The sequence below is a fragment of the Ovis canadensis genome, chromosome 7 (genome assembly GCF_042477335.2).
Source record: "Ovis canadensis isolate MfBH-ARS-UI-01 breed Bighorn chromosome 7, ARS-UI_OviCan_v2, whole genome shotgun sequence".
NCBI lineage: Eukaryota > Metazoa > Chordata > Mammalia > Artiodactyla > Bovidae > Ovis > Ovis canadensis.
The window spans coordinates 75491340-75552287 of record NC_091251.1 but is presented as its reverse complement, the minus strand read 5'-3'; the positions used below and the strand labels follow the sequence as shown (position 1 = coordinate 75552287).

The 60948-nt window shown below is 41.0% G+C and overlaps 1 protein-coding gene and 1 long non-coding RNA gene across 3 annotated transcripts; one reads left to right on the top strand and one right to left on the bottom strand.

Moving 5' to 3' along the window:
• The first annotated feature begins 1124 nt into the window (after positions 1-1124).
• Positions 1125-26790, top strand: LOC138444406 (uncharacterized). Of its 2 annotated transcripts, XR_011258455.1 has the most exons (3): positions 1125-1349; positions 5216-5355; positions 26153-26790. It is a non-coding gene; the product is annotated as an uncharacterized lncRNA (long non-coding RNA). The 2 variants fall into 2 exon arrangements; XR_011258456.1 differs by lacking the exons at positions 1125-1349; positions 5216-5355 and adding an exon at positions 17078-17168.
• Positions 26791-35776: 8986 nt separating this feature from the next.
• Positions 35777-52097, bottom strand: GATM (glycine amidinotransferase). Its single transcript, XM_069597902.1, has 10 exons — positions 52011-52097; positions 51457-51861; positions 49808-50026; positions 43924-44119; positions 42762-42952; positions 41540-41677; positions 41233-41397; positions 39958-40021; positions 39388-39504; positions 35777-36815 (listed from the first exon to the last, which is right to left on the bottom strand). Exons 2-10 carry the CDS (start codon positions 51523-51525, stop codon positions 36703-36705), a joined length of 1272 nt encoding a protein of 423 aa, XP_069454003.1. The 5' UTR covers positions 51526-51861; positions 52011-52097; the 3' UTR covers positions 35777-36702.
• Positions 52098-60948: the final 8851 nt, after the last annotated feature.

Here is a 60948-nt window from a genome sequence, read left to right as displayed (position 1 = left end):
GAGAAAAATATCAAACAAATAATTCAAGAAAATGCCCTAGAAATGAAGCATGTACATTTCCAGAACAGAAGGTATGATGGATCAAAGGAATTTTATTCCAAATTTAGAACCATTGTTAAATTTCAGAAAAGGAGACAATCAGAAAATGAAGGTGGGGTAGTCGCTTGCTTGCAGATTAATACTATTGCCACCAGATGGCAGTAGTGTCTCTAAAGGTTTAAGTTTTTTTTTTTTCTTCATAAACTATCATCTCTCCACAGCATTAGAAAGAGGTAGGCTTAGTTTGGAGTCTTTCAGAACTGTGATTTCTTCCTAAAAGATTCTGCTAAAAGGTTACCATACAATCAGCCTGAAGGAAGAAAAAAGTCTCAATTTTCATTGAGGAATGGCTCATGTGGCTCTGAAGGGGAAAAAAGACCCTTAAGAGAATGGATTCCAAGCCTTACTTGTCTGTCTTCTGTCTATGCAGGGATTACAAAGCATTCATTTATTCTCTCAAGTTTTATTGATGCCTACTGTGTGCCAGGTACTGAGGTAGGCACCAGGAATACCACAGTTTTTAAAAAAAACAAAACAGATCGGGTCTTTGTCCTCATAGAGCTTGCGTTCTGAGGGGAGAAATATCTAATAAACAATGCAAGTTAAACCATACATGTATCTGAGGAATTTGACCGAGGTCAGGGTAGAAGCAAGCACAGCAGCTAGGAAGATATTGCAGTTGTCTGGGTGGGAGATGCCGGTCACTTGGGTTGTGGTGATGGCAGGAGGCAGAAAAGTAAGTGAGTTTAAGATATATTGGAGGGTAGAGTTGATGGGACTTGGTCGTGGTCTGGACCTGGCCGTATGTCAACGTGTGGCTTGGCTGGGTGGATGGGTTGCCATTTTCTCAGGTGGAGAAAGCGTGGAGAGAAAGAGGTTTTGGAGGAGGGGATGGTGGTTAGAATCAAGAATTCATTGAGGAATATTTGTTAAATTAGTCTTTCTCCTCAGGCACTCAGATTCTGGTGGATGTCCATGATCTAGGCTAGGATGGGCTTTGCTCTGATTCCTGCCCAATAGAATGGCTTGTTCTGGCATATTTGTTTTAAATTGCCTCACAGTTGGCATGCATTAAGTTAAAAATTGCTCTAACTCAGTCCCCCATGGAGCAAGAGCAAAATCAGCTGAAATTTGCAGTGGGTTGTTTTTTTCCCCCAGGAGTTAGGCATTTGCGTTCAAAGAAAACAGGCCAGAACATCTTTTAGATTTTACTTTTTGTACTCTGTTCAGAAATGGTGCACAATCTCAAAGACAACCAGCTTCTAGAAAATGCAAGGCGTTCTGCTGGGTCCTTGAGCTAGTATGTACAGGTAAGTTCCTGAGTGTGATTCTGGGATTTCAGAGGTGAAAAAGTCTTCCTTTGACTCTGAGGATAGAGACCTTTGTCTTATTTGTCCCCAGTTTAGTGCCTGATACATATGTACTCAGTAAATACGTGTTGAATTGAAGCCACTCCATCTGGATTTTTTCCTGAGCCTCCAAACCCTAGTTGAACTCACAACAGGACTTGAAATAGCTCAGATTATTTGTTTCCCAAGAAGCTATTACATGGGAGGATGTGCCTCTCCAGACTCATTATGGCTTAGGACCACATCAACAGGTGTTAGGAAAAGACACATCTCCTTCCTTGTTCCTATAACCTCCCTCCATGGGAATATTTTGCCATCATCAATGCAGTGTTAAGACAGAATTTTAAAATCAACTTAGCCCTGACCATCAGTGTTTTCATTTGTAACCTGGAGGTTGAGTAGTTCTGTACTATGTCCAGAGTCAGAGGTTACCTCGGTTGCCTTCTCTGATTCACTCTTTGCACCTTCGTTTTTTGTTTTGTTTTTAGTATTTATTTATTTATTTGTGGCTGCATTACGTCTTAGTTTCGGCACAAGGGCTCTTCATTGTGGCGCGTAGGCTCAGTAGTTGTGGCTCAAAGGCTTAGTTGCCCTCTGGCACGGGAGATCTTAGTTCCTTGACCAGAGTTCGAATCATGTCCCTTGCATTGCAAGGTGGATTCTTAACCACTGGACCACCAGGGAAGTCCCCATGCTTTCCTACAGGTTCAATTCAGTTCAGTTCAGTCACTCAGTTGTGTCCGACTCTTTGTGACCCCATGAATCACAGCATGCCAGGCCTCCCTGTCCATCGCCAATTCCCAGAGTTCACTCAGACTCACGTCCACCAAGTCAGTGATGCCATCCAGCCATCTCATCCTCTGTCGTCCCCTTCTCCTCCTGCCCCCAATCCCTCCCAGCATCAGAGTCTTTTCCAATGAGTCAACTCTCCGCATGAGGTGGCCAAAGTACTGGAGTTTCAGCTTCAGCATCATTCCTTCCAAAGAAATCCCAGGGCTGATCTCCTTCAGAATGGACTGGTTGGATCTCCTTGCAGTCCAAGGGACTCTCAAGAGTCTTCTCCAACACCACAGTTCAAAAGCATCATACAGTTTAGAACAGAACAGTGCTTTTTAGACTTGTGAATGTGAAGGAGCAGCCTAGGACAGCTTTAGCTCCCCTCACCAATTTGCAGAAAACCTACAACCCCCTCCAGAATCATAATTCATATGTAAAAACAAAAAAAGTTTATAAATTATACATAAGAGCATCCTCAGAAAACACATGTTGTTTTTATTGTTATGTAACTTGCATTCGTGAAGAAGGCAATGGCACCCCACTCCAGTACTCTTGCCTGGAAAATCCCATGGATGGAGGAGCCTGGTAGGCTGCAGTCCATGGGGTTGCTAAGAGTCAGACACGACTGAGTGACTTCCCTTTCATTTTTCACTTTCATGCATTGGAGAAGAAAATGACAACCCACTCCAATGTTCTTGCCTAGAGAATCCCAAGGATGGCGGAGCCTGGTGGGCGGCCATCTATGGAGTCATACAGAGTCAGACACTACTGAAGTGACTTAGCAGCAGCAACAGCAGCAGCAACTTGCATTCGAAGTTAAAAAGAGTGTGATAACTACCCAGAGGGCTTGGCTTCCCTCTGGAAGCTAGACAAATTGTTTAGCTTCCCTTCAGGCCAGGTTCCTACCCATAAGTGTCTCCCAGCTAAAAAATCTGACACTCCCACTGCCTAAATTTTGTTAACAACTGCTGTTAAAGAGCAGGAGCCACTGCTGGCAGAGGAATAGTATTCCCTTGAAAGCTGAGTCTCTCGCTCCTGGTCTTTACTCCCCTCCCACCCATTAGATTATGTTGTTTCTGTGGTGTGGCCTGTACTCTGGATTTTCAGGAGTCTGTCCTTATTTCTCTTTACTTGTGTGATTCTTGTTTTCCTGATCCAAAGCTTTCTATGTGATAAACTTTTGGAAGAAATGACATGTGACATGTCTAAAGTCCTGTGAAAAATCCCCCTTGAACGTCTGCCTGAGGTGATCAGTAAGGGAAAAGTGATGCTATATCTAGAAGGCAGACTGTGTTGTAAGCTCTTTTAAAGCAACGCAGATACAGGATGTTTAGACAAAGTAAAATTCTGGGATGCTTTTTGTAGAGTAAGTTTTCATTCAAAGCATTTGTACAAGGTAGTCTGGAAATATCGGTAAAGAAACTGCCTGCAGTGCAGGAGACCCGAGTTCGATCCCTGGGTTGGGAAGATCCCCTGGAGAAGGAAATGGCAACCCACTCCAGTATCCTTGCCTGGCAAATCTCACGGACACAGGAGCGTGGTGGGCTTCAGTCCATGGGGTCGCAAAGAGTCGGGCACAACTGAGCAACTAACAGTCTGGAAATATGCTTACAGCTCAGTGTAAATAATAAAATGTGTAAAGTAGTTTTTCATGTATTGTTGTTGTTGTTTAGTCACTAAATCACTTCTAACTCTTTGCGACCCCATGGACTATAGCCTGCCAGGCTCTCCTGGTCATGGAGTTCTCCAGGCAAGAATACTAGAGTGTGTTGCCATTTCCTACTCCAGGGAATCTTCCCAACCAAGGGATCAAACCTAGGTCTCCTGAGTCTCCTGCATTGGCAGGCAGATTCTTTACCACTGTACCATCTGAGGTCTGTGGAATTTCCAAGAAGTTTCATCTGAGTGTTGTTTGGTTATCAAATTTATGGCTTCCTCAAACCAAAATCCGTGCTAAGTTTTAACATTTTCCATCACCTCATTAGTGAATGCAATGCTGCAGTCATCCAGCTAACTGCAAAGAAAACATCAAAGATTTGCCCTCTGGAGATTTTCTCCAAAGACTCTTGAAAATGATAGGACTTTTAAAAAAAGGTTAAGATACGACACTTCAAAGGACAACCGTGATAAATATGAAATGAAAATCTGTTGATATACTGCAAGGACAAATGCTCGGCCAGCTAGACTGTTATTTCATCTCAAATTTGTATCACCATGGATACCATCTAAACATAAAACAAGTGCTTGCAGGAGATCTATTAAAATTTCAAAAGCATCTTGCTTATCTGTCCACTGAGAATGATAAATTTCCTTCGGGTCATTACCCTTCTCATTATTCTGAGAAGAGACAGAATTACATTGTCAAATTCTGAAATAGTTACGGTAATTGATGGATAAAAGGACAAACTTCCTCAGTTGTTTTCAGTGCAACAGGTATGCCCATAACAGACACTGATCTTGCCAACCAAGTGCATAAAGCACGGGAAGCATAGAGTGTGTAGACAGCTTAGGGATGGTGGTGGTGGTTTTGTTGCTAAGTCATGTCTGACTCTTGTGACCCTATGGACTATAGCCTGCCAGGCTCCTCTGTCCACAGGATTCTCCAGGCAAGAATACTGGAATGGGTTGCCATTTCCTTCTCCAGGGGATCTTCCCAACCCAGGAATTGAACCCAGGTCTTCTGCATTGCAGGCAGAGCCTTTACTACTGAGCTACAAGGGAAGCCCCAAAATACTTCCCTACAAGTCTTGAGGCAACACTGTTCATTTTTGAAGAAAATCTACTGGACACAACATCAGACTCGCCATGACTGTGCTCCATATTTAGGCCTACTTCTTAGTTATTCCAGTGTGAAATTATACAGCTGGCATTTCTGTGTCAGTTTCATGGGGAAGGAAGCCTACAGGTTCTTCTCTCAGGTATGAAATTTATCGGCATAGCTCACCAGCATGGTGTTCTTCCCCTGATGTGTTCACACATCGTCATGATTAAGAGTCGCTTACCTCCCCAAGGGTTTCTTTTTAGCAGCTGACTCTGCTGTTTCTCCACAGAACATGTTAACTGGTGTCACCTTCTTAGGACCTTCTCACTGCCTTCTCACCAGGATTTGTCTTGCACTTCAGCAATGTTTGAGATTCATCAAAAGCAAAGAGAATTTATAGGAGTTCGTCAGCCTCATGTCCATCTAGAGGTAGGTTTTGTTTTATATATAAGAACTGAAATTTCAGTGCAAGCTATTATGTTTAAAATAAGGGTATATTGTACAGCATAGGGGAATACAGCCATTATGTTGTAATAAGTTTAAATGGAATCTACCCTATAAAAATATTGAAAATGTTTTATACCTGAAACTAATATTGTAAATCCACAATGGTAATGTGGTGATGTTGCTCAGTTGTGTCTGACTCTGTAGCCCACCAGGCTCCTCTGTCTACTGAAATTCTCTAAGTTACTATTCCCTTCTCCAGGGAATCTTCCTCACCCAGGGTTCAAATCCAGGTCTCCTGCATCACAGATGGATTCTTTACCATCTGAGCTACCAGGGAAGCCCTCAAAATCAACTACATTTCAACTTTAGAAAAGAAATTCTTTTAAAGAAATGTCAAAGCTTTTAAGTACTGTTTCCATTCTCGTCAACAGTTAAAGATAAAATGTCTTCATCTAGTTCATCTCCTTCTTTTGTGCTGGGTTCTGACCACTGCTGTCCTTATATTTTTGTTCCCGTTCAGAAGTTATACTGATTTTGGTTTTGGCTTTTTTGTTGTCTATTTTGTTTTAATGTTTCAGTGTTCCGATTTCATCTTCACTCAGTTCTGTTTTCCGTTAGGCAGGTTGTTCAGATGACTGGTGAGATAAAGATACACTGTAATGACTATTTCTTCAAAGCATAGAGGTCTCCAAGTGTTTGGCACATAACCGATGCTTTTGATGCTTTATCTTCTAAGTTTTGTCTTCTTAGGTCTGCTCTCCTACACTTTTTCACATGCTCTGCATCTGGCCAGGTCCTCCAGGGAATATGAAGAAGACCATTACTGACTTTTCCTCATGCAGCGGGGGCCATTAAAGAGCTCAGTATCCTCACCTTGCATGTCTGCCTCCCCCTCTCTGTCTCCTCAGGGCAGCCTGAGGAGTAAGGGTGGTGGGGGGAGAGTCAGCCTAACTCGAATTCCTTGCCCAAACTATCAATTAAATGTGAGAGTAGAAAAAGACTATTTTTAGGTATGCAAACATTCCTCCTAAAACTTATCCTCTCTTACATCCTGAGGCAGGCATGCTTCTAAACTGCCCCTCAACAATTTTGCCTGTGTGTGTGGGGTGGACCTAATAGTTTGCTTCTGATAAGAAGAACATGGCAAAAGTAATGGATGTCACTTCCAAGATTAGGTTACAAAAGACTGACTTGGTTATGTTGGCATTCTCTCTTGCTTGCAGTGATGAAGTCAATTCATTGTAATTTAAACGTGACTACTAGCATAGTTCATACTACTTAATGTTAGAAAGCTTTTCTAGTATAGACTAGCATCATAAATTTTAAGTATTACTTACAAAGAATCTAGGAAAAAAGTGGAAACAGTGGCAGATTTTATTTTCTTGGGCTCCAAAATCACTGTGGGCAGTGAGTGCAGCCATGAAATTAAAAAAAACGCTTGCTTCTTGGAAGAAAAGCTATGAAAACCTAGACAGCATATTAAAAAAAAGAGACATCACTTTGCCAACAAAGGTCCATATAGTCAAAGCTATGGTTTTTCCACTAGTTATGTATGGATGTGAAAGATGAACCATAAAGAAGGCTGAGTGTCGAAGAATTGATGCTTTTGAATTGTGGTGTTGGAGAAGACTCTTGAGAATCCCTTGGACATCAAGGAGATCCAATCAGTCAGTCCTAAAGGAAATCAACCCTAAATATTCATTGGAAGGACTGATGCAGGAGCTTCAATACTTTGGCCACCTGAGCAGAAGAGCTGACTCATTGGAAAAGACCCTGATGTTGGGAAAGACTGAAGGCAGGAGGAGAAGGGGACGACAGATGATGAGATGTTTGGACGCCATCACTGACTCAATGGTGAGTTTGAGCAAAGTCCCGGAGATAGTGAAGGACAGGGAAGCCTGGTGTGCTGCCATCCGTGGGGTCACAAAGATTCGGACATGACTGAGCAACTGAGCAACAACAAAGTATCTGAAACCACAACAGTGTCAAGAACTGATTCTTAGCCTTCCATGTGGGCCTTTACATTTTTTCAGCTAATGTCTATCCTCATTTATTGTTGCACAACAAACTGCCTTCAAACCTAGTAACATAAAACAACAACAGTTTTATTATCCTTACGGAATTCAGATGGTATGGTGGGGATGTTCTATCTCTGCTCCACAATGTCCAAAACCTCTGCAGAGAAGACTCAAAGGCTGAGGGGGGATTTGAAAGGGTGGACACTGGAATCATGTGGAGGCTTCCTCACTCTCATGCTGGCACCTGGATGACATGAAGCACCTGTGTGGGTCCTCTCTCTCTGATGTGTGCTTCTCCCAGGATAGTGGCCAGCCAAGTTCCAAGAGGAAGCTGAGTGTTCCAGGAGACACAGGTGGAATCTCTGTGGCCTTTTATGACTTCTCCTCAGCAATCATAAAGCTTCCCTTGTGGCTCAGTGATAAAGAATCAGCCTGCAATGCAGGATTTAATCTCTGGGTCAGGAAGACCCCCTGGAGAAGGGAATGGCAAACTCAAGGTAGCATTCTTGCCTGGAGAATCCCATGGACAGAGGAGCCTGGGGGGCTTATAGTCCATGGGGTTGGAAAAGAGTCGGACATAACTGAGCAGCTAACACTGTCACTTTCAGCAGTCACAGAGCCATCAGTTCTTCCATACTCTTTTGATGGCAGGGATCAGCAAATTATGGCTTGATGCTAAATCCATCCTGCCACCTGTCTCTATAAAAAAGGTATCATTGGAACACAGTCATGTCCATTTGTTTATATACCTTCTATGGCTGCTTTCATGCTCTGATGCAGAGTTTAGTAGTTGCAACAGAGACCATATGGTCTGCAGAGCCTAAAATATTTACTATCTGGTCCTTTAAAGAAAAGGTTTGTTAAAAAAAAAAGAAAAGAAAAGAAAAGAAAAGGTTTGTTGAGTCCTGCTCTATTGGTTAAACCAATCACTAACCTTTCTGTGTCAAGGGGAGGGAACTGACCCTGCTCTTGGAGGAAGGTGTGTCAAAGAAGGTTCAGCCATTTTAAAAATCACCATGGCACCTGCTTACCTCTTGGATTTTTAAAAGATTATTTACTTGTTTATTTTTGGCTGAGTCTTTGTTGCTGCATGTGGTTTCTCTTGTTGAAGCAAGTGAGGGCCACTCTTTGAGGCATGTGGGCTTCTCATTGCAGTGGTTTCTTGTGTTGCAGAGCACAGGCTCTAGAGCGTGGGCTCAGTAGTTGTGGCACACAGGCTTAGCTGCCCTGCGGGGTCTTCCCGGACCAAGGACTGAACCTGTGTCCCCTGCATTGGTAGGTGGATTCTTAACCACTGGACCACCAGGGAAGCCTAGCCTCTCATATTTTAATCCTTGTTTGGTTTTTAATTTTGTGAGCTACTTAAAATAGTTCTGCTAACTTTTTGTGTACTAAAGTTCTGTTAGAGAAAGTTGAAAATGAGAGTCAACTATGTTATTTTAAGTTTTATTCTTTTTTCTTTTTAAACTTGTTTGTGTCAGCTCCTGTGGGTAAATATTTGGCTGGTAGTTCTTTTTTTTTTAAAAAGGTTAGAAAGGTTAATCTGTGTTCACAGAGTTAATATCAGGGATAAGGAAGACCTTTAGTTCCTAGAAAAAAACAAGTGGAAATGGTAAACAGTTGTCCAAACAGTTAAGCCTCCCTTGGTCAAGAAGGTTCAGGTTTTAAAAATTATTAACTACTTATGAAAAAATTTTTACTTAAATATGCTATATTGGTACCATTTTAATTAATCCCCTGATTTCCTTGTGTGTGGAATGAAGGGTGTGGGTAGTTGGTGGCTGCCATTGCAGGCTTCATATTCAGATCATCAGGAGCTCCGGTCCCCATCCTAGGTAATTAAATCAGAATGTCTGAGAATAAATTGGGATTGAGCTCAATAAATACTAGAGGAGAAAGAAATTCATAAAAACTATCTCAGTATATTTTCTTGAAGTATTTCTTACAACACAAAGTCCTGTCATATCATTCCTGATGTGGGGATGGTGTGAAACTATTATAGCTCACAGCTACTCCAAGAAAGACCTGCTTTTGCTTCAGTTAAGCACTGCATATTCTGGACCAAGGGCTCCCCAGGTGGCTCAGTGGTAAAGAGTCCACCTGCCAGTGCAGGAGGTGCAGGAGACACAGGTTTCATCCTTGGGTCGGGAAGATCCTCTGGAGAAGGGAATGGCTACCCATTCCAGTGTTCTTGCCTAGAGAATTCCATGGACAGAGGATCCTGGTGGGCTATAATCCATGGGGTTGCAAAAGAGTCAAACATGACTTAGTGGCCAACCAACAAACATTCTGAGCCAAACTGAATGCCCTGAAATTCTTCAATGAGAAAGAAACGCTCAGATGACCAAGAGCAAAGCTTTTGCTTTGGAATTCTCCTGAATAGCTAACACAAGACTCCTCCCCAGCAAAACCTCCTCCCCAAAAGCTTATCTTGTGGGTCCACCCTGAAGGTGAGAGATCCCTTAGCCACCCTACAGACTGTGGACAAACTATATATCCCCAGTCTTCTGGCAAAGACATGACTGAATGCAGAATAAGTATGCTGAAGGGATTCCTTATGATAGTGGCTTCTGGAAGACACTATACGAGAAAGGTGGGCTACCTTGAAAATAGTTACTGATATTCAGACAATGTTCCTAAGGATCAAGTAGACTAGACCAAAAGAACACCCCATTTAGGGTACCCATGTTCTAGGAATTCAGTGGAAATTCCCCTGGGATTCACATTTTTTCTTCCCTAAGGGACTAACTGTGCTTAGTCACTCAGTTGTGTCTGACTCTTTGCCACCCCATGGACTATAGCCTGCCAGGCTCCTCTGTCCATCTGGATTCTCCAGGCAAGAATGCTGGAGTGGGTTGCCATGCCCTTCTTCAGGAGATCTTCCCAACCCAGGTATCGAACCCAGGTTTCCCACATTGTAGGCGGATTCTTTACCATCTGAGCCACCAGGGAAGCCCAAGGAAACCCTACAGAACCAAAGCACTTGTTAAAAGTGAGAAAATGCCTACATACATGTTCTGGATCCTCTACTCTGGAAGAGGCAGGTAAATAACCATATTACATGACTAATATGTTATATTAGGGGGCTTCCCTGGTGGTTCAGACAGTAAAGAATCTACCTGCAATGCAGGAGACTTGGGTTTGATCATTGGGTTGGGAAGATCCCCTGGAGAAGAGAATGACTACCCACTCCAGTATTCTTGCCCGGAGAATTCCATGGACAGACGAGCCTAGCAGGCTACGTTCTGTGGGGTTGCAAACAGTTGGACACAACTGAGCAGAATTTTTTTAATTGCTATATTTGGAGTTTACATTCCTCAGTGGATCAGTGTCTGGGCTGCTCTGGCTTTTGTCAGAAGCCTAACAAAAGTCATGTAGATATACATCACACTCCTTGCAGTGGTAGCAAAGTCGCCAGTCATCAAGGCACAGATTTCAGAGAGCAACAACCTGAATGCACAGACAAGTTAAAAGTTCCTCTGTATGCAAACAAGAATGATAATCAGGGCTGGATATAGGCAGCCCCAGATTAAAGTACACCAGCTACTCTTCAATATTAAAAAAACTAAGATCATGGCATATGGTCTCAGCACTTCATGGCAAATAGACAGAGAAAAAGTGGAAACGGTAACAGATTTTACTTTCTTGGGCTCCAAAATCACTGTGGATGGTGAGTTCAGGCATGAAATTAAAAGACACTTGCTCCTTGGAAGAAAAGCTATGACAGGCCTAGATAGCATATTAAAAAGGAGAGACATCACTTTGCCGACAAAGGTCTGTATAGTCAAACCTATGGTTTTTCCAGTAGTTATGTACAGATGTGAGAGTTGGACCATAAAAAAGGCTGAGTGCTGAAGAATTAATACCTTTGAATTGCGGTGCTGGAGAAGACTCTTGAGAGTCCCTGGGACAGCAGGGAGATCAAATCAGTCGATCCTAAAGGAAATGAACTCTGAATATTCATTGGAAGGACTGATGCTGAAGTTCCAATACTTTGGCCACTTATGCTAAGAGACAGCTCATTGGACAAAAACCCTGATCCTGGGAAAGATTGCAGGCAGGAGGAGAAGGGGGTGACCGAGGATGAGATGGTTGGGTGGCATCACTAACTCAATGGACATGAGTTTGAGCAAACTCTGGGAGATAGCAAAGGACAGGGAAGCCTGACATGCTTCAGTTCATGGAGTCACAAAGAGTCAGACACAACTTAGAGACTGAACAAGCTACTCTACTCATGAAACAACCCCAGAAGTAGAAAGAGCAGGTTATTTTACTATGAGAAACTGAATTTGGAGAATTAAGTAGTCAACCATCAGGAAAACCTCAGGTTAACTGAACACTGGGGATGAGTTTCTGTCAATGAGGAAAGTCCCTGCAAGAAAGCTATTGAAAAACCTCTATATCCAGCAGAGCTCTGGGAACTCTGAGATGAGTTGCACTATCTGAGATTACTTAATGAAAAAGGTATATGCTACTTACCATACCCAGAAGAATGTTTCTTACTGAACTCAGAGTTTCTGCAGCTGCTGTGTCCAATGTAACCTACATTAACCTGGCCATCCTCCAGCAAGATGGCAAAATAAACAATAAAAACATATGCTCCTTTCACTTAATCCCCAGAACTGTGAACTGCTATAATGTAGGTGAGTTTTCTGGCCTGAACACTAGTTTTGTTTCGGCCTCAATCAGTGTCCCTGGGGTTTACTTTGTATGGAATATACTTTCCAGGTCCTTCCTAAGGTTCCCCAGTGTAGGGATGGCTACTTCAATCAGCACAGGGAAAACTGCTTTATCGCTGCTGCTGCTACTGCTAAGTCACTTCAGTCGTGTCCAACTCTGTGTGACCCCATAGACGGCAGCCCACCAGGCTCCCCCATCCCTGGGATTCTCCAGGCAAGAACACTGAAGTGGCTTGCCATTTCCTTCTCCAATGCATGAAAGTGAAAAGTGAAAGTGAAGTCGCTCAGTCGTGTCTGACTCCTAGCGACCCCATGGCCTGCAGCCTACGAGGCTCCTCCGTCCATGGGATTTTCCAGGCAAGAGTACTGGAGTGGGGTGCCATTGCCTTCTCCTAGGAACACACAAACTTGACTCAGTTTTCTATTTGCAGATTACCACTCTGAGGTCATTTATGAACTTAACTATTTCATCATATAGACTTTTGATCCAGCTGCCATAGCTGAATTAGGTTTTTTCCTGAATTAGTATTTTTATTCCTCTATTATATTATTTAAAGATTTTAAAATTTTGTATTGGAATACAACTGATTAACAAACAATGTTGTGGTAGTTTCAAGTGAACAATGAAGGGACTCAGCCATACATATATATATATCCATTCTCTCCCAAATTCCCTTCCCATCCAGGCTGCCATATAACATTGAGGAGGGTTCCCTGTGCTACACAGTAAGACCTTGTTGATTATGCATTTTAAATATAGTAGTGTGTACATGTTCTTCCCAAACTCCCTATATTCCCTTATTATAATCAAAGCCAAGCCTCTTTCTACAGCTGGCCTGCTAGAGAGTGATGGAAAGACAGGGTGATAACTATTTCTCTAAACTGAGTTCCTTGAAAGAATCAGTATTTGAGACATAGTGGTGGGTAGCAGATCATTCTCATCAGGCAAGAATTTCAGGATAAGAAAGCAGCCTCTGTTACACTGACGTTGCACACTGACCCCTCATCTTTTGCTGGCTGCCTCAGTGATGGCTGCTCCTGGAGCCTTTGCTGTGTTGAAACTGATCTGCCTGGCAGTGGAAGAGTCTTAATCCAGGATAAAATGTGGTAGAGGAAGCGTACAGTGGGAGAGGAAGAACGTAGAGTAGCTTCTACATTCCATTTCACATTGATATCCTATTATAATAAAAATAGTCTTTGTTGACATTTTACCATATTCATCTTTGGGTAGAGTATACTCTCTCATTATTTCTAGAATAATCTTCTTTCTTGTCAGAGATCATGGAGAGACACTTGGCCCTGAATCCTATTACTTTCCCCCCTCCAAATTTGCCTGTATAGTGTATAGCAGCTTTGTCTAGCTGAGTTGTTCTCAGACCCATGAATCTTAACAGCTTTCAGAAAATGTGCCATAAAGATAATTTCTAACATTTACAATAGTGGGGCTCAGAACCTCTTGGCAACTGCTACCAATGGAACATAGCCCTATCCCATAGCAGCTGAGATTCTGTGGATTAAATTTCTCTGAATAAGTTTATAATTTATCAGTAGTTGTCCCAGTATAAGCGTGAATATCTCTCTGGAAGAGAAGAATGGGCAGGAAATGAGTAACAGGACGTTTCTATACATAGCCAGCTCACAGAAGCACAAGTCACATCCATGCCAGCTTTATTGTGGTAACAATAAAATGTGGAGGAGAACAATAGAATTCCCTTCAGTGTAGTATGGAAACCAACCCAGAGTTGGTGCCTAGAAATGAAAACAAAGCTATGGAAAACCATCATCTGAATTTTAACTCTTTTCTGTATTTTAACTCTTTTCTGTATTTCAGCCCCAGGCTGAAGGTGCCTAAAATTTCTGTAAGTAACTAGGGGTCAAAGAGAAAGAATAAAAAATGGAAGAGCCACAGACTTAATAGCCAGCCCTCTAGGACTGATAATAGACTCCTTTCCTAGTTAATCCACTCCACTCCCAGAGAGTCAGCGACATCACTGGTCCCAGCAACATCATAGAATGATTTTTAAGACCATAGCGTAAAGAAGACCAGCCTCCCCAGCCTGTCAATAAAGGATAGACTCACTCTTGTCTCCCACCCCTTAATCTGCATTTTTCTTAATTTTTTTCCCCATATAATTGGGATGATGGAAAGACCTTTGGCAGGAGGAACAGAACTTCTCACATCTACTTTCTCGTTCTTATGAAAGGGCTGTTCTTTGTTGATTTACCAATCTTGGCCCCAGCTGGGATCATGTGAAAAAACTCTGCTGCTACTGCTAACTGCTAAGTCACTTCAGTCGTGTCCGACTCTGTGCGACTCCAGAGATGGCAGCCCCCCAGGCTCCCCCGTCCCTGGAATTCTCCAGGCAAGAACACTGGAGTGGGTTGCCATTTCCTTCTCCAATGCATGAAAGTGAAAAGTGAAAGTGAAGTCGCTCAGTCGTGTCCAACTCTTAGCAACCCCATGAACTGCAGCCTACGAGGCTCCTCTGCTCATGGGATTTTCCAGGCAAGAGTACTGGAGTGGGGTGCCATTGCCTTCTCGGAGAAAACTCTAGTGAGCACAATAGGAACTCCCCACTTCCTTTTCCTCCTGTTGACTGTTTGGAAGATTACAATATCAGAAATGGGAATATTTCGTTAGGGTCATAGTGAAGGCCCTAATGGAACATTTGTTGCTAATACAATGCAGAACATGAATACTGAATTTATTTAAATGATCAGGAACCAGGAGAATAGAAATGGTGTCAGTTCCCTATGCCCTTGATAAGTAGATGAACAGAGTGTCAGTAATGGAAGGCAGAACAAAACTGTGTTTCTTAAGAATAGTTAAGAAACTTAGGAGTAGGAAAGCAACAAACTTTCCTTTGTTCTTTGTTGAAATTCAAAGAAAAGAAATAAGAGAAGAGATAGATGTTTAGGAGTATTTTAAAGCACCAGTTTGGACTTTTGCTCTCATGGGATAGGTTTGGCTTAGATTTGCAAAGCTAGCATTCCAGAAGTTGTTTTATTTCTACCTAGGTATTAATTAAGCTATCACTAGGTGCCATTCTCACAGATAGTGGTTTTGAGGGTCAAAGATTGACATGCTTTTGGGTTTTTTAAAAAGAAATAATATTCTCATAAAGGAGCTAGGCACAAATAATTTCTAGAATTATCCTGAAGTGTAAAGAATTATACACAATTGGAAGCATTTTCAAAAAATACGTAGGTGTGTAATTAATTTTATCCTATACTTATTTCAGTGTTATCAGTCATTGCTTATTCTAGTATTATCTTTCTTACTTCATTTTATCCAAGCCTTAAGAACAAAATTGTCAAATTTACCCTGAACTCTTCTTGAATTTGGTCCTCCAAGGGCCCTCATCACATTTCTAGGATTTTCAGCACCTCTGTCAGCTACCAAAACTTCTTACTTCTTCCATGGAGGCTTTAGCAGCTTTAGACTGGTGTCTGCTAGTCTTGAACAAGCTTAGGTGACTCTGCCCAGTGCACAGTATCCAAGTACTCGGAGCTCTTTCCTTCCTCAGCCGAAGAAGAACTAGAGGGAGAAAACACCTCCTTGACTACCTTTGTGATGGTTAACTCTGTGTGTCAGCCTGGCCCAGTTGTTTGGTCCAACACCAGTCTAGCTCTTGCTATGAAGCTATTTTTCTAGATATGATTAACATTTAAATCAATAGACTTTGAATAAAGCCGTTTACCTTCCATAATCTAGGTAGAGCTCATCTCATCAGTTGAAGGCCTTAAAATCAAAGACTGAGGTTTCCCAAAGGAAGAGGAATTCTCCTCAAGATTGCAGCATAGAAACTCTGCCTGCCTGCCCTAAAGACTTCAGACCCTCCACCCTCTCAAACTGCATGAGCCAATTCCTTAAAATAAGTCTCCCCTTCTCTTTCTCCTATTGGTTTTGTTTCTCTGCAGAACCCTGACAAATACAACCTTTCTAAAGTTATTTCTAGGGAAATAAGTCAGAGAAAGATGAATAGCAAATGATATTACATATTTGGAATCTAGAAAAAAAATGGACTCATAGAAACAGAGAAAATGCTGGCGGTTGCCAAGAGGAAGTGGATGATGGGGATGGGTGAAGGGGTCAGAGGCACAAATTTTCAGTTATAAGAAGTAAGTTCTGGCATCTTCCCTGGGGGTTCAGTGGCTAAGACTGTGCACTCCCAATGCAGGGGGTCTGGGTTCTATCCCTGGTGGGGGAACTGGATCTCACTAAGAGTTTGCATGCCACAGCCAAAGATGCATGTCACAACCAAAACAGCAGGTTCCGTGTGCTGCAGCTAAAACCTGGCACAGTCAAATAAATAATAAACTTTTTTTTTAAATAAAGATGTTCTAGGATGTAATGTACAGAGTGATGACTACAGTTAATAATATAGTATTATATATTTGAAAGTTGCTGAGAGAGTAGATATTGAAACTGTAATCACTGGAAAACAACATATGATTATATGAGATGAAGAATGTTAACTAGGCTATTGTAATCGTTTTGAAATGTTTACATATATCAAGTCATTATGTTTTATACCTTAAATTAATACAATGTTATACTTGGGAAGAAAGAAAGTTATTCCTCTGTTTTTGCTTTTAGCATTTTTTTCCTTTGAAACCAGAATTAAACTTCTAATCTGCTTCAATTACTTGCATTTATTTTCAAGCATTTTTTCATGGGTTCATGGGTTTCCTTAGTAATAGCTCTAACAGATTTCTACTGTGCAGCTTTTTTTTTTAAACCTTATTATTCCTGTATCTTTTCCAGAGAAGAACATTTCAAAATTACATTTAGTAGAAAGTACAGTTAATACATAAATACAAAGTGATTTCTTCATACTCCTTTGTCCCAATTTTTTCAGCTGAAGCTCTTGAAAGTATTTCAAGTCTTTGAGGATATCTATTAGATAATGTCCATCTTTTTTTTCCCCTTTACTCCATGAGATTAGAGTTTAATTTATTTTCATATTTTAAGTAAAACATTTCTGGAAAGGTTTAAGTATTTCTGGTGGCATATTTGGTTTCGTGAGTGCTTTGCATCTGGAGCCTGTTTGGAATTCTCACTTTTGCGCTTAGAACAGCAGTGGGGCTGGACAAGGTACTTGTTCTCTCCTCCGTGTCCCCATCCATCAAATAAGAATGACAGGAGAAGCTGCCTAGTAAGGCCGTCGCATGGGTGAAGTCCTCTAGGATTGCGACTGGGGCTCATCTAGGGAGATGAAAGAGTCTTCTGGGATGTGACGTATTTATTAATCTGCTCTATTAAGTGGTTTAGCTCTTCTGTGTCATGTTTGCCACTCTGAGCTTAACTCAGACTTTCCTGGCTATTTTATTCATTGTTTCTCCTTGGTTTTTGTCAGTTTTCTTGACCTTGTCGAAGTCAACTTTTGGTTTCATTTTCTCTAATTTTTTTTGTTTGTTTTCTACCTCACTTATTTCCAATCTAATCTTTTTATCCCTCCTGCTTGCCGTGGGTTTATTTTGCTCTTCTTCTGGTTTCTTAGGTAAAGGATTAGGTTGTTGATTTAAGATTTCTTTTCTAATTGGAAAATAGTTGCTTTATAATGTTGTGGTGGTCTCTGCTGTACATCAACACCAATCAGTCATAATTATATATATATATATATATATATATATATATATATCCTCTCCCTCTTGAGCCTCCTTCCCAAGATCTTTCTTTTTTAAGGTAACCATTTACAACTTTAAATGTCCCTCTATTGTGTTAGCTCCATCCCATAAATTTGATATGTCGTGTTTTCATTTTCATGTATTTCAAAATATTTTCTCACATTTCTTGTGATTTCTTTGATCTTTTGGATATTTTGGAGAGTGTTGATTAATTTCCATTTATTTGTGAATTTCAGAAATTTCCTTCCATTGTTGATTTTTAAGCTCAGTCCATTATGATCAGAGAACATGCTTTGTATGATTTCAGTCCCTTTTCATTTTATTGAGACTTGTTTCATGGCCTCGTACATGATTTATCCAGGCTCCCCTGGTGGCTCAGTGGTAAATCACCTGCCAGTGCAGGAGATGCGGTTTTGATTCCTGGGTCGGGAAGATCCCCTGGAGGAGGAAATAGAAACCCACTCCAGTATTCTTGCCTGGAGAATCCCACGGCAGACTATAGTTCATGGGGTCGCAGAGTCAGACATGACTGAGTGACTAAACAACAACAATCTCTTTTTAAAATCAGAAAAGGTATTTAATAAGTTTAAAGGTATTTAAAGAAGAGGTATTTAAATGAATTTAAGACATCAAAGACTACAAAACTGATAATAAAAATGACAGAATACAAATGCAATTTGTAAAGGAGAAGGTGGAGCAGTTAGTAGTGATAAACTAAGAATCCTATGGGAATTTCTCCTAATAAACTGGTAGCATATAGAACATGTGACTACCTTAAGTTCCTTTTTCCTCATCTCCCCTTTGTCTAAAGCCTCAGTGATGTCCCACCAGAAGGGCAGCTTTCCAAGACTGCAAGAATGCCTTCTTCATGCACATACTTGCTGGGGCTTGTGTGGCATGTAGGTGTTTCTTTGGGTAGGGAGGTAGAAACACCTAGAAATATGATTTAGTCCTTAAAGAATAAAGGAACCCACTTAAAGGGGAGGATAAAGTTCCAAGCAATCAGCAACATTTTTTTGAGTACCTATCAAATGCAAAGCACCTCACTCAGGCTCTTGAGAGTGGTTCAAAAGGAAAAAAAAAAAAAGCAGGAAACACAGTTTATTTTCAAAGAAATGGACTGATCCTCGAAAGCAGAATATACTCTTTACTATTTAAAATCTACATTCTACCTGTGGGAGCATTTTTGCCCTTTACTCAAGAACTGTATCGTAGGTCCCCAGAGGAGAAGAGGCCAGCTCTATTTCTCCAGTACAAGTGCCCAGCAGCAGCTGTGCCATCTATGTTCTCTCCGCAGGACTTCTGCAGAAGGTGATGTCTCCAGGGCCACAGAGCTCCCCCTTAGCACTTAGTGGGAGAGTTGACCACTTGAGAATAAAGGAAACGTGTGTGAAAATATTTGACATATTTAAGTGGTATGTGTAAAGGGAATGTGATGTCTAGCTTTGTGTTTTTCCTTCTTTCCTGGGACCTGTTTGGGCAATTGTTATCAGTTAGTAGAAGTTGCAAGTCTGAATAGAAGCTCTCTGTTCTGTCCAAAGGGTGAATATAGCTGATGATTGAAAACTTGCCATTTCTAGAGGGAAAGAGGTGGCAGTAGCTCTTTTGCAGATGTCAGGCAGTGGTGAGAATTCTGGCCCTTTGTCCCTAAGTGTCATATTACACAAACTTCAACTTTTTCATTCAGTACTTTATTCAAGAGAGAGGAGTAAAGGATGAGTCTTGAGTTTTTAGCCTGAGGCACCAGAGGGATTGGGGGCAGGAGGAGAAGGGGATGACAGAGGATGAGACGGCTGGATGGCATCACTGACTCAATGGACGTGAATCTGAGTGAACTCCAGGAATTGGTGATGGACAGGGAGGCCTGGCGTGCTGAGATTCATGGGGTCACAAAGAGTTGGACACGACTGAGCGACTGAACTGAACTGAACTGAACTGAACCAGAAGGATGGAATTACCTTAACTAAATAAGCAGAGGCAGACTCAGGGAGAAGTTCACTTTGGGACATGTGAAAAGTGAGACATCTGTCAGACATGCAAATAGAAATGCTGAACAGGCAGCAGAATATGTGCGTGGCAGCAGGTCAGGGCTGGAATGTACATTTGGACATCATCCACATATGAGACTGAGATTCCCCAGGAGAAACTGTAGTCTTCAGACAAAGAGCCTAGGCTGAGCCCTGGAGCTGTCCCGTGTTTCAGGTCAGAAAGACGGGAGGAACCAGAAAGGAAACTGAGTAGCAGCCATTGAGGAGAGGAGGAAGTCCTGAAAACCAAAGGAAGAAATATAAAGTGATCATTTGTTGAGGACACTGTTGATGGGCCAAGTAAGGATAAAGAAGATGTGCCTTGGATTTTACTACGTGGGAAATGTTAGTAGCCATAACAAGGGCAATTTATGAGGAGAGGTGGGGGGAGAGGCCTGAGGGAGTGGGCTCAGAAGAAGAGGGAAGAGAAATTTCAGACAAGAGGAGTAGATTATTTTGAGGAGTTTTTCTGCAGAGGGAACAGAAAGAGTAGTAAGCTAGAAGGGGAAGTGAGGTGAGGAATGGAATTTTTTTTTTAAGTAAAAGAAATAATTCTCTGTATACTAATGGAAGTGTCTTTTGGTTGTTATTTAGCACTGAGTTGTGTCTGACTCTTTTTCAACCCCATGGTTGGTAGCCTGCCGGGCTCCTCTGTCCGTGGGATTTCTCAGGCAAGAATACTGGAGTGGGTTGCTGTTTCCTTCTTCGGGGGATTTTCTTGACCCAGGGATCAAACCACGTCTCCTGCATTGGCAGGTGGATTCTTTATCACTGAGCCACCAGGAAAGCCCAATGGAAATGTCTAATGGAGAGGGAAAAAAATGTTAAATTGGTAAAGCAATTCTCAGAATACTCAACACGTTCTAACTTTGTGCCAAAGTTTGTTCTTACTCTACACAACAAGTGCCGGCAATTCTGGTTAAGGAAATTGTTTCTGTAGAGACAAGTGGAAAGGCTTGTGGCGCTCATTTGAAAGCCACAGTCTCTGTATCCTGGAGCCCAAGGACAGGGCAAGTGGGTGAAAATGCTGACCTCATTGTCTCAGCTTTGACCAGAGGATGCGTTTGTTTTCTAGGCATCCACACAAACATCACCCAAACATCCTTTCTGTGCAATGAAGGTCATAAGAAAACCTCCCTAAAACAGATTTGACTGTTTCATTTGTGATCAGTTGAAGGTACAAAAATCAAAGTTTCCCTTTACCTTAGAAATAAGCCTTTCCAAAGAAAAAGCTGTCCACAGAATTATACTGGAAATTTTGTTGTTGTTCAGTCACTAAGTCATGTCCAACTCTTTGAAACCCCCATTGGCTGTAGGATGCCAGGCTCTTCTGTCCTCCACTATCTTTTGAGTTTGCTCAAATTCATGGGAAATTTTATTAGTCTGGTGCAAAAGTAATTGAGGTTTTGCATTGTTGAACTTTGCTGTTTGATATTGGAATACATTCTTAAATGTGCTTATGTTATATATCATTTTAATGCACATTTCTTGCAGTATGTTCTTTTTGCTAATGACTTATTACTTGCTGTTTATTTTATATTTATTTTAGACTATAGAAATGATCTTAAACAAAAAGCAAATTTGAGCAATTTTTTAAAATTTTATTCTTAATTGAAGGATAATTGCTTTATAATATTGTGCTGGTTTCTGCCATACATCAACATGACTCAGCCATAGGCACACATATGTCCCCTCATTCTTGAACCTTCCTCCCACCTCCTATCCCATCCCACCCTTCTAGGTTGTCACAGAGCACCGGTTTGAGCTCTCTGGGTCATACAGCAAATTCCCATTGGCTGTCTGTTGTACATATGGTAATGTATATGTTTCCGTGCTTCTCTCTTCATTCATCTCACCCCCTCCTTCCTCCTCCCCCACCCTCATCCACAAGTCTGTTCTCTATGATTGTTGTACATATATACGATGGAATATTACTCAGCTGTAAAATGGACCACATTTGAGTGAATTCTAACGAAGTGGATGAACCTAGAGCCTATGATAGAGTAAAGTAAGTCAGAAAGAGAAAAACAAGTATCATATATCAACACATTTATATGAAATCTAGAAAGATGGTACTGATGAACCTATTTGCAGGGCATCAATTGAGTGATTTTTTTTGAGTTCAAAATGGGTCATAAAACAGCAGAGACAACTTGCAATATCAACAATGCATTTGGCCCAGGAACTGCTAACAAACATACAGAGAAGTGGTGGTTCAAGAAATTTTGCAAAGGAGACCAGGCCCTTGAAGATGAGGAACGTAGTGGTGGCCATTAGAAGTTGACAGTGACCAACTGAGAGAATCATTGAAGCTGATCCTCTTATAAAGATGAGAAGTTGCTGAAGAACTCAGTGTTGATCATTCTATGGTCATTTGGCATTTGAAGCAAATTGTAAAGGTGAAAAAGCTCCATAAGTGGGTGCCTCATGTGAAAGTTTCTCAGTCGTGTCTGACTCTTTGTGACCCCATGGACTATACAGTCCATGGAATTCTCCAGGCCAGAACACTGGAGTGAGTAGTCTTTCCCTTCTTCAGGGGAGCTTCCTAACCCAGGAATTGAATCCAGGTCTCCCGCACTGCAGGCAGATTCTTTACCAGCTGAGTCACAAGGGAAGCTCTGGGTGCCTCATGATGTGACCTCAAATCAAAAAAATTGTCATTTTGAAGTGTCGTCTTCACTTAAAATGTAGGCAGCAATGACGAACCATTTCTCGACCCGATTGCTAAGTGCAATGAAAAGTAGATTTTATGTGACAACCAGTGATGACCAGCTTAATGGTTGGGCCGAGAAGAATCTCCAAAGCACTTCTCAAAGCCAAACTTGCACCAAGAAAATGTCATGGTCCCTGTTTGGTGGTCTGTTGCCCATCTGATCCTCTATAGCTTTCTGAATCCCAGCGAAACCATTACATCAGAGAAGTATGTTCAGAAAATTGATTAGATGCCCCAAAAACTGCAATGCCTGCCGCTGGTATTGGTCAACAGAATGGGACAAATTCTTCTCCAAGTCATTGCCTGACCACACGTCCCACAACCAAAGCTTCAAAAGTTGAATGATTTGGGCTACAAAGTTTTGCCTCACTCCCATATTCACCTGACCTCTTGCCAACCAACTACCACTTCTTCAAGCATCTCCACAACTTTTTGCAGGGAAAATCCTTCTACAACCAGCAGGAGCCAGAAAATGCTTTCCAAAAGTCCATCAAATCCTGAAGCATGAACTTTTATGCTATAGGGATAAACAAACTTATTTCTCATTGGCAAAAATGTGTTGATTGTAATGGTTCCTATTTTGATTAATAGAGGTGTGTTTGAGCTTAGTTACAATGATTTAAAATTCACAGTCCAAAACTGCGATTACTTTTGTACCAACCTGAAATACTTAGTTTTAAAAAAGGTTTCAGGCATTGTCTTCAATGCATATGCAAATAATAAGTTTCAATTTAGGAACTGATTTGTTATGAGCCCAAGTTTTCTTATATCAAATCAGTTCATTTCCTCCCACATTTCACTGAGATTCTTTATTAGGCAATGCTTTCTTAACCTACTTTGAACACACTAGAGTGTTAGAAAATATTGAAACTACTGTTTATATAAAAATATTTTGTTAACCTAATTTTTAAATAACTGAGAAAATCTTCTCCCTATACATATGCTTTAGAGAAGTTTTAAATAATTGATACCTTCCTAAGCTTTACTTAAAAAAAAAGAAAACCAGTTCAATTAGGACTTTTCAGTATTCCACCTGTTACCGTTCCTAGCAGAGGAGAGCAAATAGTACTCTGGAGAATACATGGTTATGGTCAAAGTACCCAATAAAATCATTATATTTCTTTGAAATCTCTTTTTAAAATATTAACATCCAAATGACTATTTCGCTTTACACTACAGTAACATCATACTTTTTTAAAGTATATTCAAATGTTTCAAATGATAATTTGAAAGGAAAGAAATGTTCCACTTGTCCCCTTGGTTGAGTGAAGAGGCTGCTTTTCATGGATTCTGTCCACGTCAGAAAACTGGGCTGCACCGCAGGCAGCTGACACCAGCACCAGGTTCACCATCTTGGCAATTCTTTCCTCTATTTTGGAGTCTCAGTGTCTCTAGAACCCACACCCACACCCCAGCAAAAAGGCAAACATTTTTTTCACTGCTTTATGGGCTATAAAAGGGGAAATGCTGAGGAAATATTTTTAGAATGTTGCTGGAGAGAGAATTACGGTGCAGCGTTTTCAGGTTCCTGAGATAAACAATTCTAGTAGTTGCGACATCCCACTCACAGGCCAAGTAACCAGTGTCATATGATCTGCTCTGTGACCCAGTCAGCCTTCTTTTTTTTCTTTTTTACTGTTTCCACAGAATTCTTGTCAGAGCCCTTTTATGTTGAAGAAGATGACTAATGATGTTTTCTTGTTTTAAAGGAACACTCCCCCCACCCCACTAGCTGTGCTGAATCTTTGTTGCTGCTCTCTGGCTTTCTCCAGTTGCAGTGGCTGGGGCGCCTCTCTAGTTGCGGTGCGCGTGCTTTTCACTTTCGTGGCTTCTCTTGTGGAAGGGCACAGGCTCTAGAGCATGGTTCCAGTAGTTGTGGGCCAAGGGCTTAGCAGCCCTGCGGCGTGTAGAATCTTCCCAGACCAGGGATTGAACCCATGCTCCCTGCATTGGCTGCTGCTGCTGCTGAGTCGCTTCAGTCGTGTCCGACTCTGTGCGACCCCATAGATGGCAGCCCACCCGGCTCCTCTGTCCCTGGGATTCTCCAGGCAAGAACACTGGAGTGGGTTGCCATTTCCTTCTCCAATGCATGAAAGTGAAAAGTGAAAGGGAAGTTGCTCAGTCGTGCCAGACTCTTCATGACCCCATTGCCTGCAGCCTACCAGGCTCCTCCGTCCATGGGATTCTCCAGGCAAGAGTACTGGAGTGGGGTGCCATTGCCTTCTCCAGCATTGGCAGGTGGATTCTTAACAATTAGACCACCAGGGAAGTCCCAATAATGTTTTCTGTTTCACCAGAGCCAAAACTTCCTCTATGCTTAAATGAACCAAGAATCTCAAAGAAGTAGTCCTTATGATTTCCATCTAATTCTCAGTCTTTATTTTTATTATAGCAGTTTTACTGATATATGGAAAAATTACATTAACACCTTTGCAATTGTTATCTGAAATTATTTAGACTGAAAACAAACAAACTAGAAGATATTTAGTAAGACAACTGAGTGAGACTTTATCATCAAAATGAACAAATTAGTCAAGCTATCCAGGTTTTTGTCTTTGGTCATTGCACAAAAAGCAAGTCAGCCTTGAGTTTGAAACTTTAACCTAGTGTACTTCCCCCATCCTGTATTATTTTGAACCAAATCCTAACTATCATATGATTTTACCATAAATATTTCAGTATACCAAAACATTTGATTAAGGGCGATTATGTCAGGAAATTGGGTTGGTTTACAGGGGCCAATAGTTTTGTGTATAACTCAAGTAGTAACAGTGATTTATGAGGTGAGAAACTTTGAAGGTAAATAAGTGTCAATTGTATAATAGATATTTCAGCCTTTCTGGACTCACTGAGAAATCACATGTTTGTTTGTCTGCTCGGGTCAAAGTATAAGCCATGTGGGTCACAGATATCCACAAAACTTGTTTCTGCCTTGTGTAGCAACCTGCATATTCACTTTTTAAAAAAGGCTCCAGAGCTAATATCAGTGGGTTCCTTGATTACAACAAAGAATGCCACAGTTTTCAGTCACTCTTTACACATAAAAATTTTCTACTCTACATTATGCATTCAAGAAAAACACAAGTTTGACTGACATGGAAAAGCAGACTTTTGCTAATTTTACTTGCACATGTATCACAAGACCTTTATAAGAGGCAAACATGTTAAACATTTTTTTTCCACATCCTGAAATAAAACTGACACTGTCTGAAAATGTACCATAGTTATCCTAGAGCTTTGAGAAGTGCAACTAAAATTTTCCAGGAACGAGTATGTCCCTGCTCAAGAGTAGAATGAATCTGAAGCCTTTGTGGTGTGTGTGTGTGTGTGTGTGTGCGTGCGTGTGTATTTACTGGCTAGAGGAGGAAATGTGAAAAATGCTCTAGGGGCGTGATGTGTGTAAGACTTCAAGCTGCTCCCTCTCCATGTTAGCAGGTATTACGGGAGTAATTTCTTGGATTTGGAGGAGAGTGCAATAGGTAATTATTTTGCTTTCCTTCCTATCTCTTGCTCTGTTTTATTCCTCATTCTTTGAACCAGCCACTGAACTCATCACCCTTTTCCTACCTTTCCCCACAATTTTATGGACTGGAGCAGAGGGAAAGGGGAAGTTTGTGAAGAAAGGAACCCTTTCAGTTTTTTTTTTCCTCCCTTTAGAGGCTCTCTGCCCTTGCTCTTGAATAATTATTGATAGTTTTATTCATTTTGTAGGTGCTGGTCAAACTGTAATTGGTGGTGTTGGAGAAGACTCTTGAGAGTCCCTTGGACTGCAAGGAGATCCAACCAGTCCATTCTGAAGGAGATCAACCCTGGGATTTCTTTGGAAGGAATGATGCTAAAGCTGAAGCTCCAGTACTATGGCCACCTCATGCGAAGAGTTGACTCATTGGAAAAGACTCTGATGCTGGGAGGGATTGGGGGCAGGAGGAGAAGGGGACGACAGAGGATGAGATGGCTGGATGGCATCACCGACTCGATGGACGTGAGTTTGAATGAACTCCGGGAGATGGTGATGAACAGGGAGGCCTGGCGTGCTGCGATTCATGGGGTCGCAAAGAGTCGGACACGACTGAGCGACTGAACTGAACTGATTATGAAAAAAAAGCATGCCAAACCTGTCTCATGAAACTTTATTCCTGGCAATGCTATTATCTATATAAAAATGTCATGACATTAATCAGTGTTCATTCATTCAGTAACTATTATATACCTGTGAAGTACCTGAGTGTGAGGCAACTAGGAGGAATCAGAAATTAATTTTTTAAAATGGTCCCTGACCTTGAGAAATTTACCAAGGAGATAAAAGTTTGTCTGTACATAAAAACTATAATACAAATTGAAATGTGGCATGTTCTATGTTGGTACTTCTTTTAAGATGGTCTGAGACCACCTCCTAAATCAAAATCTCTGGTTGCTGCACTGGAGAATCTGCATTTTAGCAAGCGTTCCAAAGTGAGTCTCATACACATTAAAGCATTTTATACGTTTTAACATTTTTTTTTTCTGGGAGAATATGAGAAAGGGATCAATTTCAGCATAAAAAGAATCAGAGGGCTTCCCTGGTGGCTCAGACGGTAAAGCATCTGCCAGAAATGGAGGAGACCGGGGTTTGATCCCTGGGTTGGGAAGATCCCCTAGAAAAGGAAATGGCAACCCATTCCAGTATTCTTGCCTGGAAAATTCCATGGACAGAGGAGCCTGGTAGGCTACAGTCCATGGGGTCACAAAGAGTCGGACACAACTGAATGATTTCACTTCTCTTCACTTCCCTTCACTTCCCTGGTGGCTGTGGATGAGAAATCGCCTACCAATGCAAGGGACGCAGGTTTGAACCCCTAGGGGCAACTAAACTCAGGTGCCACAACTACTGAAGTCTGCTCACCTAGAACCTATGCTCTGCAACAAGAGAGGCCACCACAATGAGAAGCCCACACACAGCAATGAAGAGTATCCCTGGCTTGCTGAAACTAGAGAAAGCTAGCATGCAGAAAATAAGACCCAGTCCAGCTAAAAAATAAGTAAGTAAGAAAAAAGAATCAAAAAAAATAAGACCGTAGAAAAGAAAATGAAGAAAATGTTATGACTTTTTCCAGTAATGAATAAATGACCAAGAAGAAAGGTTTTTTCCCCAAACTTTAAACTTTTTGTTTTGTGTTGGGGTATAGCCGATTAACTATGTGGTAGTTTCAGGTGAACACTGAAGGGACTCAGCCATACATAAACATGTATCCATTTACCTCCAAATCCTCCTGCCATCCAGGCTGACACATAACACTGAACAGAGTTCCATGTGCTATACAATAGGTCCTTGTTGGTTATCCATTTTGAATATAGCAGTGTATACATGACCTTCCAAACTCCCTAACTATCCCTTCCCCCTGGCAACCAGAAGTTCATTTGCTAAGTCTGTGGGTCTCTTTCTCTTTTGTAATAACTTCATTGGATATGAATCTTTTTAGATTCTGCATATAAAGGATGTCATATGATATTCCTTCCTCTCTGACTTATTTCACTCAGTATGACACTTTCTAGGTCCATCTATGTTGCTGCAAATGGTATTATTTCATTCTTTTTAATAGTTGAGTAATATTCCATCACATATATATATGTACACATATACACATATATGCATATATACATATACATGTATGTACATATATGTGTATGTATATATATCATATCTTTATCCATTTCTCTGTCAGTGGTCATTTAAGTTGCTTCCATGTCTTGGCTATTGTAAACAGTGCTGTGGTGAACATGTATGCATGTATATATGGGGTACATGTATCCTTTCAAGTCATGTTTTTCTCTGGATATATGCCCAGGAGTGGGATTGCTGGGTCATATGGTAGCTCCGTTTTTAAGCAATCTCCATACTGTTCTCCATAGTGACTGTACCAGTTTACATTCCCATCAACAGTGTAGGAGGGTTCCTAGAAGAAAGTATTATTAGACTCTTCTCTTGATAGCTGATGTTAAGAATGTCATTAGTTCAGTTCAGTTCAGTCGCTCAGTCGTGTCCGATTCTTTGCGATCCCATGAATTGCAGCACGCCAGGCCTCCCTGTCCAACACCAACTTCCGAAGTTCACTCAAACTCACATCCATCGAGTCGGTGATGCCATCCAGCCATCTCATTCTCTGTCGTCCCCTTCTCCTCCTGTCCCCAATCCCTCCCAGCATCAGAGTCTTTTCCAATGAGTCAACTCTTTGCATGAGGTGGCCAAAGTACTGGAGTTTCAGCTTTAGCATCATTTCTTCTAAAGAACACCCAGGACTGATCTCTTTTAGAATGTACTGGTTGGATCTCCTTGCAGTCCAAGAGACTCTCAAGAGTCTTCTCCAACACCACAGTTCAAAAGCATCAATTCTTCGGTGCTCAGCTTTCTTCACAGTCCAACTCTCACATCCATACATGACCACTGGAAAAACCATAGTCTTGACTAGATGGACCTTTGTTGGCAAAGTAATGTCTCTGCTTTTGAATATGCTATCTAGGTTGGTCATAACTTTCCTTCCAAGGAGAAAGCATCTTTTAATTTCATGGCTGCAGTCACCATCTGCAGTGATTTTGGAGCCCCCAAAAATAAAGTCTGACACTGTTTCCACTGTTTCCCCATCTATTTCCCATGAAGTGATGGGACCAGATGCCATGATCTTCGTTTTCTGAATGTTGAGCTTTAAGCCAACTTTTTCACTCTCCTCTTTCACTTTCATCAAGAGGCTTTTTAGTTCCTCTTCACTTTCTGCCATAAGGGTGGTGTCATCTTCATATCTGAGGTTATTGATAGTTCTCCCGGCAATCTTGATTCCAGCTTGTGCTTCTTCCAGCCCAGCGTTTCTCATGATGTATTCTGCATATATGTAGTCATTATGTAGCAGATAAACCACTTTCAATTGAAGATTAGGTAGAAACTCCTAAATTACACGGTTAGATGAATTTGAAATATGGAAATTTTCCTTTGTACTTGCCTTTAGGTTTGAAAAACTGCTGGAAATGTAATCTGAGCTCAGAAAATTTATCTGTTTATAAAGCAACTTGGTATGACTTATGATTGAAATAGAATTGGTTATCATCAAAACAACTTTGCCATGCTATGAGTTTTGCACCTAAGCACTGTTTTGCCTTGTAACTTTAGGTTGACTTTATTAAGAAACATAATCAAGTCTGCAGCAAAAACTCATTTCCAAAGCTACTTTGTATTCAATAATAGTTCAGTTGCTCAGTCGTCTCTGACTGTTTGTGACCCCATGAATTGCAGCACGCCAGGCCTCCCTATCAGCAACTCCCAGAGTCCACTCAAACCCATGTCCATCGAGTCAGTGATGCCATCCAGCCATCTCATCTTCTGTCGTCCCCTTCTCCTCCTGCCCCCAATCCTTCCCAGCATTAGCGTCTTTTCCAATGAGTCAACTCTTCCCATGAGGTGGCCAGAGTATTGGAGTTTCAGCTTCAACATCAGTCCTTCCAATGAACACCCAGGACTGATCTCCTTTAGGATGGACTGGTTGGATCTTCTTGCAGTCCAAGGGACTCTCAAGAGTCTTCTCCAACACTGCAGTTCAAAAGCATCAATTCTTCGGTGCCAATGATAGTAATTGAGGGCAATTCTCTTTCACAAAAATTTTCAGTCTCGACCTGAGCTCAAAAAATTGTGTTAGAAACTTTACCATTTTTAAATCATTGAACTACTTCATGGGAGGGCAAGTTAGAATAGTCATACGATTCTTCAGTCATTTAAAACTCTGTATTGACTCCTCCAATAATGAACAACTGAACAGTATCAGTAACATCTGTAGCCATATCAGTAACCCATCAAGAGCCAAGGAAAACCACTCAAAATCATTTGCCTTTATGTTTAATTGATTATTGATGTTGCTCCCAATGTCTTCAACTCCTGTAGCAACGCTTTGCACCAAAAGTGAACTTGCCAGCAGTAAGTGGCTTTCCTTGCTTGGCTAACAAATGAGCCAGTATGAAACTTGCTTTCATTGCAGCCTTTTTTCCACTTTTTTTTCTGGTGAAGAAACTTTTCTGTGATGAGCTATTCCCTTTAAATTTTTCCAATTTTTCTGATTGTTCCTCACCAGTGAGTTGGGAATATTGTGACTAATATTTAGATTGGTAATGTCAGCACAGCCATAATGTCATTGTATAATAAGCACAAGGCTTTGCCATCTCATTTGTTCAAAATAATGCACATTCCACTGTGCCTTAGAAGCATTTGAAGTCCACTCTGCTTGTTTTGACATGATGGGTATGCACTGATAGTGAGAAAAAAAAGTCACAGATACCATGATACATAAGGCACTTGAAACACTGTCAAGTTCTAACTGTGTCTGTGTGATTCATAGCTCTTGAATGGCAGTGTGAAGCAGTGATGAGAGCGCCGTGGAAAGTCTCTGTCCCCACTTACTCAACTCTGCCATTGTAAGCACATGAGCAACCACAGACAACGCAGAGGGGAGTATGCATGTCTGGATTCCATAAAATGTTATTTATGGAGACTGAAGTGATAATTTCATGCAGTCCTTCGCATGTTGTGAAATATTCTTCTTCTTTTGATATTTTTCAACTACTGAAGAATGTCAAAGCCATTTTCAGCTCCCAGGATGTTAATAACAGGTGGCAGCCCAGATTTGGCCTGCATACCATAATTTGCTGAATCCTGCTCTAGAGGATGAGCAAAGGGAAGAGTTTTTTAAGAAAAAAATCTAGCAAATGGCACTGGAACTCTCAGTTCTGTGTTGAACCCAGAGAAAGCAGTTTCTGAAAATGTGGGGGGAAACTTCACATATAAGTGGGTGGTAAGAAAGTGACTATGAAAAATATAAGCAATCCTTTCTTGAAATTTCCCTCTGAAAGGGGACAAGGAAATGAGAGGTAGCTGGGGGATGATGTTTTGCTGTTATTGTTGTTAAAATAGGAGAGGTTTGACCACTTAACCTTTATTTCCTCTTTCTTTTTTAATAAGGAAACTAACACCTATCTTAAAGTTTATTAGAAAGGTCCGATGAGATAAAGTATATTCTGTACCCAGAATAATGCCTAGCTTATGATAGGTTCTCAATAACTGATATTAATATTCATATATGTTCATTATTTTTTGATAAAAAACCAACAAAGTTCATGCTTCCTACATTACTTTTCTATTAGATTCCTAAACTATCTTATTTAAAATCAAGACTGTACTCCTATTGAGATGTTTTGGAAATTGTTAAATAAATTGGAAGTTTACCAGTTGGTCAAGATTTCATAACTTCAGTAATTTTGATTTTGTAACTCTCTCAGCTTTCCTTCTAGTCTGTGCTTAATCAATTTAGTCTGTCTCCATGTGGGAACCACTTTCCCTTTAGATCTTTTTCATAATCTTTTTAAACCATAATACAGTGATACCAACCCTTATACAAATGAATCATACAAATCATATACTGATTTGGTGTATTAGTGGGTTTTATTCTTACCAGTTTTTTTTAATGTAACTTTTTTTGTGTGTGTGTCCTGTACGTCATACGTGGAGTTACCATATGACCCAGCAATTCCACTCTGGGTCCACAGGAAGATTTGTACACAAATGTTCTTAGCAGCATTATTCATAATTTCCCCAAAGTGGAAATAACATACATGTTCACCGACTGATGAATGGACCAATAAAATGGGAAGTAACTGCCTAACAGAATTTTGTTGAGCCGTAAAGAAGAATGAAGTGCTGACGTGAGCCACATAGTAGATGAAACCTGAAAACATTTTGCTAATGCTAAGTGAAAGAATTCCATCACAAAAGACCACATTTTGTATGATTCCATTTATTAAATTGGTAGAATAAACAAACCTATAGAGATAGAAAGTAGATTAGTAGTGGCCTAGAAGAGAAATGGAGAATGACCCCTAATGGATATGCAGCTTCCTAGTGGCAGGATACTTTACTGTCTCTTGTTTGATAATCTGGTATCTGGAGTCTCTGTGGATATGTTTCTGTTGAATATTTTGCTGACGGGGTCTACTCATGCATCTGTCTATCTTTGGTTGTGTATGGTATTTTTTATATGAAATTTTATTTTTAGAAACAATTTGCAGCCTAGATAAATACTATGTTGCCTCAAAGAAGAATTTTGATCACTTTTTTCCAAGTACCTGGGAGAGCCTGCAATCAAGTAATCACTTTAACCCAATTCCAAGCTAGAGATTTTCTGGGCTACTCAGATGATTTGAATGAGCTGTAGACAGTGCAAGGACTGGCTCACTTCCACTTTAATTCCTGGTGTGCAACCAGATTGTGTGATTTGGTGAAATTCCCTCAATTTCTTCATCATGCTGTTTAGAATTAGCTGTCTAAAGGCTGCACATGATTAGGTACTAAAGTGGATTAAACAAATACTTATCTTCACTTTCCCCTGAAACTGCCCTAAAATGATAGTAATGTAATAACAAGGTAAAAACCCAAAAGGACTAAGAGAAGGGAAAAACAGAGAACAGTAGATGACAGCTGCCCTAAATTATGGGGGAGTCAGGACAGCTGATGGAGGAGTGATGTCTAATCCAGACAGCATGGTACAGGCAGCAGAGACCAATGTGAGTCAGTTCACCACAGAATCCCACAGAGTATGCGTTGTTCCCATTATCAGTCACCAGGGGTTGGGGGCAACAGCAACTTGCATTCATGTTTATGGTCCATAATACTGTACCACCTCAAGGATACTTGAGCTCTCACATGTATTGTCATAGTCTGGTCAGGTGGACCCCTGATCTAACACAACTGGACAACATTCTAACACATTATATTGATGATATTATGTGTGCTCAGTCACTGTCATGTCCAACTTTTTGTGACCCCACAGACTGTAGCTCACAAGGCTCCTCTGTCCATGGGATTTTCCAGGCAGGAATACTGGAGTGGGTTGCCATGCCCTCCTCCAGGGGGTCTTCCCAACCCAGGGATCAAACCCACGTCTCCTGTGGCTCTTGAACGGCAGGTGGATTCTTTACCACTGAGCCACTGGGGAAGCCCTTTATGACCTTAGTAAGGTCTCTTTAGCTTGATCCTCAAGTTTTGAGAAAACAATATCATCAGAGGGCTTCCCCAGTGGATCAGCAGTAAAGAATCCGCCTGCCATGTAGGAGACTTGGGTTCGATCCCAGGGTTGGGAAGATCCTCTGGAGGAGGGCATGGCAACCCAGTCCAGTATTCTTGCCTGGAGAATCCCATGGACAGAGGAGCCTGGCAGGCTACAGGCCATGGGGTCACAAAGAGTTGGACGTAACTAAGCATGCATGCATACCTATGTAGTTACCAGTTAACACACTATAGTGGTCAGATCCATGAACTTTATTTTTAAAAGGCTATTCCTGAAAGGAATACCTTGCTTTTTACTAGGAACTAGACCTGCCCTGGCGACATTAGGTATTTTTATTTAAACTTACTTAGCTGTTTCCCTTAGCGAGTCACACAGGCTTGGTGTGCCCTAGGAAGAATGGTAACCCACAGTTGTTGGCATGTGATCTGAAAGCCAGGGATCTGCGGCAGTGTGTTGTGGGGCTGCTGCCTGCTACAGAGCCCGGAGAAGCCGGGGTTGCAGGGGTGGTGGATGATGGAAAGAGGCCCGAGAGCAACTGTGGTGTGGAAACTCGGCTGCTTGTTTCCCTCCACAACTCTGGCAAGAGAGCACATGCAGAAGCAGTGCTTGAGGACTTTAAATAGACTTTATTAAATCATTCAATTGATCTTTGTTGAAATAATTGTCTTCAATAACCACACAAAAGGCCACTGGAAGAGACGAGATGAGGAAGAGTCCAGGATGGCTTGGCCAACTGAGTCAGTTGTGATATTGTGTTGAGACTGCGATACCTTTGCACCTCCAGATAGTCTGCAGACAATCGGAACAGTACCTGGGTCTCAGGACCAGGCCTAGATTAGAAGGTCCAGGCCTAGGGTCTCCCCTCCCTCATAGCCCCTGGGAGTTATTGATGGATACATGGAGGGGAAGACCTGTGCACAGGTGAGATAACCTAGCAGGACCCAGGAGGGAGGAACAGGTCCCAGGAAAGCACCCTGTGAACATCCACCCTTAACAGAGGAAGAAGACAATCCAGTGAGGTGCTCAAATGTCAACAAGAAGAGATGGGAGAAATCAGCGTCTCAGTAACCCCGAGGAGGAGACATTGAAAGGAATGGTCAGTAAGGCCTGAATAGTGTTGCCTGGAAATGACACTGAGGTCAGGGATCTCAGAAGTACATTGAAGTAATCAGGTGGAAATCAGATATCAAGAGATTGAGGAGATAAAAGGTGAAAAAGTGGAACGAGGAATAGATCATTCTTTTTGAAAGCTGAGCTCCAAACAAGATTGATAGTTGCCAGAGAAATAGTTTTTGTTTTGAACATTATTTTGAACATGACTATTTGCCAAGAAAACACACACACGCAAGCACATGCACAGAGCCTAGAGTTATGAGATGATGATAACTGATGTAGCAAGTTCCTGAAAGAGAGAATGGTTCTAATCTAAGGACAGTTGTGTGGATTAGACCTGGTCAGAAGGTTCAAGGTTCACCTCTTCAAGGTTCACCTCTTTTTGCAGCAGTGAGAGAAGTGTCTCTATGTAGAGGGCTGAGAAGTAAAGCTGAGTGATGAGAGGAAGACATGACTTTTCTCTTTAGAAGCTTAGCTAGTACAGGCAAGGAGAAAAAAAGAGTTTCACTAGGGAATACAAACACAGGTAAACCTATAGAGGCTTGCAGCAGAAAAGCCAATGGACTCTGTTTCCTCTGTGAAAGATGAAACAATGTGATCAGATAGGAGAATAAAGTGAAAGTTTGAAATAGCCACTGAGGAGAATGTGGAGGAGTGTCTAATAGAATTGCTGAGTAGTATTTAGACCTGGGAATATATACCCTAAATGTGCACCAATCCATAAGATTGTAAGGTTTCTAAAGCAAGATTCAGTCCAAGTGTAGAATGGACAGGTATCTCTGTGGTGTGTGGAAAAAGACACCAGGAATCAAGGGCATGATGGAAGCCCTTTCGAAGTATACTTCCCCCTGCCCCGACCTCCACAGATATTTCATAGGTCAAAATATTGAGCTTCTTGAGAATGGAGACTTTATCCTCTTCCAGGGCCTCGTCCCTTATATTCAGAAGACATTCAGATATTGTTGAATGATTGGATTAATCAATAAATGAAATCTGACTGCTAAACATTTCTGAATACAAGAGTTAGGTTTAAATTTTTATCTACTGGGGATGAATGTATCGATTAATCCAATGCATTAGAATTCTGTTTCAAGAGCTAATTCCCATAACTTAGTTATGCTGAAAATAATTAGACTGATAAAATCCATTCTGTAACACAAAAGTTTATTAGAATAAAAATACATGTACAGTATCCAACATTAAAATTATTTCACATGACATGTAGGTTTTACCTCCATTAGTTTTTTTTTTTTTTAATGCTTTTAAAGTCTGTGCTTTAAATAATGTGCACATCTGTAAACAAATCTTAGATTACCAAAGTATCCATTAGATACTGAACATGAAAATTTAGGAATTGTAACTTATTGTTATATCCTATTGCACTAAATATTTCTGTAAAATTCTGAACAGAGGAGAAAAATAAGAGATGAGAATAAATCACTTGAAATGAGGTAAGTTGTATGAAAAGGTTTTTAGTAGCAAATATCACCAATGTTGAGATGAGAAGATTAAAAATATTCATGGAAAATTCACTTAAATGTTTGCATAGTCTAGGTTATTTTTTTTAATGAAAAATTAAAAATGAATAGAATTCCTTATTAGAAAAAGAGACAATTATCTGTTTCTACTTAAGATCTGTATACATTCTGAGTCTTTCATTTAGAAAAAAGAAGTGATACAAACATTCACAAGTTTAGCAAAAAGGAAAAAAAAAAAGTGAAGATTAGGACCAACATTTCAAGCTGCCTTATGGAAAGAAAATTAAAAACAGAGGTAGACGGTTAAATGTATTAGTGGCCACGTTACTCAAATGACTAATTTTTGTTTTGGTAGACATTCACCAAATTTTTATGCTTGAAGCCAAACAGTAAAAAATTTAGGAGTAGAGAGTAAGACCTAACACAAGTTATTTTCCTTTTATCAGAGAAAAGTAATAAAAAGAACCCAGGCTTAAGACCCCTGTTAAAAATATGATTGTTTAAAGCACTACATTTTTTAAAGCAGGAGAATGAACCTTGTCCCTAAGCTTCCTAGGTTTATCTGAGGCAAAGCCCCAAGCCCCAGCAGGCCTGGTCAGTCAAAGTAGGACTGTAGGGTGCCCCGGCGACGGACATCGCAGGTCCAGCAGTGGAAGCCTCCTCCCAGGGAATTGGCATTACGAATGTTAACCTTAATAGTACTGATACCTGCATGAAAAGAGAGAGACGTGGCTAGTTAGATGGACTCGTGTGAAGATTCTCATAGAAGTGAGCCTAAAAATGGATAGGAATCCTGCTGTTCTAACCCTTAAATCTACCCCAACCTAGGATAGTCTTTTGATTTTTATTTTCACCAATTATATTTCATCTAATCTATTCCACTGCTAATATAAAACCTTCACCAGAAAGTCAACAGAGACTCTGAAGTCTATTTTGTTCTATTGACTATTCACAAGTCAACAGGTTTCATAAGCAGACATATCAGACAAATGATCAAAAACAATCCAAGTAGTAAAACGTTAAGTCCTTTTAGAATTATGCTTTAACTACTGGGTCAGACTGTTTCTATTTTTACCATGTCAATTTAAGAAAAAAGGAAAATTTAGTCACCTTGAAAAGTTGACTTTACCTACTCACATATAAGCAGAATTTATCTGACACAATTAGCTCAACCAGGCCACCTCAAGGAAATAGTGGAACAGAGCTCATCTGTGTGGTATGGCCATACAGGTGCCAAAGCATTTCAGCCAATTAATTTAATCCAGCACCATCTGTATTAACATGGTGATGATGTACATGGTGCAAGCAACCAATGGCATTTAGGAAGAATCTCTTGTGTTTGGCATAATTGGATTTTAAAAAGAAAATCTATTCTCCTCTCTCTCCAGGAACCCATTATTTTGAGAGAGAAGCTAAGCTACAGAGTTGCTATAAAGGGTCCATTGGTATAGTCAGAAAGGCAGCATGAGTCATCTGGAAAGCCCTTCCTGAGAAAGTGAGACTGAGCAGGACTTTGAAGAATAAAAATAGGGTTTTGCCATGGGTTAAGGAGTGGGCTTTTAACCACAAGCATATGTTTCCTGATAGAAAGACATACCTATCTTAGATGGCTACAGTTGTATTAGCCCTAAATTGGAGAGAATTCAATTTGCTCTAACAAGTTCCCTATGTTCAAAAAGATTTTATTAAAAATAAAACTATATGGCTTCCCTGATGGCTCAGTGGTAATTAATCTGCCTGCCAATGCAAGAGATATGGGTTTGATCCCTGGTCTGGGAAGATCCCACTTGCGGTGAAGCAGCTAAGCCTGCGGGCCGTAACTATTGAGCCTGTGCCCTAGGGCCCAGGAGCCGAAACTACGGAAGCCCGTGCGCCCGAGGGCCCGCGCTCTGCAGCAAGACAAGCCACCACAATGAGAAGCCAGCACACTGCAACTGGAGAAGAGCCCCTGCTCACTGACACTAGAAAAGAGCCCATGTAGCAACAAACACCCAGCATGGCAAATAAATAATACATTTTTAAAGTTAGAAATCAAATATGTGGTACTTTATAGTATTTTAAGTTGAGAAAATATAAAATCTTAATGGATAAGGAAACTTAACCCTAGCAATTAAAAGCCAGAGGAGAAGAGTGGCATAGCATTAGGGGTGAAATAATTAGGTTGGGTTCAATCTAAAACTAATAGGCTAATCCTTTTTGACCGATACTTCTTTAAAGAGAGATGTTTCAAAGAGGCAAACAATCTCTTTTGAGTAGCACACCTGAAATATAACACATAAAACATGACTTGATTTCAACCAGTGTACTGCCTGGCTTTATTCAGCAAATATGTGTTAATGTCAAATATGTCATATGTCAAATAGAATGATACAGAGTGATAAACACACACACTGCTGCACCCTAGTAACAGCCATATGAAAATTTTTTCAACACTTTCTCAGTATAGAATAACTGGTCTAAATTTTGAATACCAGGAAAACCAAACTCCCACCCAAGTAATAACTACTCCTGCTTTTTTGAAATGATTTACTGACACTCTTTATTTCATTTGTTTGTTCACATTGCTTATCTAAGTTACTTCTGTATTTGTATCCTTATATGTCCTTTAAAATATGTAATGACAATTAAATTACTTTTCAAGGATCCTGACAATTTCTTTTTGAAAATAATTTTTTTGGCTGTCCTGGGTCTTCGTAGATGTGAGGGCTTTTCTCTAGTTGTGGTGAATGGGGGTTACTCTCTAGTTGTGATGCTCAGGCTTCTCACTGGGGGGTTTTCTCCTGTTGCAGAGCATGGGCCCTAGAGTGTGCTGGCTTCAGTAGTTGCAGCTCCCGGGCTCTAGAGCACAGGCTCAGTAGTTGTATTGCACAGGCTTAGCTGCTCTGCGGCAAGGGGGATCTTTCTGGATCAGGGATTGAACCCGTGTCGCCTGCACTGGCAGGTGGATTCTTTACCACTGAGACACCAGCGAAGTCCAACAATTTCTTACTTGGGAAAGAGACAAACCATCTATGTGCTCATCTGCAAAGGGGTAATTCTCCACCCTTGGGCACCAGGAGGTTAGATAAATCATAGAAGATTGATACATTATTGCCAAGGGGTATCTAAGGAGCCCAGGAACGGCTGGAAACAAATATACTGTCCATCTATGAAATAATAATGTGGTGCTTCTAAAAAGAATAGAAATTTCATTCACTAAATCACACATCAGACCTATCATGTCACTTCTTATCATTTAATATTTTCAAATGTGGCAACGTGTTTCATTTATTGTACATACCCAGCTTTTCAAACATCTTCTGAATTGGGACCTCGTTGGCATCCACCATAACACGCTTTTCATCTAGCATTAAGACATTCATGGAAAGCCATTTGGAGGACATCCAGAGAGGGTGATCTAAAAATAGCGACAACTGTTAAATCATGTCTGCTGCCATTCTTGGTTAAAGCAAAGAAGGTTAGAAAGTGAAGAATATTCAAGTGACTGCTCAATTCTTCCAGTATTTCAGTTTCCCTGTGAAGTTTTATTTTAATTCTAAGGCTATCTGTAAAAGTTATGAATCAACACACATTTGGATTTCACCTTGTTGTCTTTAAAAACTCATTTCCTGCTTTCCGTGATGTTGCTTTATACTGATTTTTCCTGTATTTTCAATTTCATTTTCTACGGAAGGAGAGGTTGTGAACACAAGTCTAGCCTTGTTCTAGTACCTGTAGCCCCAAGTGCCAATTTATTCTTTACTGGGAAAACATTCTAAATTGCTAATATGTGGGCTGCTGTCTACAGGTGGAAGATGCTTGGCCACTGAAGTAATCATTGTAGGCTATGAGTATACAAAAGTAAACATACCATCTGGGATGACTGGTCTTGGAGGAGTAACTATGGTCCATCCTGCTTTCTTGAAAAGATCAATCTGCAAGACCAAAAAAACCCCCCAAACCCAAAGAGACTTAAATCTTTAATAGATACTATTCTTATTCTTGACCTCCGGGAGTCCTTATGATTAACAGTTCTTTTTGAGACTCTGTCTTCTCAAATGCCAAAATTAAAAAATGAAAATTTCAAAACATTTGGATGATTTTGTCTGAATCTTAGTTAAAATGTACACAAAATCCTCAGATTGCCAGATTACAGTTAAAAAAGTAAGAGAAAAGTTAAAAGCTTTAAAAAATATTCTTGTGCTTTTCACAGGTTTCAGATATTTGAAAAAACCAGACACTTTCTTGGAGAAATTCTCATTAAAGAAAATGGAAATATTTCCTATTTATAAGAACACAGAATATGACTATGTTAAACCCATAGTCCATCCACTTCGCAGTCTGTCACCTTGCAACTGCGATCATGGTATAATAACAGACGTTAGGAGCGTACTCCCAAAGAGCCGTAACTGTCCTTAGTGACCTATTGCAACCCAACCATCCCTATGATCACGTACCCACTCAGTATGTCAATAAATTATGTCTTAAAATATTTAAGATGTATGATTTATATAAAATGAAATGAATAGGTAATTGTTGTCATTGGGTCTAAAGATATGGAATGGAAATGAACAATGATATGGAAAAATAGTTAATCTCACAATGGTGTACTGCAACCCAGAAATAACACAAAATCACTCACCGCCCAACTGGAAGTAGAGGGTAGTGGGCAGAGGTAGGAGGCTGCAGGAGCAGCAGCTCCACTCCTCCCTGCAGGGTGGAGGTGGGGGGCTGAAAGGGCCCCCACTGGAGAGGGAAGAAGACACCCACTACCCAGTGGTGTGACCCCAGACATGCAGAGCTCATCTTGTTTGCAATTCAGCTGCTGAGGAACCTCACCTGCAAGTTATGAGTTAATACTACTCTGTTCAAAAAAACACACACAAATGCACAAAATTGAGGCTCTGACAGCAGCAAGCAGTCAAAGTTAAAGTCTAATTATCACAATTATGAATGTATATTTCTGTGTTGGACATCCTGTAGTAAATGTAACAAGCAATGCAGTGTTTGATCATAATAGTATTGAGCATTGCTGACTCTGTCATTTAGAACCATTAGGAATCATGGAAGTGCTTAAAATAAAAGTGGCAATTCCTTCAGTTGCCAGACTCTTATTTGTTTTCCGGAGTCCTAAGAACTCCCCTACCTGGTGACATGGTCGGTCAGGGTTGGAAAGCACAAGACCGGGCCCAATGATATTGAAGGTGGCGTCAATGTGCATGGGATTGGGGTCTTTAAAGGAAATAATGTGCACTCTGTAGTCTGGAGCGAGATGCTTACGCATCCATTCAATGCCCATGTAGTTTGTAACCTGAAAACAGAGAGAGAGAGACATAAGCCTGTAAAAACTTGGTTCTGTGTTTAGATAAGTAAAAACAGGGTGAAAATATTTTAATTTAGAAATTTAAAATATAATAGTAAAGTGAGAAATTTCCAAGGCAGCCTTTGTCAACCTGGCTTCTTTGTACGAAGATATCTCTTCCAGCTCGAATGAAATCAGCAGCATCAAAGCATGGCTCAAACTCAGTTGTCACAAACTTTCCCTGAGCAGCCAATTTGTGTCTGTCTTCTACAGAATGGATGGGGTAATCCTAATTGGAACAAGAACAGACACACACAGTGCATTGGTTCATGAGGAAAAGGGCCTTAATCATTAAGAAATTAGTTCAATGTCATCATTTCCCCCAATATTACTACCCTGTTCTAAACTAAAACATGCCTGGGAAGATGTAGGCCTATGCTAAGCAAACCAAAATAAATAAAACCAACAAGAAATTTAAAAACTAGTCGAGAAAAGTTTCTGATATTCAATACTTGGAAGCAAGTGATACAGAGGAATACAATGAAAATATTCCATAACCCATACATTGACTTATGAAGCTATCCACAGTATTGAAAATCAACAGGATGAAGCCATTCTATTCTTTTAGAAAAGGAATTTGGCCCTGAGCCTAACTCCTACCATAAAATGAACTGCCGTGCATCCCCAACTAAATCTGACTGGGTGTGTATATTGGGTAACACATTCATTACTTCCTTCTGTCTGTGTTTTTTTTTTGGCTACTCCATGCAGCATGTGGGATCTTAGTTCTCTGACTAGGGAACTGCACCCCCTGAATTGGAAGCATGGAGTCTTAACCACTGGACCACCAGGCAAGTTCCACTTGTCTTTAAACTCATAGAGGGTTTAAAGAAATTTTGACTTTTTGATTCTTTGCATAAGTGATTAAATAGTAAGTGATCTAATAAGGGACATATACACTTCCTTTTACTGTAAGTATGGCCTACAGACCAAATTCTTTTTCTAGAAGAGGCTGAAGTTCAGCCTAGTGACTCTTCTGTCTCCACCAATGAATAGGTACGTCCCTTTAGGCAAGTATTCTTCCCTGTAATGGAATGAAGCTATTCCCTCATAGGGTTGTGAAAAATAAACAGAACTGAAGAGGTAAATAAAGTGCTTAGCTCAAGATCTGGCACATGGTAAACAACAGTAAGTGTTAGCTGTTATCACAATATAATTTACTCTTATTTTCATCATAAGACAATCATTTATTGAAAAGTAGGTGATTTCAGTTTCTGAAATACATAATAAATACAAGGTAACAGAGAATCTCTCAGTCTCTGTGGATTATTTAGAAAAGTTACTAATAAGCTTTCCTACAACTGAGGACTTACTTGGTCATAAAGCTCATCAGCCATTGTGGGCTTAGGAGCCGTTGTCCACTTGGCCCCACGGCGGAAGTAGTCTTTGATAATTGCTCTGTATGCACGGTACTCAAAGAAGCGAGAGCGCCAGGCCATGGGGGCCTCGATAATCTCATTTCCCACAACTATCAGGATGTCTCGAGGCATCGCACCATATAAACCTGTTAAGCCGGAAAATTCCAGAGCAACCTCAGTGATGCTGATTTCCGAGACAGAAGAGTCTATATAATATGATCCCTTTCTTTGGTAAAAAAAAAAATAAATAGAAATTACAGAAAACTTGTATGTGTATAATATATATAATTACATGCAGATGAAAAAATATTAAATGATACATGCTAGATAATGTTAACATGAATTCTGTATGGAGATAATGAAGCCAAAAAGAGAAGAAAGGAAGAAGAAAAGGAAAAAAAAAAGGCGCCTCTTGTTTGAAGAGCTATCGAACCACCAAGTTTTCACCTTTGTAACTCCTAACAGTGTTTTTCAGGGAATATCAGTACTACAAGATGAAAACTGGCCCAAGGATCACTTTTACAACTGTAAATTAGAACACTGAACTCAGGGACAAGAACAATCTTGCAAGAATGTCAGTTAAAAATAAGATGGGAATGTCTCTGTCCCCCCCACTTTAAACAAAATTTTCCATTTTATTTTTAAACTCATTCACGTTTTTCATGTTCTTTGCTCACGATTTTGTTTCTTGCATTCAAGGCACTTCTAGGATTGGTCTCCTGCTGCTGATGTACATCCAGTGGTAAGCAGTAAACTAGGGGTGTGCGGGGATCCCTGATCTGTAGTGAATGTATTCCCACCATGTTCTGTTCCCCTTTTCATTTCTGTTCTTGAGGAAAATTAAATGGAATCCACTGTTCTTATGAAAGGAAATGCTCAGGAGGTTTAGAAAAAACTTCTGCTTCTTTTAAGGAGACTCTGGATTTATAATGGAGTTGAGAATGTATACATCTCAATCTTACCAAAAAGAATTAAACTGTCCCTAAATAATCTTTAAAGTTTCGAAAGATTATTAAAACATAGGAATCTCTGAGAAATAATAAGAGCTTTCCCCTTACACACTGAGAAAAATGAAAAACTCTAAACACTAGCAGTTTAAATATTCAACACAACTTACCCGTAGACTCAAAATCAGGAGTTTTATACTTCAGTGACCAGTCAATGGGGTCAGGCCTCCTCACTGTCACTCCTTCCATTTTTAAAATATTGCACATTTCTTCAATTTCAGCAACAGCCTTTTTCAAGTGATCTTTGGGAAAATAATTGCCCCCATACTTTTGGTAAAAAGGCCAGAACTTATCATATGTGTTGGCCTAGAACCAGAAGAAAGTAAATGAAACTTAACAGGAAAAAAATACAACTCAAAATAGGTTCATAGGTTGTGAACAATAATTTGTATAACTTAAAAGAACTAAGACTGAGACTACATCCGGTCTAGTATTCATCCCCAGAAACAAGCACACTTGATTGACTCTCTGGGGAGATAATCAATATTTGTTGAATGAAGATCTCTAAATTCTCTTGATGTTTTGAGAGCTTTTCTTCCTTCTGCCTGAGATCTCATGCCTTACCACGCACAACATGACTGCCCTCACAGGGGCTTGGAATGCTCTTGGGCCAGTGTTCACGTGCTACGTAAACAAAATAGGACATGGTGCTCCCAATGGACAGTTGCCATGAAGTCAACTAAGAGAACAAACAGAACAGATAAAGAGAAGATAAAACCGTGGGCTGTCCATGCATCCCAGAATTTTGTCTAAAAACAGCACTTCAGGACACTTTGTAGAAAAATAGGACACTGCTCCCTTAAAGGTTAGGGACATGCTCTCAAATATGCTTTGTTTCTCTTAAAAATCCATTCGTGATTATTTTCTCATTCAACAGAACCACCACTTGGCAAAACTGTGCAGCAATACAAGTCTGCTTTTAGTGTTTCCTGTCCTTCCCCGCCAACATGTCTCTCCTCACCACAGCTCTTCTCTCCCCAATCCATCCAAGCTCTGCTACTGCCTCAGGTCTTTCACCATAAAAAGAAGTTATCTGATAAGCAAATTCACAAATTTTTAAGTAGCTGAAAAAAAAAAAAAGCTTAACATTTAGGAAGTGTGCAAGGGCTATCTATGCATATTAAAAGACACCTGAATGGAAAGAAGTTGAATGTTTTAAAAATGCCCAATCAACTGCCAAAAATTACTGTTGAATTAGGGTAGGTAACAACTGTAAGATGTTGGTTTTCAAAAGTATAAAACTCTGAAGGCTTTTGCATTTGGATTGTTTTGCTTGTGCCAACTTCTCAGTCAAAATAAAGAAATATGTTGGGGAATGTAGGGGATGCATATGGATATAATTTATTGAGACAGAAAAAGCAGAATTCCAATCAAAAGATCCAACTGCTAAGAAAAAGCCTTGGACTTTCATCAAAAGATTGGCAAATCAATGTACATTTGTATGTCTCAAGTTTTTTTAAAAAATGTAAGCTGGTGTTTTTAAAATGTTTCTTTGTATTACTGATTAACCAGACAACTATGAGTCCTAATCATGTCCTATAAGGTTTCCATCACCAATCAGACAGTTACAGACAGTGGTTAAGTGCCATAAAGAAGGGTAAATTGGGTAATGAGATAAGACTGTCTAGATGTCTAGCTCTTTAATGTCAAAGACCATATCTTTTCCAGATTTTATGTCTCTACTTCCACTTTCATCTCAGCCTGATAAATATCAAACACATGGAAGCAGACCTGCCTCTTGTCAGTTCAACATCTAGGTTCACATCAATTAGGCTGGAGCGGAGCCTACTGGAGATGGACTGAAAATCTGAAGAACAGGTCTTCAGCAAACAGGGAGAAGCCAGTGAAGGTGTAAAACAGGGGCTGGCAAACTAAAGTCCATGGGCTAAACCTGGACTGTTGCTTGTTTTTTTTTTGTTAATAAAGTTTTATGGAACACAGATACACACACATTCATTTACACATTGTCTGTGGTGGGTTTGCACCACAGTGGTAGAGTTGAGAGTGGTGTGACAGAGACCTATAGTGTACAAAGCCTGAAACAATTATCTAGCCCTGTACAGAAAAAGCTTGTTAAGCCCTGTCTAAAGGATTTAGTTGCTTTCATTTTGAAGATCTATATGCAAACAATAAGCTCAAATTCTGGCCCATAAACAATGTTATCAAAATTAAAAATGTGAGTACTTTTTAAGATCAATCCACTCTTAAAAAAATAAATAAATTAAGAGCACTCTACGGTTTTCTACTCCTAGGAAGTCCTGCAGTGGCAAGCAGAGGAGAGGATAATAATGGCTCTTTATTTTCCTCTCAGACACATCCTGGTACTACTCATCCATTCACTGCTTCCTGCTTCTCATGCCAGGCACATCTCTTACAGTCCACCAGGGGACAAGAAGCCTTTGAAAGTTTTACACTGGGTAACAGCAGAGGCGCAGCCGTGCTGTCTCACTGGACACATTCCAGAGTAGCCCACGTGACTATTTGTGCAGAGTGGAGCCTGCTTGATAAATATAAAGTAAACTTTCCTGGGAGAAAAAAGTTATTTGAACAAGTGTGAATTCTCTTGTGTAGCTCAAACTCTGGCTAAAGGTTGGACAAAGTCTAAATGATCAGGACAGACTACATTTTCCAAGAGATAGTTGGAAATTATTTACACTTCCTTTAGAACCCTGATAAATGAGTTAGCAATCATTTACCAAGGGTCTGCAAGATTTAAAAAAAAAAAAAACCCACTATACTAAATGCTTAGCATGTGATTTTTTAATAATCTGTTGCAGAAATGTGGCTGTATTCCTAGAAACTGGATAGTCATTTAGAGCCTAAAATCCTTCAGAGGAATTTGCCAAATTAATTTTAAACACTGTCTTTGGAAGGTTAGGAAATCTCAATAGAAACTTATTATTTATCCAGCTGCAAACTTACATTATATTAACCTTGATCGACTTTATATTTTTAAAATTTAGTCCTTTCATCAAGGGCATTATTAAAAAAAAAAGCAAAAAACACATATTTGATTGAAAGTATTCGCTATGTTTTGCAGAACAAAAAGCCATATAGCTTTCAAAACTTGTGCTTCCTGGTGACTATGTTCCTCATTCCCATAACATTTCTCTAGCACTTATATCTTCCTGCATATCTTATGCTATAACTACCTATAGTTTACTACATTATATTTTACTGGTCCCAAACTGCTTTATATAGCTGTCATTTTCCTCCAACGAGAAGGTAAGACGTTGCCTTCTAGTCTTAATTTCTTCTCTCTCAATACCTAGTTTCATATGTGGCATAAAGCAGAAATAACCAGAGAAATGAATGAAATCAGTACTGCTAATGCTACTATTATTTACAATCATTACATCCTCAATGGACGTGGCAAACTGCATCCATACAACTATAATGAGCCGTAGTTTTTTCCTTTAAAAGTAATTCACATCTAAAACCCTTTACCTTCTTACTTAATCTCACTGGATGGATAGCAAACCATTTAATATCTTCATTTTAGTGAGGCCCAGAAATTTGTGGAATCAAGATCACAAGGTCAAACAGCTGATTAATTGAGATTAGCTAATAAGCTTTTATCAAATAACTAATTCAATCCTGGTCTCCTGACTTTAGCCTAGCACACCTTCCAAAAGCCCATGAAATTCCAAAATATAAGGTCATAAATCAAATAACAAAGAACTCAAAATAATGTCTTAGAAGTCTGATTCCATACGATCACATGATATAAAAGTCAATCATCCTAAAGACAAATAGAAGGATAAACTACACCTGAATTTGAAATTTAATTTCACCCAGTCCACTTCAGTATTCTTGCCTGGAGAATTCCACGGACAGAGGAGCCTGGTGAGCTACAGTCCACGGGGTCATAGAAAGTGAAGTCGCTCAGTTGTGTCCGACTCTTTGCGACCCCATGGACTGTAACCTATCAGGCTCCTCCATCCATGGGATTTTCCAGGCAAGAATGCTGGAGTGGATTGCCATTTCCTTCTCCAGGGGGTCTTCCCGACCCAGGAATCGAACCCGGGTCTCCCGCATTACAGGCGGACGCTTCACCATCTGAGCCACCAGAGAAGCCCTATGGGGTCACAGAGTCGGACACAACTGAGCGACCAACACAATTAAAATGGTTAGGTGATGAGAAATCCTTCTAAGAAAAGACTTAAAAGATCATGCCTTTTTAAAACATGTGGATGGTACATAAATTAATCTGTTCATCAAATTTCACATATCAGAACCAAATGTAGTTTCAGAACAATCAGAAGCCTTCTCTTCAAGGTCTAACTCAAGAATTATTTTCTTCCTTTAGGAAGACATCCTAATTGTCCAGACTTGGTCACTGTTTTTCCCTTCCCTCTCCTGGCACTTGAATTCAACTGCCTTGTCAGTTAGTTACCATAAGATACAGAGTAACAATCTCAGTTGCTAAACATAAACATCACAAATATCCTCTCTCTCCAGATGGAAAGGAAGTTATTTTGTGCTAATAACTCTGGAGCCCTGATACAAGATAGGCAACATATCTGATGATGATGATTTTTGTTTAATTCCTCAACCCACATTACAAATAATATGTTAACATTCAGGAGGAATTTAAGTGTACCGAAGATATATTCATAACCTATTATTAATGGAAGCCTAGACTGTGCCTGCAGTGTGGATGGAACTGTTATGCCGTATACAACTAGAACACCAGCCCACAGAGGCTCTGGTTATAAAAATATTACAGATAAAGAGCACTAAGAGTTTTTAAAAGAGAAGATATTACTTGTTGCCAGGGAAATCTTGGAAGGCTTCGTGGGAGGTGCTATGGGAACTAGGAAGGAAGAGGAGGAGGTTTAAACTGCAGACAAAAGGAGTGCATGAAAGTATGTGGGAGAGTTCTATGTGGGAGCAAAGGCCTGAGGCTTGTTTGGGGAGCAGTGAATAGTCTAGTTTGGTTGTTTAAATGGTTATCTTACAAAGTCAGCTGAAAACTGGGGGAAATTATTAAGAGGCGAGAGGCTGGCAAAATAGAGGACTGACAGAAGCAGATGAGTAACAACACTGAATTCTGGTTTTAAAAAATCACTCAGACAGAAGCTGGAGGCGGTTTAGATAGCACAGCAAGTAAGGGAGACCAGTTAGGAGTTAACTTCCCTGGTGGCTCAGATGGTAAAGAATCTGCCTGCAATGCGGGAGACCCAGGTTCAGGACCCGGTTGGGAAGATTCCCTGGAGAAGGAAATGGCAACCCACTCCAGTATTCTTGCTGGAAAATCACATGGACAAAGAAGCCTGGTGGGCTACAATCCATGAGTCGGACATGACTGACTAACACACACATGTACAGTTGGGAGTTAACTGCAACAGTTCAGGCACCAGATGAGATCCTGACCTAAGGTAGTAGCAGAGAGACGGAGCTAAGGTGCATTTTTACAAAAGACTTGTTAGATCTTGGAGAATGGACGTGCAGGATGTGACTGAAGGAGAAACAAAAGATGATTCTTTGATGTTTAGCTTGAGTAAATAGGAATGCTAAAACCTGAAAGAAAGGAATGAAGGCCCCAGTTTTGCAGACTGGCTGGTAGCTGAACTCAGATGTGCCACATTTGAGGTCCAGCGGCAACATCCAATAAGGAATTTAGTGCGTTCATATGGACAGAATTCAGGAGAGAGATCTGGACCAGAACGGAGGCGTGGAATAAAACTGTGAGAACAGCTAAAGTGAAATTCTGTTCAACATTATAGACAGTAAAAGAAGGTGATGTGAGAAACAGTGAAAAAACTAATATCCACTCCCCCACCCTCAGAAAAGGTCTCACAGAACCTGAAGGGAGAGTAATCCCTGGAGTAAATGACGTCAAATACTGCAGAGATGCCAAGTAAGGTAACATTGGCCACTGGATTTGGGTGGTCCTGAGTAAGCTAGAGAGAATGCATTTCCAGAGGAGTGGGCGCAGAAGCCAGACAGCAGACAGTGAACCCACGCAGACATGGGAAACCTTTGCTTTACCTTCACCTCCACGGTGAACGGTGGAACACAGGCATTTTCTGCTCTGCCCACAATCACTTCCTCTAAGGGGTCCCATTCGTTGAAAGAGGAGACAGGGCAGTCCTTGGGCAGAGGATCAGTGGCCTTGTCATCAGCTGCACAGGAATTCCGGGAGGAAGCTGTAGCTGCCTGGGTGCTCTGGAAAGTTCGCTGCACCCATCCTGTTACAGTTCTTCCAAGCTTCCAAGAACAAAGAAGAGATTATTGTGTGGTCCTGTACAGTACTTGTGGGAGGGAGAAGCAGAAGTGGGATGAAAACCCAGGCTAACACAGTCAGGCATTTAAAATCTTTGCAGAGAATGTAAACTGAGATGTTAGCCTATAGGTGGGTAGTGGGGTTACAGGAGATGGTACTTTCCTGTTTATTTATACATGTACTTTTAAACCTTTTTTTTTGAGTTGGAATAACTCTTTAAAACTCCTCAGAATATTCTGTCCCTAAAGACCATACACCCCAATTTATATCTCAGAAGAGTTTTCTGCAGTCAAGCTTTAAGCACTTCTGTGGGTGATGGGTCACCCTTCTTCCCAGAAAGCCACGGAAAGCAACCTCCCTGCCAAGTCCAGCTGGGGGAGGGAGCCTCCTTCCCCCTCCAGATCAAAGGTTACTAATATTAGAGTTTCCCCACCTCCTCAAATGAAAATATAGAAGCATTTGTAAAGGACTTTATCTTTTAGAATAATCAGTTTCAAGCCATAAATTTCTCCTCACTGACATACACTTCACAGTCTTTGGCACTGCAATTATGAGAGAGTGACCAAGTGCCACGGGCTGCATTTTGCAGATGGTCCATAGTACCCTAGCCAAGATAAGGATTAACTAACACAGGTGCAAATTTAAACGACTGGAAAGGAGATCTAAGAACTTCATAAAAGCCTTTTGAAAATGTAGAGCCTATCAATTCTAGAGGAGGGAGAGTCCCTTATACGCAGGACAAACCTCGCCCTCCCCCCACCGCCAAATATTTTTTAAAAGTCTTAGGAAGGAGACAGGAGGGAAGCCAGGTTGGAGACCAAAACAGGAGGGAGTGACAGCTGTTCTGAAGCCAGTTGCAGGGGGAAGCCAAACTATTCCAGCTCCAGGAGCTAGGGAGGGTCTGCAGGCGTGTGCCTGCATACCAGGGAAGCAGAGGGCAGGACCGGCCAGAAATCTGGGTAAAGATCGAACTCGCTCCGACTCCTCTCGCGTCTCAGGACTCCATGTTACACTTGGAACAGGCCTGCTCGCTCCCCGCTCTGTCCCCGAGCCCCACTCCGCCCCTTCTCCCGTCTGTCCACTCTACACGCCTGCCCAGCTCTCTGCCCGCCCCGGGCACCCCCAGCCCCGAGCCCACCCTTTCACTCAGAGGTGTTGCTTGTTACCCCAACCCATCCGGTTGGGGAGGGCGGCGCCCCCTGCTCAGACAGCAGCTGCGTCCACCCGGTGTGGCCCCAACGCACGCCCCCTTCCCCAGGGACACCGCCGAGCTCCCGACAGGCGGCGGAGGCTCTTGAAGCGGAGCTTCCGAGGGGGCCCAGAAAGGACACGGTCGGGCAAAGCTGGCGGGGGACAGCGAGGGAAGGAGAGGGGGAGAGCACGCGGCCGCCCGACGAGGCGGCGGCGCACGCACCCGAGACCCGATGTAGTGCAGCGCTTCGGCACCGCGGCTCCCGCCGCGCAGACACCGCACCCGCAGCATCGCCCCGCGTCCGCCTGGTCCTCACGCCGACCGTGTCCGGAGCTCGGCCGCCTCCGCCCGAGCCTTCTGAGAGCGCGCCCGCGGCGGGGAGTCCTGGCGCAGGGCCTTTTGTAGCCTCGCCCCGCCCCGGCCGCCCCCCGTGCGCCCCATTGGCTGCCGGGAGCAGGTGGCGGGGCCGCCAGAGTTAGGAACTGCGCGGACCGCGGGGGCGCGGGGGCGAGTCGGCGAGGCCTTCGAACCGACCTTTTGTTAGCGTGTTGATCCGCCCACTGACTTGTGCAGTGGCCTGTCGGGGCCCCTCGAACGACGGAGAGGGGGACGCTACTTCTGAGGAGGCTATGCAATGAGAGAGAGATATATATATATAATTTTAAATTCACATTTATGGATTTAAATATGCAAAGAATGAGTACAGCCTCAAGTTTAAGTTCATCTCGGTGCACAGGCTGACTCAGTCCCCCCCATTTTGCAGTGAATGAAACCACCTCAAGATTTGGGAGCTTCTTAGAGCAACACCGGGATGTAAGCTAGAAGGGACTAGGTCTGCAACTCCAGTCACCCTCTCCGGCAGTGCTGCGCTGTCCACCCGCTAGCCTGTTGGGTGTTCTTTGGAATACGTGCCTTTCCAATAGTCATTGGCCTTGTGCCCCTGGCCTGAGAAACTCGGGAAAATAGAGATAAATGTGGGCCAGAGACAAGGGAGGACCGCAGAGAGTTTTTTCCTTTTCCCTTCTATTTTATGTATTTAAATTTTTGTTTCAATTTGATAAGGGTACGTTTGTTAGGAAAGCAGCAACCCTAAGAGCGAGAGGTTTTAGTTGCTGTGGATTTGTGTAGAACTGGAGAACTCGCTTTAACGTTTAAATTGCTAGAAGGACAGGAGACAGATTTGAGTATTTCATATCTGTACCAACAAAATAATGTAATTGTTAATTTTTAATGAGCTGTCTTTTAAATTCTGGTGCCTCATGCTTGTTTTCCACTTCACTGACAGAAGGCCCTAAGACAAGCAGGATAGCATTATGGAAACAGCCAGGGAGAGGGAGTTGGGAAAACTGGGTTCTGGTCTTGACTTTGTCATAGACTACTATGTGTCTTCTTGAGTTGCAATCTTCTTATCCTCAAAGGGCAAACAATCGCATTTATTGTCTCCAGCACACAACTGGGCCAAAAGGAGAGACTGTAACATAGAAGTTAATGTAGCACTAAGAGCTATATGAATGGGAGGTAATATTTCAGCAACTCTAACAATAGGGAGGCCTCAGAATGTGATAATTGGGTGAAAGGAGCCAGTAAATCTAGGTTCCTGTCTTAGGTTTGCTACTCACTTGCTTTGTGACCTGGGATCAAATTCTTTCACCTTTCTAGTAAAGGTTTTTGGAAATCTCGAACATTTCTCAAAATTTACAAAATGCCTTCTTCCTATGATCAAATGCTGCCACGTCTAAGGTCTAATTGTCTCAATGTACTTAGTGTGGCCAGAGATGTGTTGTTGCTCCTCAACAAAGGGATGTAAGGGGACAGGAAGTCTATACAAGTGATTGACACTGTATGTATGTGTGTTAGTCGCTCAGTCATGTCTGACTCTTTTGCAACGCCATAGACTGTAGCCTGTCAGGCTCCTCTGTCCATGGAATTCTCCAGGCAAGAATACTGGAGTGGATTGCGATTCCCTTCTCTGCGGGATCTTCCTGACCCAGGGTGGTCTCCTGCATTGCAGGCAGATTCTTTACCATCTGAGCTACCAGGGACATTACTCAGTTCCATTTCTGTCTAAGATCTGAGGACATCCACATGTCCCTCATTAAAGACACCATTTTAATTTTGCAGAGGTAAGAACTGAGAATGTCTGGATATAATAAGACTAGGGTGTTTTAAGATTTACATTAAAAAAAACTTATTATATGCCGGGGGCCAGCGTGAGGAATTCCGCCCATGGCAAAGGTCATGAGGAAGGAGGCTTGGCATACGCAAAGGCGTGATCAAGCCTCAGGAAACCCCCTGTTCCCGAGCATCTAACCCCAAAACCAGAGTCTGTTTTATGCTCTCACCTACACCTCTGACTTTACGGGGGGCTCTCCCCCATAACCGGTTCTCTCTGAGAAGGAGTAAACGTGCAGCTCCAAGGCAATAAAAATTCTTGGGCGTGACAAGAGTGTTTCAGCTTACGGACTCCTCTGAAGGTTATCTAGCCCACCTGTATAGGTTTGTCCGGCCACATGTGATTGCTTGCAGCCTCCCAACCTGAGAGGCACGAGATGTTTTAGACTTACTAAAGGCAAATTATTTTGGGGAGTTAAAATTATTAGTATAGTTGGTTAGGAATTATATTGGTGAAGGGTCTCTTCATTTGTTGTGTCAATAATTGCTGCTAATTCCCTGCTCTGGGTGGGACAAGGATGTCTCAGGTCAAACCTCTCTGCTGACAGACTAGCTTGTGTGACAGGATTATCCTTACTGCTGCCACTAGGCACATAATTGTTTACTACCTCTCAACCATAAACAGCACAGAGAGTTTTGGAGTATTTTGAGAGTCTTAATTAGCATAGGACTTTTTCTTCTGTTTGAGTCAATAATTGCCGCCAGGCCTCTATATCCTTAGGCACCTGGGAATATATTAATCAATGTATTTGGAATATAGCAAAGGAAATATAGTAGTTTTTGATGTTAGCAATACTAGACTTTTTGAGTTAATGGATTTTCTCTTTTGTAATAGATCACTGTACTTTGTTATAAATCACTGTGTCCTTGCTATGTAAGAATGTAACTTTATCATATCTTAAGACTAAATAGATCTTAAGGGGAGCATTGGTGAAAGGATTTTCATTTGTTGGGCTGATGTTTGCTGCTAAATCTCCATGTTCCCTACCCTTATAATGAATATAACTAGCATATAGGAGAAATAAGTATTAACCTTTAAGATTAATCATGTTAACCTTGGGTTAAATAAATTCCTTTCTTGATTGTAACTCACTACACCCTCACCCTATAGGAATGTAACTGTATTTGGAGGGTGGTGCCTCGTTTAAGAAAAAACACCCTTGGAAAAAATAAGTTTTTTGGTTATCAGAAAGAAAGGATCATAAAATGTAAGCAGGTCTCACTCATGGCCTGAAGATGATGTAATATCCCTAAGACCTTTTTTTTTTTATACATTTATGTGAAGCACCTGATTTTGACAAAGGTCAGGACTGCTGACCCCCACGTGACTCTGTATTCATCCCTATGTGTAACAAAAGGTATATAAGCGAACCCAAAAATAAAGAAATCGGATCAGTTTCCGGAAAGACTGATTCCCCCATGTCGCTTCTTTCTTGCTCCCCGTTTTTCTGGCTGAATTCCCATCTGGAGCATGGATGCTATTCCACGTAATCCAAGTTATTCAGCCTTTTTTTCTCCACTAATCTTCCTACTGCACTATCCATTTCCAATCTCTCTATATCTGTGATTAAATATGTATTTTTCCAAAGACGCCGACTCCGTCCCCACCTTCGAATCATCCTGGATCCACCGGGGCTGGACCCTGGCAATTATAGCCATAGAACATCCCCTTATCTCCTGGAAACCAGAGAAAGTTATATAATGTGTATGGATAGGGTCCCCCAAACTAATTGTACTGCTATAAAAACAAATCAAAACACTTTCACACCCTTTCTTTCCTTTCCTATTTATTAATTTATGATTATTATTTTGCTTGGAAAAAGTTTCTGTAGCAATTTTCAAATTGACCTCATCAATTGAAAGCAGAAGTCTTCCAAACTGGTTTGTTTGTGTACTACTGAGCCAATTCTCCACAGTATTGATGGTGGTATAATACCTATTGCCTTGGTCTTTGGTTGCCGCTTTTTCCATAGAAATGACATAGACTGTGAACTCTGCCTTTTTATCTCTCATTGGTAATAGGTTGATGTGATACCAATAACTTTTAACTGAACCAGTACTTGTCAAGAATCTTGGTGGTCTCCTAGCTACCGGTTACGCATCAGTTCAGTTGCTCAGTAGTGTCCGACTCTTTGCAACCCCATGGACTGAAGGAAGCCAGGCTTCCCTATTCACCAGAGACTCCCAGAGTTTACTCAAACTCATGTCCATTGAGCTGGTGATGCTGTATAACAATCTCCTCCTCTGTCATCCCCTTCTCCTTCCACCTTCAATCTTTCCTAGTATCGGGGTCTTTTCAAAAATGAGCCAGTTCTTCGCATCAGATGGCCAAAGTATTGGAGTTTCAGCTTCAGCATCAGTCCTTCCAATGAATATTCAGGAATGATTTCCTTTAGGATGGACTGGTTGGATCTCCTTCCAGTCCAAGAGACTATCAAGAGTCTTCTCCAACACCACAGTTCGAAGGCATCAATTCTTTGGCATTCAGCTGTCTTTATAGTCCAACTCTCACAGCCATACATGACTACTGGAAAAACCATAGCTTTGACTAGACGGACCTTTGTTGGCAAAGTAATGTCTCTGCTTTTTAATATGCTGTCTAGATTGGTCATAACTTTTCTTCCAAGGAGCAAGCGTCTTTTAATTTCATGGCTGCAATCACCATCTGCAGTGATTTTGGAGCACAAAAAAATAAAGTCTGACATTGTTCCCACTGTTTTCCCATCTATTTGCCATGAAGTGATGGAACCAATGCCATAATCTTAGTTTTCTGAATGTTGAGTTCTAAGCCAGCTTTTTCACTCTCCTCTTTCACTTTCATCAAGAGGCTCTTTAGTTCTTCTTCACTTTCTGCCATAAGGGTGGATATTGGAGGTTATTGATATTTCTCCCGGCAATCTTGATTCCAGCTTGTGCTTCATCCAGCCCAGCATTTCTCATGATGTACTTTGCATATAAGTTAAACAAGCAGGGTGACAAAACACAGCCTTGACATACTCCTTTTCCTATTTGGAACCAGTCTGTTGTTCCAGCTGTTGCCTCCTGACCTGCATACAGATTTCTCAAGAGGCAGGTCAGGTGGTCTGGTATTCCCATCTCTTTCAGAATTTTCCACAATTTATTGTGATCCACACAGTCAAAGGCTTCGGCATAGTCAATAAAGCAGAAATAGATGTTTCTCTGGAACTCTCTTGCTTTTTCGATGATCCAGCGAATATTGGCAATTTGATCTCTGGTTCCTCTGCCTTTTCTAAATCCAGCTTGAACATCTGGAAGTTCTTGGTTCACTTACTGTTGAAGCCTCGCTTGGAGAATTTTGAGCATTATTTTACTAGCGTGTGAGATGAGTACAATTGGTACTTTGAGCAGTTGTAGTTTGAGGTGTGGTAGTTTGAGCATTCTTTGGAATTGCCTTTCTTTGGGATTGAAATGAAAACTGACCTTTTCCAGTCCCGTGGCCACTGCTGAGTTTTCCAAATTTGTTGGCATATTGAGTGCAGCACTTTCACAGCATCATTTTTTAGGACTTGAAATAAAGTTCAACTGGAATTCCATCACTTCCACAGTTTTGTTTTTAGTGATGCTCCCTACGGCCCGCTTTGCATTCCAGGATTTCAGGATCTAGGTGAGTGATCACACCATCATAATTGTCTGGGTCATGAAGATAGTTTTTGTATAGTTCTTCTGTGTATTCTTGCTACCTCTTCTTAATATCTTCTGCTTCCGTTAGGTCCACAACATCTCTGTCCTTTATTGTGCCCATCTTTGCATGAAATATTCCCTTGGTATCTCTAACTTTCTTGAAGAGATCTCTAGTCTTTCCTATTCTATTGTTTTCCTCCATTTTTTGCACTGATTGCTGAGGATGGCTTTCTTATCTTTCCTTGCTATTCTTTGGAACTCTGCATTCAAATGGGTATAATCTTTCCTTTTCACCTTTGCTTTTCACTTCTCTTCTTTTCACAGCTATTTGTAAGACCTCCTCAGACAACCATTTTGCTTTTTTACATTTCTTTTTCTTGGGGATGATCTTAATCTCTGTCTCCTGTACAATGTCATGAACATCTGTCCATAGTTCATCAGGCACTCTGTCTGTCAGATCTAGGCCCTTAAATCTATTTCTCACTTCCACAGTATAATCATAAGGGATTTGATTTAGGTCATACCTGAATGGTCTAGTGGTTTTCCCCACTTTCTTCAATTTAAGTCTGAATTTGGAAATGGTAACATCCACAACTAGGTTTTGGTTTTGCTTTGGCTCCATGTCTTCATTCTTTCTAGAGTTATTTCTCCACTGATCTCAAGTAGCATATTGGGCACCTACCGATCTGGGGAGTTCATCTTTCAGTGTCCTATCTTTTTGCCTTTTCATATTGTTCATGGGGTTCTCAAGGCAAGAATACTGAAGTGGTTTGCCATTCACTTCTCCAGTGGACCACATTTTGTCAGAACTCTGCACCATGACCCCTCCGTCTTGGGTGGCCCTACACGGCATGACTCATAGTTTCATTGAGTTAGACAAAGCTGTGGTCCATGTGATCAGATTGGTTAGTTTTCTGTGATTGTGGTTTTCAGTCTGTCTGCCCTCTGATGGAGAAAGATAAGAGGCTTATGGAAGCTTCTTATCTTTCTTTAAATTATGAATAAGAATATTATTATGAATATGCATAATATGGTTATGCATATTCATGTCTAATAGTAGTATACTCCTGTAAGTTAATCTAAAGGCATAATTTATGGTAATATGGCTGGGTGGGGGCAGCTAAGAGGGGAGAGAATACAGAATACATCAGAAGTATGGCAAATGATTCTTTCAGTTCCTCTCTCATTACTGTTGCTTTGGGGATATGCCCACCTCTACCTGGTTCCAACCAACAAAGTAAGGAGTTTTTGACATGTGTCCTGAGATTAAATCGAAAAGCTTGCATAGTCATTGGGTCAAGAAAATAAGTAACAGAAGAGCTTATTGTAAGAATTCATTATTTCACTATCAGAATCTATGCATAGGAAGCAAGCATAATGTATTCCTAGAACTTAGAGATACAGATATTCTGTGAAGCTCATAACACACACACGTGAGATTGGCGATCAGCAGAAGTTACCCACACTGAGACATTTGTATCTTTAGTTTATAAGAGACAGGATATCTCTCAAATTAAATCAGGAAAAAAGTGAGATTACTTAATTTCAAACAGGTGACTAAAATATATTCTCATGACTGGAATGTAATTTAAAGAAAGATGCAATTTTTAAGAAGTCCCATTTGGACTGAATTAATCAAATATCCTTGGAAGGGCACATAAGATATGGATAATATAAATTTACCCTGGGGCAGGGGCCTGAGTAACTGGAGGACAAGGCAAGAGGGAGATTTTTTCACTCTCTACCCTATTGTTCTTTTACATTTTGAGCATATGAATGTGCTACCTAATAAACAAATCAATATTTAAAAGGCTGCATTTATAGAGGTATGATTGTCAAAATGGAGTTTTTTACAAAGGAAACCAGAGTGTACAGTCTCTCAGAGTCTATTCATCCAGCTCCAACTGAGGATAGAGTCAGAATATTCTGGTCCCTGGAAAGGTTGATATCCACTGAAGACAGGAATAACTTCATGGGTTTTGAAGTTATTCTTTAAGAATATTTCTTTTATCATTTAAGAATATTTACTTCCTTCAGACTCTGAGTTTACCAAGTAGCCTTCTCATTCTTGGGAACCTTGGCATGGGGAAGGGGTTATCCTGCAGGATGAGGACAAAGTGAAAGACAGGGCTGGAAAGATAAAGCCTTCCCTTATCAAGCATTAAATCATTATTTCAGCTTATCCTTCAAAGTCTGCTGAGTTTGGTAGGTGTAGCTCAGTACTTGCTCTCAAAGTATGTTCTTCTTAATGTTCTCTGTTTCATGCCTGCCTGCCTGCTTGCCTATTAATTCTGGGTAAACTGGTGAAATTCAGTTTCTGGATCTGAGATGCTATGGGTCTGACTTGCTCTGACAACACCATGTTCTCTGACCTCACAGTGTCTGTCACACTGCATTGGAATTGCCTGCTCATCTGTTTGTCTCTTGTTGGGCTGTTAGCTCCCGAAGGGCAGGGAGCCTGTTTGATCTGCCACTGTATCCCAAGAACTTGTTGTTTAGTTGCTAAGTCGTGTCTGACTCTTTGTGACCCCATAGACTATAGCCCACCAGGCTGCTCTGTCCATGGGATTTCCCAAACAACAGTACTGGAGTGGGTTGTCATCTCCTTCTCCAGGGAATTTCCTGACCCAGGGATTAAACCTGTGTCTCCTGCATTGGCAGCTGGATTCTTTACCACTGAGCCTCCTGGATATCCCAAGCACACTACCTGATGAAACATAGGCCCTTCATTGATTGTTCAAGGAAGGAGGTGCTGCTCTGGAAGCCCAGGCTTGAATAACTGGGCCTCACTCTTTGATATTTGTCTTGCAGTCACTGATTTCCACATCCTTTACATCTCTAGAAATCCTCTCACATAACGTCCGCTATCCCCACTATTCAGATGATTTCAGGTCGTTCTTTCCATGTAGCACCACTTTGTCTCCGAGGTGTCTGATCTACATTTCCGAAAACTTGGAGCTCAGAATATTAGCCTAGGAGCTCTGATATCAATTTTCAGCTATACTTTGGGCAAGGCACTCCTCCTCACCCAGCCTGAGATTTCTTATTGAAAATAAAGGAACTGGAAAAAAAAAAGAAAAGGAAAGAAACTGGTCACTAGATAATCAATATGTTCCCTGCTGGCTCTAAAATTGCTAAACTTATATACGGTATTTTGTCAGCATCTCACACTCTGTGTCTGCCATGGAACACACCCCAGCCCTTCTTCCTGACTCTTGTCAATGATGTCTTCATATTCTGGTCATTTCAGCTTGAAATTCTCTAGGCGTCTTTGCCTCATCCCCTTACTCTAGTCATCCATATCCAATGAGTTGCAAAATTTTATGAAAGCAGCCTCTTTACTGGCCTCTTACAGATCTTTTTAGGATGTGTATTAGTTGTCAACAGCATGGGTCATTACTGCCCAGCATTTCTCAATGTGGTGGATTGTTTCTTCAGATGAAAAGTGCAAAACAGTAGCTCCAATTAAGTTAAACCCAGCTTTCTTCAAGATTTAAAATAATCTCAGCTTAAATTGGCATTCAAACTGACCTGGCTTTAAGAAAATTGAGGAAAAAACATATAGAACCTGCTTCAAGGAATCTTCGAGTTTCTTTCATTTCAGTCTTTTGATACCCTCTGGAATTTAAAAATAGTAAAACACTATTCTCCTCTTTCAAGTCCTAAGTAAACTTAAACTAAAAGGCAAAGGTCATAATGATAATATGTAATAATGTCTTGATACATGAGTATATGGCAGGCAATTTTTGTTAACAGAAAAACAACTGCATCTGTTCCAGCCCAGTCTTTTCTTTTTAAATAGCAGCCTTATGGAGATATAATAAAACATAAAGTTAACTCCATTAAACAGTACCAGTCAGCAGTTTTTAGTATATGCAGAGTTGTCCACCTATCATCACT

Coding starts and splice junctions, on each gene's coding strand:
- GATM (XM_069597902.1), bottom strand. CDS start 51,525: ATGCTGCGGGTGCGGTGTCTGCGCGGCGGGAGCCGCGGTGCCGAAGCG. Junction 44,120..49,807: donor CGTTCACCGTGGAGGTGAAG/GTAAAGCAAAGG, acceptor TTCTGGTTCTAG/GCCAACACATATGATAAGTT. Junction 39,505..39,957: donor AAGACCAGTCATCCCAGATG/GTATGTTTACTT, acceptor CGCTATTTTTAG/ATCACCCTCTCTGGATGTCC.